Genomic DNA, 72089 nt, shown 5'->3' with positions numbered 1-72089 from the left:
GTGCAAACATGATTGGGAGGATGAGGAAAGAATGTACAAATTAATTATTTTTGTGTTTGAACGGATGAACCCGTTGCCTACATACCTTCCATCAAAGGTAAGGATCAAAACGCCGTAGTTCGGCTAAAAACTTCCAAAAGTTAGTGGATTCAATTTTAAAGCACAAGCTCAAAGGTCTTACGTTACCCACGGGAGAAAACTCAACCTTAAGAAACAACAAGTCCACCATGTGAGAAAAGCTTCAACTTGCTAGTGAGGGGTTAACCCTATAATAAGCAAGGAAGACTTACGATTCAATCAACTAAGGACAAATAGGCGAGATTAATATCAACCAACTAGGGTAAATCAAACCTATAGCTAATGTATGAAAACTTAACAAAACATGGACAAAGCCACAAAAATCATTTGAATGAGTGAAGTTATTTGGATTATTTACAAAAAGGTCAAAGTATGATTAAAGTCAATTCAAAATGAAGTATTTACAAAAATGAAGTTTGGAAAATCATGGACTTAAGGTCCAAGTTTCTAATTTGAAAAGGGGTGAGAATGTTTGCACAACATTTATTTCAAGTTTTTAAACATGTGTGAAAAGTTTAGGACACAATGGGATGAATGGAATGGAAGAGTGAAGGTAAAACTTCTTAGGAGGGTCCACCTCTTGAAATCATATAGAAGATGATTCAAGTGGGTCCTTAGGAATAGGCTACAAATGAGCAATAATATGAACATGGTAACAGATGAAAGTAAATAAAAGCGGATACTGGATGCCACTCAATGGTCTTATACCTGTCTCCTAGAACAAGTAAGGATATCAGAAGCCACTCTATGGACTTACACTAATCTCCATCAGAATAAAACAAAAAAAACAAAACAGGGAAGTCAACTGCCAATCCATCTGGACTTATGTTAACCTCCACAGTATGATCCTAGGAATACAAATGCCACATCACAGGGACTTACAATGAATCCTCACATACAACAACAATGCTCAAACAAAGAGCAAAGAAGATATGAGTGACCAGTGAGGTCTTACACTCTATCTCTTCCATGTCATAGGAACAAAAGCCAATCAATATGGACTTACAATTGTCCTCAATGGGAAAACATCAGTGTCACAAGGACAAAAGAAATGATCATGCACTGATGGCAAACAAAGATGATAAATGCACAACGACAATCAATGATAGTAAATGCACAATGGCAAATCAAGTAATCATGTATAAATGAATCAAGTAATCAATCACATAAATTCAAGTAGCACACGCTATAACCATTCAATGAGGCTCAAGCAAAAGGGTTTGACTATGAAAGTCCACTGTAAGAGGTAAGTGTCGCTCTTAACCTTGCCATTGAGGGGCTAAGGTGAAGCAGATGAAAGGATATGAGGGGTGTACCTCATTGCTTCTATCTCAGGTCCGAGAGAGCATGTAAATATAAGAATGTGGGGGAGTTCAGAAAGATGGAACTCTTTCCCCGATTGAAGACTCTATAGATCTTGGGTTTGGATCTCAATGCTACAACCATGTAATGGGAGCAAGGAGAAGACTCACAGAATAGTGGGAGATAGGCTACATATCTCTTATATCCACCAATTGCCTCAAATGAGGACTTTTCCTGCTTGGGACAAACATAAACAATCACAAACATTGCCTCTTAAGGAGGACTTCAGACAGTTTGCCCGGCCAAATAACAGGCCGGGTCTCCAGACTACATGAAGAATAGGGAGTCTACCTCAATGCAAATTGCTATTTAAGCAAAGCAATGCAAGTTCTTAAGAGAACTGAGCAACTAGGGGTACCTGAAATCAGTCAAATATGATCAGCATCCCAACATAAACAAAACAACAACAATAAGAATCAATCAACAATCAAACAATGATGTGTATAGCACCAAGTCCATGTGAACCAAGCACCCTACAACACAAACAAATTAGTATACAATGATCAAAGTAAACAACTCAATTATGAATCAACCTCCTTAAGGCATTAGCTTTTTAACCTGAAAAGTCAAAGTCAAGCTCAAACATAAGTAACAAGACCACTAGGCCAAGCCTAGGGTCCAAAGGAGGGAAAAAACTTAAAACAGCAAGTAAAACATAATCAAAGTCAAGATAATTCAAATAATAAGAGACCCCAATCGGTCCCATATCCAAACTATGCACTAATTTCATTTTATGCACAATTTAAGGCAAAGTGATCAAAGTTGAATCACATATGCACAAACAGAATAATTTCAATTAAACCCAAACCAAACCAACTCAATAAATCTCACAAAAATTCATGTCTAAACAGAACCTATTCAGTGAGCTATATGTCAATTTTCATACCATTTGGATAAAAGGAACTCTGGAAATTAAATCAACATGTTAAGGCATGCAAGAACACAACCAAATTAGATCATAAATCACATGTCAACTTCAATAAATTGTAAAACAGTGATATCACATGGGAAATGGATGGGACCAAGGCCAAGTGAAAGCTATACATGTTAGAAACTACTCCACCAAGTTTCATATTCATAGGGTTAGGGATGAGGAATTGGCGACATATGTAAAAATGTTACACAAGCAAAGCCCTAAAAATGCTAAGCAGCAAACAAAAATTCTAATCAAATAGAAAATAGATCAATAAAATCCACAAAAATTCATGTTGAAAGTTAACATATACATTGTATCTCATGCAAAAAATCAGGGCCATAGGCCTAGGGAAAGCATGGAAAAATAATTCATAAACTCAGCATATCAAAGCGTGACACATATTGTCACACTCAAAAAGAATTAATCACATCTAACAAACCAGAGGTCCAAAAATTACAAATGATGCATCAAAATCTCCAGGCATGAGTTAAGAATCAACATATAAATTTTCAATTAATTTGGAGCTAGCATGATTATTCTATGATTAAAATGGTGAAACACATAAAATTAGCACACATGATAAAGATCCCTAAACCAATCTAAAAATTACCAGGCACAACTTCTAAAAATATGCTCATAAAATTCTACAGGGAAAATGGAGGCTATAGAAAAAATCCTCATATTTTTTTGATCATTAAAATATTTTTTATGATTTTTTAAGTTTTATATGATTTTTTAAATAATTATTTAGATTATTATAATTAATTAAAGTGAAATTATTGAATCCAGTGGCACGCTCGTAATTAACACGCCTTGGCCCAAAACGCTGCGTAGCCACTTAACGCGCTGGCATCACGCGATTGGATGGCTTCCGCGGGAAACACGAGTTTGAAAGTGGCCAAGGCAATTTCAGAATCAAACGCAGCATTTTCCCAGATTTTCCCAAGAACACCATCAGTTTTTTCCAGAAATGCAACAACATCAAGAACACCAAACTTCCATGAAAAATTACAAATGGATATACGCTGGAAAGGTCTCAAGGTCAGGATCACAGATATGCAAACGATTTTGTCTAATTGTTCCTATATTTCAAGAATCGAATGGATTAGGTTTTTGCATCCTCACTTCTAATCAACCTAACTTCCTCTATGTTCATCCAAATCCAAAACTAAATACATCATTGAACTCTACATGAAACGGTCTTTAAAACGCATATGAGTATTCATTGATTCGTGAGGTTCGAAAAATTACCTTTGTTTGATGACAGCAGTGATTTGTGATGTATTTGCGCGTGGAATGTCAAAACAGTTGAAGAATGATCTTCAAGGAGTTGGATCCAATGCTCAGGTTCAATCGAAGTTGCTCCTAATGCGCAAAAATCAAATTCACCATTGATGGACCTTTCTTGGACAGTTGCGAATTGTGGCTCCTTTCAATCTAATTCACCAAAACAGTTCCAGAAGAAGTTGGATGGAAGTTGCAGCAAAAGGAATTTTCCAAATTGATGAAGAAATGAGAGAGTTTCGATCCAATTTGCTTGATGTGTTCTTGAGAGAGATTGATGAATTTGGAGGGAATTTTGGATTCTGATTTGTGAAATGTGATTCTGTTGTGATTTAGAGATGATTAAGAATATATATGTGTGATTAACCAAGCCTTAATCTCCTTCATTAGCAAAATGGAAAGTGATTAGCAAATGATGATTTTCAAGCTAAGGGCAAAATTGAACTTTCACATGCCAGCTCATGACAGCTCAATGCCAGCTCACACAAACCCCAAATACCTGTCATGAACTGTTGCCACTTGTTTCATGTTGATTGGATGAGTATTTTGCATTTTCCACATGTGATGGCTATGTTATGCATTTTTTCAAGTTCATTTCAAAAGCTAATTTTCAAACCATGAAGCCTTGGCATATTATGAGTATTCCAACCAATTCCAAATATCATTTGTGAAGTGTTGCAAAAATCCCCATTCAAAAATTCCCATTATTTCTCAAGTTGGACAATTTTGCCCCTGGTTCATTTAACTGTCCAGTTGAAATTTGACTTTTTGCATTGACCTTTTTTGAAGAAATCCAATTATGCACCATGAAAGTACATGTCAAATGGAGTTCGTGCATATAAAGATCATCCAATTCGGACACTCCATGTGGAAGTTATGCCCTCCTGATTATGGGTCATTTTTGAAATTCACTGGACCATAACTTGCCAACCATACATGGGATTTTCAAGTTCTTGGACTTTTTGGAATTGTGAGAACAAGATCTTCAACTTTCATGTTGGACAAAATTCCATTTGAAGCTTTCTTGGACACGTAATATTTGGGAGAAAAACTTTCCATTTTGGGCAGGTGAGAATTACAGGTCATTTCCACTTTTGGAAACTTTTTGTCTGACTTCAAATTCTTCAACCTTGATCTTTGAAATGCCAAATGAAGCTTATATGGACATGAATGAGACCTTTCCAACCATCTCACACCCTCCAATCCCTGATTAAATGCACAGTTGACCACAGTTGACTTTTGTTGACTTTTCTATGGTTTTGGATGACTGGGCCATGTTCTGATGAATTCCAAGCCTCTTTCAATTGAGATCTTGATTCCAAATGATATCACAAGTTATATGAACTCTTTATGAATGATCATGGTGTCCAAATTCTTCAAGAATGGCCATTATCCATTGCTCAAGGCCTGATTTGACTGTTTTGACCTGGTCAGCTTCATCTGCAAGCAACAAGGTTAGATGACAATATTTTTGTACTTTTGGTTAGTGAACATATGAAAAGCAATGATATACAAATGCAATACATGCTTGGTGATCAAGAACCACACTCACAAGGTATCCCACCCACTATGAAGGAAGCTAGGGTATGCAATGATCCTTGAGGCCATGATATGATATGATATGGGCCATGAGGGATCTTAGGGCCAAAATTGGGGTCTTACAGCTGACTACTCAGGTTGATGAAGGATTGATGGGAACTCTGGTTCAGTTCTATGATCCTCTGTATCACTACTTCTCTTTTCCAGACTTTTAGCTATTGCCTACCCTTGAGGAGTATGCTCATCTTGTGGGTATTCCGATTCTGGATCAGGTGTCGTTCAGTGGCTTGGAGAGTATTCCTACTTCTCAAGAGATCGCAGGCTTGTTGCACATAGATGAATCCTTGGTTAAAGCTCATATGATGACCTAAGATGGAATTCAAGGTCTCCCTTCTGAGTTCCTCATCGCTCAAGCTACCGTTTATGGGAAGGCCATGAGTGAGGATGCTTTTGAGGCCATATTTGTGCTTCTCATCTATGGATTGGTATTATTCCCCAACATCGACAAATTTGTGGATGTGAACGCTATTAGGATCTTCTCTGTTCTTAATCCCGTTCCGACTCTGTTGGGTGATACCTATGTCTCTTTGCATCTGAGGAATGCGAAGGGTGGTGGTGCTATTGTGTGCTGTTTGCCTCTGTTGTATAAGTGGTTTATTTCTCACTTACCTCAGACGGTCGCTTTCAAGGAGAACAAGGGATGTCTACGGTGGTCTACGAGGATTATGTCTCTCACTAATGATGATATCTCTTGGTATGATCGTGCATATGACGGTATCCAGATTATTGATTCTTGTGGTGAGTTCTCCAATGTGCCTTTTCTTGGTACATGTGGTGGGATTAGCTACAATCCGGTTTTAGCACGTCGTCAGCTTGGGTTCCCCATAAAGGATAAACCTAATAACATTCTGTTAGAAGGTGTGTTCTTTCAAGAGGGTAAAGATCCCCAAGGCCTGAAAGCCAGGATGGTCCGCGCTTGGCGCAAGATTCACAAGAAGGGTAGAAGTGAATTGGGTCCGAAGAATTGCATTGCTCTCGAGCCGTACACTGCTTGGGTAAGGAAGAGAGCATCTGAGTATCTCATGCCTTATGATTATCCAAGACCTACATCGTTGGTTGCGGTTGGGCCTTCAACCCTCCCCAACCAAGGCGTAGAGGAGTTGAGAGACGAAGACCTTTCACGTGCCTGGATCCGTGAAAGAGAAGAGTTGCTTCAGGAAATCAAGGAAAAAGACGCCATGATCGAGTTTCTCGAGCATCAGGTCATTGATGATCCTGATGATACTTGGACTTCTTTACTTCCTCAGTCTTCTAAGTTCTGGAAAAGGAGGTATGACAGACTCGCCAAAGATAAGGCGGATATGGAAGCAGCATATGAGAGAGAGATTAAGAGGCTTCGTGCAGCTTTTCTTCCGGCATCCCGAGCTTCTAGGGACCCATAGGATGTTTATTTTCCTTTTCTCTTGTAATAATTGACAATTATGTACTTCTTTTTTCTCAAATATATTTGATGAGATGTTTTCCATATGCGATTAAATGCTTAATATTCAAAAAATTGCAAATAATACCCTAAAAGTTCCTTTGAAAAAAAAAACAAATCATGTGCACGAGCATTGCATGCATCATTTTGCATAAGCAGGTGTTATTCCGGTCTTCTTGTCTGTGGCCTAACTCTGTGCTCTTCATTTATTTTGAAGACAAGCTGACTCATCGGTACTACACCAGAGCCAACTCTTCTAGATTGATGGATCATCTCGAGCAAGAGAACCATGAGCTGAAAGATGAAGTCGCCAGACTCACTGCTTTGATGGAGCAATTCTTAGCTGCTCAGAATCAACCGTCTCCGACGCCTGCAACTCCTCCCTAGAGGACTGTTATATCTGAGGTTGCCTCGTCAACAGTGCCAGCTGCCAGTGCCCATTTCGTGCCAGCCATGCCAGTGCCCATTTCGTGCCAGCCATGCTAGTCGGGTTTCCGTGGGGTATGCCTCCGGGTTTTATGCCTGATATTCCAGCTCCAACATTTGCTTCCATGCCGGCATCTAGCCCGGTCCTTGCAATGCCTCCTCCTGTCGTGCATACCATTCCCAGGGTAGACGACACCATCTATCATTCTGAGCTGTCTAAGGGCCCAGATGTTAATGAAAAGATGGACGCTATGAACGACCAATTTCTTGAACTTCGCAAGGAATTGAAGACCCTTAGAGGAAAGGATTTGTTCGGCAAATCTGCTGCTGAACTCTGTTTGGTTCCCGGTGTTAAGATACCTGTCAAATTCAAAGTCCCTGACTTTGAGAAGTATAAGGGGAACACCTGGCCGCTCAGCCACCTGGTTATGTATGCCAGGAAAATATCTACGCAAACGGATAATGATCAACTGCTGATTCATTACTTCCAGGATAGTTTGTCCGGTGTGACACTTCTGTGGTATATGAGTTTGGATAGTGCAAACATCCGTTCCTTCAATGATCTTGGCGAAGCCTTCGTCAAGCAATACAAATATAACGTGGATATGGCTCCCGATCGGGATCAACTCAGAGCCATGTCCCAGAAGGACAAGAAGACATTTAAAGAGTACGCGCAGAGGTGGCGAGAGCTGGCAGCTCAGATTACTCCTCCGCTGGAAGAGAAAGAGATGACCAAAATCTTTTTGAAGACTTTGAGTTCATTTTACTATGAGCGGATGATCGCTAGTGCTCCCTCTGATTTCACCGAGATGGTGAACATGGGGATGCGATTGGAGGAAGGAGTCCGTGAAGGACGTTTATCCAAGGATGAAGGCTCTTCAAGCAAACGGTATGAGGCGTTTGCTAAGAAAAAAGATGGGGAAGCACATGCTGTGCAATCCCATGATAAACCCAGAAGACCCTCTGCCAAGAGGAAGCCCGCGCGTCTAGCCGGTAATCAGCACCAGGTGGCTCATATAGCACCTGTTTTCAGAGATTAGCAGCAATATCAGCAACACAACCAACAACAATCTCAACAGTATCATCAGCAACAACATCGCCCTCAGCAACAGGCTTACCAGCCTCGCAACAACAATAATCAAGCTAATTCGAATTATGAGAGGAAGAAGATCACTTTCGATCCAATTCCTATGTCATACGCTGAGTTGTATCCCTCTTTGATAGAGCGGAAGTTGATCACTCCAAAGGATCCTCCGGTTGTACCTGCTAACCCTCAGTGGTGGTATAAGCCCGACCAACATTGTGTTTATCATTCGGGTGCTCCCGGTCATAATATGGACAATTGCTATCCATTGAAGACTAAGGTTCAAGACCTTATGAGATGCGGAATTCTGAGCTTTGAGGACTCAGGCCCCAATGTTACGAAGAACCCATTGCCCGAGCATGGGAAGTCGGTTTACATGGTCCAGGGTTGCCCTGGCAAATACAAGGTCAAATATGTAAGCCATATTCGACAGTCATTGGTTGAATTGCATCGTCTACTGAGCGATTACAGTCATATGGAGCATGACCATGACAAATGTCGTATCTGCTCTGTTAATCATCTGGGTTGTCACCAAGTGCGTAGAGAGCTGCAAGAGTTGCTAGATGATGGGACTATTGAGATTCTTCAGAACAGAAATGTTGATGAATATGAACCAGAGGTGAATGTGATTTCTCCTGTGTTCAAAATTCCTGAGCTTGTTGTCATTCGTTATGATGGTAGAAAGCAGAAGGTCTCTCCTTCTTTGGTGATTAAGCCTGCAGGCCCTGTGCCTTATTCTTCAAACAAAGCTATTCCATTCCGCTATAATCCTGTTGCTGTGGAAGATGGGAAAGAAGTGCCTTTGCCTTCATCCTTGGTTGTTAACATAGCTGATGTGAGTGGGTTGACCTGTAGTGGTTGTGTGTTTTCAGCGCCGAAGCCTCAGGCTAAGGCTGACTCTGTTGTGCGTCCGGTGGGGAATCTTGTGAATCCTCCGAATCCGGCACTTGCTGTTGCTAAACCTTCCTCTGTACAAAAGACTCCTACTTCTTCTGTTGGCCCGAGTGGCACTGTGAATGAAGACTGTGATGAGATGCTGAGGCTCATCAAGAAGAGTGAGTACAACGTTGTAGACCAGCTTCTACAAACGCCGTCCAAAATCTACGTGTTATCTTTGCTGCTGAATTCAGAACCCCATAGGGAGGCTCTGCAGAAAGTTTTTGACGTGGCTTATGTTGATCATGACGTCACTATTGAACAGTTTGACAGCATCGTTGCAAACATTACTGCTTGCAACACTTTGAGTTTCTGTGACGCTGATCTCCCTGAGGAGGGAAGAGACCACAACATGGATTTACATATATCCATGAATTGCAAGAACGACGCCATGTCCAACGTGTTGGTGGACACTGGGTCATCTCTAAATGTATTGCCGAAGACCACTCTTTCTAGATTGTCATATCAAGGGCCTCCCATGAGGCAGAGTGGTGTTGTTGTGAAAGCGTTTGATGGGTCGCGTAAGACCGTGATTGGGGAAGTTGATCTCCCGATCAAGATTGGACCAAGTGATTTCCAAGTTACCTTTCAAGTTATGGATATCCACCCATCTTATAGTTGTCTCCTTGGTAGACCATGGATTCACGAGGCTGGCGCCGTGACATCCACTCTACACCAGAAGCTGAAATTCGTTAAGAATAAGAAACTGGTTGTGGTAGGGGGAGAAAAGGCTCTCCTGGTTAGCCACTTATCTTCTTTCTCATAAATTGATGCTGAGGATGAAGTTGGAATGCCTTTCCAAGATTTGTCTATTGCTGAGCCGATTGAGAAGAAGTCTCCTTCATTTGCTTCCTATCGAGATGCAAAACTGGCCATTGAATGTGGTGCAGTTGCTGGTATAAGAAAGATGATTGAGCTTGAAGATAACAAATCCCGGGCTAGCATTGGCTATTCTTCTGGGGTCTTCAATGAGAAAGGGCTGTTCAAGAGTGGAGGTTTCATCCACGCCGATCAAGTTGAGGAAGCTGCTGCTATTCTGGAAGAGGATGCAAAGGATACTGACAACTTTGTTATCCCTGGCGGGATCTGCCACAATTGGGTCGTTGTGGATGTTCCTACGGTCATTCATAAGTCAGCGTAATATGTTCATTTTGTTAAAAAACCCTTCTCCCATGCCAAAAGGAGAAGTGATGACATTGTTGGCAGCATTTATACAATGATATTTCATTCAATAAATTCATGTTAAATGTTTGTTTTCCCATTTTGTTTTCACTTTTTGCTTTTGCATGAAATCGGTGATCACAAAAAACCCTAAAAACAAGAATAAAAGCAATCTTTTCATCTGCATAATGATTTGTTTGTTTAAATTCTGAAGTTTTTTATTATCCAAAATCATTATGCAGGTTGATTCTTAAACACATTGAACATAATGATCCAACGCCATCTCCCAATTTTAAATTCCCTGTATTCGAAGTAGAGGAAGATGATGTTGAAGAGATTCCTGATGAGATTACCCGTCTCCTTGAGCACAAAGAGAAGGTCATTCAGCCGCATCTTGAGAATCTAGAAATAGTCAACTTGGGGTCTGAAGATTGTGTTCGGATGGTGAAGATTGGGGCACTCCTTGAAGAGTCTGTCAAGAAGGGGTTGATCAGTTTGCTACGAGAATATTCCGATATCTTTGCTTGGTCATATGAAGACATGCCGGGTCTAGATACAGATATTGTGCAACATTTCCTGCCTTTGAAGCCTGAGTGCGTGCCTGTGAAGCAGAAGCTCAGAAGAACTCATCCAGATATGGCAGTGAAGATCAAGGAGGAAGTTCAGAAGCAAATTGTTGCGGGGTTTCTGGTGACTTCTACATATCCTCAATGGGTGGCCAACATTGTGCATGTGCCCAAGAAAGACGGAAAAGTCCGTATGTGTGTTGATTACAGAGATTTGAATAAAGCTAGTCCAAAAGATGATTTCCCTCTACCACACATTGATATGTTGGTAGACAATACAGCTAAATTCAAAGTCTTTTCGTTTATGGACGGATTTCCCGGATATAATCAAATCAAAATGGCACCCGAGGATATGGAGAAGACAACATTCATCACACCTTGGGGAACATTCTGTTATCGAGTGATGCCCTTCGGTTTGAAGAACGCCGGAGCCACGTATCAACGAGCTATGCCTACCTTGTTTCATGATATGATGCACAAGGAGATTGAGGTCTATGTTGATGATATGATTGATAAGTCCCGAACGGAAGTTGAACATGTTAAGCATTTGTTGAAGCTTTTTCAGCGTTTGAGGAAGTTCAGGCTTCGTCTGAATCCGAACAAATGTACATTTGGAGTCCGTTCCGGCAAGTTATTGGGTTTCGTTGTCAGCGAGAGAGGTATTGAGGTTGATCCTGCAAAGGTCAAAGCAATACAAGAGATGCCTGCACCCTAAACTGAAAAGCAAGTCCGAGGTTTTCTTGGCCGCTTGAACTATATTTCCAGATTTATATCCCACATGACTGCCACATGTGCGCCGATATTCAAGCTCCTCCAGAAAGATCAGTCTCATGATTGGACCGAGGATTGCCAGAAAGCTTTCGACAATATCAAAGAGTATCTGTCTGAACCTCCGATCTTGTCTCCGCCTGTAGAAGGAAGACCTCTGATCATGTATTTGATCGTTCTTGAAGACTCGATGGGTTGTCTACTCGGTCAGCAAGACGAATCGGGAAAGAAGGAATCTGCTATCTACTACCTGAGTAAGAAATTCACTGATTGTGAGTCTCGATACTCAATGCTTGAGAAGACGTGTTGTGCTTTGGCTTGGGCCGCTAAGCGTTTACGCCAGTACATGATAAATCATACAACTTGGTTGATATCCAGAATGGATCCAATCAAGTATATCTTCGATAAGTCTGCTTTAACTGGGAGGATTGCCCGTTGGCAGATGTTGTTGTCTGAGTATGATATCGAGTATCGAGCTCAGAAAGCTATCAAAGGTAGTATCTTGGCTGACCATTTGGCACACCAGCCGATTGAAGATCATCAGTCTGTTCAGTACGACATCCCAGATGAGGAGATTCTGTATTTGAAAATGAAAGATTGTGATGAGCCAACACTTGATGAAGGTCCAGAACCTGGTTCTAGATGGATGATGGTGTTTGATGGCGCTGTAAATCAATACGGAAATGGAATTGGGGCAGTAATCATTACTCCTCAGGGCACACATATTCCGTTTACAGCAAGGCTAACTTTCAAATGCACGAATAACATGGCGGAATACGAAGCCTGTATTATGGGATTGGAAGACTGCATTGATCTGAGGATCAAGCATCTTGATGTGTATGGTGATTCGGCCCTAATTGTCAATCAGATCAAGGGTGAATGGGAAACGAATCAGCCAAGTCTCATTCCATATAGAGATTATGCGAGGAGGATGTCAACGTTCTTTACAGAAGTTGACTTTCATCATATTCCTCGAGAAGATAATCGGATGGCAGATGCTCTTGCTACGCTTGCTTCCATGATTGTGGTTAAGTATTGGAATGAAGTCCCCAATATCACCGTGATGCGCTTGGATAGACCGGCTCACGTGTTTGCAGTTGAAGAAGAAAATGATGACAAGCCTTGGTATTCTGATATCAAGAATTTCCTCCAGAACCAGGTCTAACCGCCTGGGGCATCTGTGAAAGATAGGAAAACTTTGAGAAGGTTGTCAGGCAGTTTCTACCTCAGTGGTGAAGTGTTGTATAAGAGAAATTTTGACATGGTTTTGCTCAGATGTGTGGATAGACACGAAGCAAACCTGTTGATGACTAAGGTCCATGAGGGTTCATTTGGTACTCATTCCAATGGACATGCCATGGCTAGAAAGACGTTGAGAGCAGGCTACTATTGGCTGACAATGGAGTCTGACTGCTGCAAATATGTGAAGAAATGCCATAAGTGTCAGATTTACGCGGATAAGATTCATATTCCTCCGACACTTCTGAATGTGATTTCATCACCATGGCCTTTCTCTATGTGGGGAATTGATATGATTGGCATGATTGAACCGAAAGCGTCCAATGGACACAGGTTTATTCTTGTAGCAATTGATTACTTCACCAAATGGGTTGAAGCCGCATCGTATGCGAATGTGACCAAGCAGGTGGTCGTGAAGTTTATCAAGAATCAGCTGATTTGCCGTTATGGTGTGCCTGATAAGATCATTACTGATAATGGATCTAACTTGAATAATAAGATGATGGAAGAGTTGTGCGCTGAGTTCAAGATTGCACACCATAATTCTTCTCCTTACAGACCCAAGATGAATGAGGCTGTTGAAGCTGCTAACAAGAATATCAAGAAGATTATCCAGAAGATGACAGTTACGTACAAGGATTGGCATGAGATGCTGCCATTTGCTTTGCATGGATATCGTACATCTGTCCGCACTTCAACAGGGGCAACCCCTTTCTCTCTTGTTTACGGCATGGAGGCTGTTCTCCCAGTAGAGGTGGAGATCCCATCAATGAGAGTCTTGATGGAAGCCAAGTTGACTGATGCTGAATGGATTCAGAGTCGTTATGACAAACTGAATTTGATTGAAGAGAAGAGATTAACTGCCATGTGTCATGGTCAGTTATATCAGCAGAGAATGGAGAAAGCATTCGATAAGAAGGTCAAGCCTCGTGTGTTCCGAGAAGGTGACCTTGTGCTCAAGAAAGTTTTGTCTTTCGCGCCCGATTCCAGGGGCAAGTGGACTCCAAACTATGAAGGTCCATATGTTGTTAAGAGAGCCTTTTCAGGCGGTGCTTTGATACTCACAACTATGGATGGGGAGGATTTCACTCGTCCTGTGAATTCAGATGCAATCAAGAAATACTTTGCCTAAAAAGAAAAACAGAATAGCTCGCTAAGTTGAAAACCCGAAAGGGAGGCTTAGGCAAAAATGAGCGTCTCGGTGGAAAACCCGAAAGGGAGATCCAGGCAAAAATTAGAGACATGAAAAAAGAATATTTGCATCCCGCTAGATTGAGTACCTCACCCTGGGGCAATCTAGGCAAAAATTAGGGATTTGGCAGGTAACTGCATCCTGACAAGACTTTCTGTTCCACAACTGTCTTTTCGTCAGAGATTCTTGATTCATCGTCAACTGAAGCTTCGAATACATCGGATTCAAATTGGTAGAGAAATGGTCATTATGTTCAATGTAGCCCTCTTCCAATATATATCACCGATTTCAATTTGTACAGATCTATGGAGTCTCGCCATTTGCAGACTACCATTCCATCAAATGAATTTGAGCTTTTATCCAATTATTTGCACTCTTATTTGTTTCAATTCAACAAATGTTTTGCATGTTTTAATTGATAAAATTTCATTGTTTTAAACAATAAAAAAATTTCAAAATTGTTTTTAAACAAAGTGAACATTCACAATGATGAAAGGATACTTAAGAATTTCTCAGTGCTCTCCCAAGGGTGGCATGATTTCCAACAGGGTAAGACATTTGTTCATATTCCTGGCATGGATGTATCCTCTTTCTCCAGATTGTTGTTGGGGTTGCTCCCCAAGCAGAGTTTCTGTTGAGATTTTGTGTCCCCTAAGCAGGGTATCTGTTGGGATTTCTCCCGAACAGATTTTGTTGACCAGAGCTTTATTATGACTCCTCCTCATTCAGAGTGCTTGTTGAAGACTTCAGTTTTCTTCTCCAGCAATATTCTCTCCCCAGCATGGGTGCTTTCCTTTTGGAAGATTCGGTAGTTGGTGGGTTGACATCCCGGTACTTCGTCATTTTCCTCGGGTAGATCCCCAGTGGAGTTGTTGGTATGATGTACTTCATCTATGCTATCTCTCCCCATCATAGTGTTTTGTTGAGGTTTTCACCTCCACTCCCTTCAGCAGAGCAGTGATTCTTTCCTCCTCAGCAGTTGTGATTTCCTTTTGGAAGGTTCAGTATTTGGTGGTTGATCCCCAGTTTTCCTTCTCTGCCTCAGATAAATCCCCAGTAGATTTGTGGTATGGTGGATTGTATCTGTGATGTTTCCCCTGCAGAGATTTGGTGATTTCCTGATGTTTTGATCCCCAGTAGAGTGGCTTGTGTGGCAGAATCTACTTGTGTGATCTTTTCTCCCTCAGTGGGTTTTCCCCTAGTGGAGTTGTTTGGAGTTGCTTTTGTGGCAGTTTTCGCCTGTGCAGTGAGCTCTTTTTCTCAGTTGAGACTGATCCCCTTGCAGAAATCTCGTGATTTCTCTACATCCCCAACAGAGTTGCTTTCGTTGCAGTTGCTGCCTGTTGAGAACTTCTGTTCCCCAGTTGGGTTGATTGACGATCCATCGCTCAGAGATTTTGTGATTTCTTTGATATCTCTGATCTTTTCCTTCCCAGCAGATCTTTGCTTTTTAGCATTCAGATCTCCAGCAAATTGGCTTTCCAGTTGGATTTCTTGGATTTTCCTCTGGAAGTGTAGTACCGGGCGTTTGATTCCTGGACCTGTTTGTGTTAGAAATGTCTGTTTTGTCAGCATTCATCAAACATAAATCACGCATATTCATGCATACTTTCAACATTCAGATATTCATATTGTATTTCTTGCCATATATCTTTTGTTTGTTATTTCCTGCTGATTGGTGATATAGATCTCTCTAGTAGATCTCCCCAAGCAGATGTCGGGTGTCTAATCTCTCAATATAGAGTCAGCCCCATAAGTAGAAAGTGTCTGTCTTTCTTTTTGCAGTTCCCCACTGAGATATATCCTCGTGGATGACGGTTTTTTCCGTTTCCTACCAACACATACATTGGGATGGATTTCCCTATTGAGTTATATCCTCATTAGGACGAGTCTTGATTCAGTTTGCCTTTTTGGTTTGATCCTGAATTGGCCTTTTTGCAACTGTCTCTTGTGCTTCCCTGTGGAATAAATGAATAAATTGCCCAGTAACCGGCAATAGTTCATCTTATCCCCAGCTGAGTCTTTGGCTTCTACCCAGTAACCAGTAGTTATAAGTCCTATCCTTTGTGGTTTTCTACCCAGTAGCCGGTAGTTGTAAATCCTATTTACCTTTTTCCCTCTTTGCGGGATCTGTGGTTGTTTACCTAGAGATTGGTATTTGTGAACTTTTTTGTTCCTCAGCAGGAGTCGTTGGTATTCTACCCAGTATTCGGTAGTTGTAAATCCTATTTCCTTGCTCTCCAGCAGATTTTGTGGTGTTCTACCCAGTAACTGGTAGTTACAAACCCTATTTTGTTGTTCCCTGTGCGGAGTTGTGATTCTTTTGCTCCCCACGCAGAGATTTTGGTATTCTACCCAGTATTTGGTGGATGTAAACCCTAATTCTTTTTTATCCTCATCGGAGTCATGGCTTCTACCCATTATTCGGTAGTTATAAGTCCTATCTCTGTGGTTTTCTACCCAGTATTCGGTAGTTATAAATCCTACTTTCATCCCCTAGCGGAGGTGACCTTTGTGGTTCATCCTGGTTGATGGCGGATTTTGCGGTCTTCTACCCAGTATTCGGTAGTTGTAAATCCTATATGTGGTTATTGTCTCCCTAGCGGAGTCTGTGCTTCTTTGTGGAATAGTTGGATAATTGCTCAGTATTCAGCAATCATTTATCCTTCTCCTCAGCTGAGTCTTTGGTTTTCTACCCAGTAGTCGGTAGTGGTAAACCTCTTGTTTCCTCAGCCAAAGTCTTTGGTCTTCTACCCAGTATTCGGTAGTTGTAAATCCTTTGTTCTCCCCTTTGCAGAGTTAACCTTGTTGTTCATCCTAACCGATGATGGTTACTCTTTGTGGTTATATTCATTCAGTGTTCGATGTTGATATTCCCTTTGTCTGGGTATTTGCTCTGAGTAAGCATTTGTATTCCCAGCAAGTCTTTTTGTGTATAGTTGTCGTATGCTAGCAATTTTATCCTCAGTGGGTCCTTTCACCGTTTGCCAGTGATTTGTTCCCCGGATCATTGATTTTTTATCGATGCATCCCCAGTGAGTCCTTGTTCATTTACCCTTTTGTTGGTAATGATTGTTGCTCCCTTTGATCGGTCATCTTTATATACCTAGTTTTGGTATCCCGATGCCTTTCTTTTCGGTTGATTTATCCTTTATTAACCCAGTAACCGGTTGTGGATAATCTTCCATGCGAGTGTGTTATCCACATTCTGACGGTAATGGATAATATATCTCATGCACTCTTTAGTCAAAGCCTGTTGTGTTTCCCCAGTCGAGTAAGATTCGTATTCCCTTTGCGGAAACGAATATTCTTTGTTCTCTTTTTGAGCGTATCTCCCAGTAACCGGCGGTATGTCTCCTGGATAATTGCCGTTTGCTTGCAATTTATCCCCAGCGAGTTATCTTTCGTTTACCCTGTTGTTGTTGGTAACGATTGTTTCTCTGTTCGGTCGGTCACCTATTATATACCCAGTAACCGGTATCCCTGGTGTTCCTTCCATGCGAGTATACTATCCATGTTCTGAAGGTAATGGATAATATATCTTATGCACTCTTTGGTTGAAGCCTTTTGTTCTTCCCCATTTTAGTAAGATTCGTTTTCCCGTTGCGGAGCCGAATGTCCATCCTGTAAGTCGATTTGCTTTTTCAAGCCCTCCTTTCGGATGATGAGTGTTTTGGCATATATACCAATTCACGCTTTGGTCGGTCACCTATTATATACCCAGTAACCGGTATCCCTGGTGTTCCTTCCTTCCTGCTCCCTATTATGACCTTGGTCTCTTGTGGAATCAGATTTTCCTGGGTGGATGTACCTTTTTCTGGTCTTCCTCAGATGTTTGGTTGATTGATATCTCTCACCCTTATACCGGTCTTAGATATTCTTTCTTCCTGAGCTTGTGGTTCTTTCACCCAGTAACCGGTGTTCAGATCACATGTCTCTTTGAGCTTGTTACCCAGTAACCGGTAACACCTCACCTTGCAGTTTTTCCTCCAGGATAGTCTCTTTGTTAGACATTCCCCAGCGGAGTTTCTGTTGTGATTTTACCCTTTTGCTGTATTGGCGTTTTCCCCAATATATGCAATTTTCCCCGGCAGGGAGGTTCTGTGTGAATCTTTCCCCAGTCCGAGTCCGGATTTTTATCCGAGGTATCCTTTGTGGATAGTTTTATTGTATTGGCGTTTTCCCCAGTACACGCATCTTTGAGTCAGCTTGAGTCTTTCCGTTGGATTCGTTCCCTTTGGAAACTTCTTCTTTTCCCCAGTTTGAGTCCTTTACTCCCCAGTAAGGTCTCTAGTCCAGTCGTGTCCTGCTCACGTAATGTCAAGTCCTTTTCCCTAATTCAGAATCGTGTCCTGCTCACGCAGTCTTTTCTTATCCCCATGAGAGTCCTGTTAGAGTCTCTGTTCCTAGTGAGTGTATTACTCCGATGGATCGTCTTTTCTTCTTTGTGGACCCATATTCTCACAGAGTTTGTTTCTTTACATGCATACATTTGCATCATGAGGTCTCTTAGGGACCAAAATTTGTCTCATTACTGTTATTTAAGCCCATTCTACCGCGTCGAGATGAAGATTTTAACCTTCACTTCTCCGGTTAGAATGACCTTAAATAGGGGCATCTGTAAGACCCCAATTTTGTCCCTAAGATCCCTCATGACATCATATCATAACATTGCATTGCCTCAAGGATCATTGGACACTTTGCTTCCTTCCCTGTGGGTGGGATCTTCTTTGAGAGTGATTCTTGATCTCCAAACATGACTTGCACTTGTATATCATTGCTTTTCTTTTAATCACTAACCAAAATGTACACAAATATGTCATCTAACATTTGTCTTGCAGCTTAAGTAGTCAACCAGTCAAGGCAATTCAAATGAATCCTTTGTGCAAGAGATGAAGTTTACATTGAGATATGGATCATGTGATCGTTATTTGGAGCTTATGTGAGCTATAGGTTCATTTTGGAGCAAGTTCCCAAGTGGCAAAGGCCCCAAATTCATCAGAACATTTTCAGGTCATCTAAGGACCAATGCCAGTCAACTGAAAGGTCAACTGTGGGTTTTGAATTGAGAAATTGAGTTTCTTCATCCCATTCATGTCCAAATCATGCTTATTCATCATGTCAAAGATCAAGGTTGAAGAATTTGAGGTCAAGTCAAAAGTTTCCAAAAATGGAAAGTGACCTATAATTTCAACTTTCCAAAAATGGAAAGTTTTTGATCCAACTTCAACTCAACTTTCCAACATCAAAGAAGCTTCAAATGAATTTTTTTCCAACATGAAAGTTGAATATCTCTCTCTCCCATTTCCAAAAAGTCCAAGATCATGAGCATCTGATGAATGGTTGAGGAGATATGATCAAATCATTGCCAAATGTGCATGGAACTTCAAATGGCCATATCTTTTGATTCATAACTCCAAATTTGGTGCCTCTTTTTCTAAAATGCTTGTCATGACATGAAGTTTTCAAAACATTCATCACATTGCATGAATTTCCATCATATGATAATTTGTGCATTCAAGTCAATTTTGGAGGGAAACTTGAAAATTCAAAAATGGTGCATCATGAGAACTTTCTACCATTGCCAATGTGTTTAAAAAATGATTTTAAGTGACTTTGATCAAGCACATGGCACTGTTCACGTGGGATTAGTCCATGCACCATGCATTTTTGAAATTTTTGCCAAAACACCTTATTTTGCCTAATTTCAATTAAGTGTGGATTAACAATGTGATTAAGAGAGCATATAAATACTAAAATCTAACAGAATTTGAAGGAGGTTAATCATTTTTCACCATTTCTAGATCCAAATTCTCTCTCCCTCCAAAATTTTCTCTCAATCATAATTCAAATTTTCTTCAAATAACATTGCAATTTTATTTCATATTCTTGTTCTCTGGCTTTGGTATAGTGCAGATCAAGCTTTGGATTGTGGAATTCGTGCAAGAATCAAGTGTAGCAAGTTCATGAAGGTGAAGATGGAAATTCTGATTTGAGCTAGATCTACACGGTTTCAAGCTTCCATTTCTTTATCAAACGTCATTACAAGTATTCTGGATTGGATTTGGATCATTCAAGGCCTTGGGTCGTGCATTTCAAAGAAGCTGCTCTTCAAGAGGTTAATTTTTCGACCTTCATAATTCTCAAATCCATGCACATGTTCATGTAGATCTACTCTTGCTGATGATTCTGGTGAAAATTTCATGAAAAATGATGCACTATAGCATGAGATATGTGTGATTGAAGTTTTCCATTCATTAATGTTTTTGCTCGATTTGATTTACACATGATGAATTATTGTGAATGGTTAGTGGATTCTTATTCCTTGCATGATAACGGTTCGATTGGTATAAGTTTTATGGATTTCTGCAATTTTTGTTCATGAACCTTCACTGTTCATCATCGTCTTCATGAGGAAGACGATGTAGCGTCCGATTTGTGTCCATATTGCGTCCGCCTGGTTCTTGCTGACGCTGGCCTAGGGCTTTTGTTTTATTCGTCCATGTAATTGCCTTGCTAGCACTATGATTGGTTCACTTTTGTTTGACTGTGCCACGCATCCTTTTGACCGCCACCTAGACTTAATGAAATGCTGCGTTTCATTGCCTGGCACGCTCATTTTCAAATTCGTACACGGTTCGATCCCAGCGTGCATCACATATTCAAATTCATTCATCATTTATGCATTTCCCTCCATATTTCATGGTATGCTTCATTTTCATTTTAAATTTTTTCTTCCAACTTCAAAAATTCATAACAATTTGAAAAATGCTCCAAATAATTCCTTGTTTTTTGCTACTTGTTCATTGAGATGTCCTCTATTTGATGATGTTAAATTCTGAAGTTGCGCATGGCTGGATTTTGGTTTGTGCTATACTCTTTGATCATGTGTACATTTGTGACCTTGCTCCATTCATCTTATCATGAAATGCTTGATATTGATCCAAATGCTTTGAAATTTTGCATGATTATTCCTAACATGTTGTTGGATGTTTGAGGTTTGGTTTGGTATTTTTCTCATTTGCCATTTCTGTTTTATGTACATGTTTGTATGGTGTGACAATTTGTGTCACACATTTGGTTGTTCAACTTGTGCAATTTAATTTCCATATCAATTGATCTTTGATGCTTCTGATTTTTTGTATGATGATCATGTTGGATGAGTTGAATGCTCATGAATTTTTCCAGAATTGTTTGGATCATTTCTTTTTTGATTTGGAATTTTCATTCATAATGATCATTTGTGAGCTTTGAAATTGTCTTTGACTTCTCTTGCTCATTACATGGCCTTGCTTGATGATTTTGCTTTGGCCCTTTTTAGGACATGTTAATATGTGTTTGAAGTTGCATTGTGTTGAATTTCAGCTACTGTTTTGAATTTTTTCTTCACCTTTGACCCTAGGCTTTGACCTAGTGGTTTGTACTTACACGTGAGCTTTGAATTTCAGGACCAAGCACCTAATATCCATGGTTGATGTTGCTTCATCATTTGAATGTTGATATTTGCTATTGATTGCTAACATTTGTTTGTTTTGTAGGTTGATGATAATTCACTTCAGTTTGCCTTATGGCTTATATGTTGTACATTGGGATTGTCTGTTTGTTGTTGATTGTTGTCTGTTTGTCTGAACACTGTACTGATTTGTTTAGTTGTTTACACAGGTACCTAAGTTGCTTTAAGTTCATTTGAACTTTGATTTGCTTTACTTGTGGTAGGCATACCACTTAGGTATAATCCCTATTCTTCATGTAGTCTGGAAGACCTGTCATGTTACTTTGGCAGGCACCTGTCTGAAGCCCTCCTTAAGAGTCCATGTTTTTGTTTGTTTAATTTTGTGCCAAGCATGTTAAGTCCTCTTAAGAGGAAATTGGCAGATAGAAGGGATGTGCAATCCATCCCCTGCTATTCAGTTGTGTCATTCATTTTGCTCACACCATGTGTTGATGCACTTTGAATAAAAAAAACCCAAAATCTTGTCCATAGAGTCAGTCATTTGTGGAGAAGAGTTCCTTCATTCTGAACTCCCACACTTTCTATTGGTTAAAGCTCTCCCAGGCTAGGGCTAAGAGCTATGAGGCATAACCCTCATCTCCATTTCATCTGCTTCACCCTAACTCTCAATGTTAGGGTTAAGAGCTCAAAACACCCATTTCCAGTTGGCTTGTTTGTCGAGGTTGATGTGACCCCTTGACTAAAGCCTAACCTTGCTTGAGCCTATTGATTGTGTATAGTGTGTGATTATTGACTGCTTGTTTGCTTGTTTGCCCATATGTGCATAATTGTTTGTGTGTGCCTCTGTGCATTGCTTTTATCTTTGAGCATTAATTGTATATCATTTCATGATCATTGTTCATACTTTGGGACATTTTGTTTTGTCCATTGAGGAGTCAATTGTAAGTTCATTTATTGGCAGTTGTTTCCTGTGATCTGGTAGGAGTTGGGACTAAGACCATTGATTGGCATCCCATTTCCTTGGAGTCGAGTATAAGACCATTTATTGGCAACTTGTTTCCTCTTGCTTATTGCGTTTGTTTTCTTTGCTTTGTGAGGCTAGTATAAATCCATTGATTGGTATCTGGTTTCTATGTCTTTTTTGTTTTGTGAGATTGGTGTAAGTCCATTGATTGGCATCCGGTATCATTTTTGTTTTGTGAGACTAGTGTAAGTCCATTGATTGGCATCCGGTATCCATCTTTGTTTTGTGAGACTAGTGTAAGTCCATTGATTGGCATCTGGTATCCATCTTTGTTTTGTGAGTCTGGTATAAGTCCATTGATTGGCATCTGGTTTCCATTTTATGTTGTTTACCTGTTATTTGCTTATTGCCTTTTCCAAAGGAATCACTTGGATCATCTACATATGATCTCAAGAGGTGAACATCTAAGAAGTTTTGCATCCCTTAACCTCTCACCCTTTTTGTTCTTTAAACCTCCATTTGCATGTTAACTCAAACCAGAAAAAAATTGTGCAAACATTTTCATTTCTTTTCAAACTAGAAACCTAGGCCTTAAGCCTTTGATTTTCCAAACTTCATTTTCACAATACTTCTTTTGAATTGAATTCTAATCATTCTTTGACTTAATTTTTTTGAATAGTTCTAATTGACTAATTCCACTCATTCAATTGTTTTGTGGCTCAAGTCCACTTCTTGATAAGTTTTCATACATTAGCCATAGGTTTGATTTATTCTAGTGGTTGATGTGAATCTCACCTTTTGTTCTTAGTGATTGAATTGTAAGACTTCCTTGCTTATTATAGGGCATGGTCCCTCACTAGCAAGTTGAAGCTTTTCTCACATGGTGGACTTGTGGTTATATAGGTTGAGTTTTCTCCCGTGGATAACGAAAGACCTTAGAGCTTTTGTTTTAAAATCAATTTACCCATGTTTTGGAAATCTTTTAGCCGAACTACGAGGTTTTGATCCTGTAAAGGTACGTAGGCAATGGTTATCCATCAAAACACAAAAATAATAAAATTTGTACATTCTTTTCTCATCCCCTCATTCATGTTTGCACAATAAATATTTTTCATCAACAATATCTTTTGCAACAATTTGTGAAAAGGGTTCCCTAGGAGTACCTAGGATGCTTTGGGTGCCTAACACCTTCCCTTTGCATAATTACCCCCTTACCTAGATCTCTGTACCCCTTTATTAGTTTTCTTTGCAAAACTTCTTAGGCTTTTGTTCGCTTTTTAGCCATTCCTTTGGATAAATAAAAGTGCGGTGGCGACTCTATCTTGTATGTTTTGCTTTTGGTTTAATCAATAAATCATAAAGTGATGAATACACCGCTACACCCTCTTCACAATTACACAACCCCTAGGATTGACACTGCAGATTACACAACTATCATGGTCATGCTCATAATCACTAACCAAGCAAATATCCTTGTGCATCCTCACCAAGGACCGTCTTATGAAGCGCACATCGTATATTTTGAATTCTCCGGGACAACCGTACACCATATTAACAGATGAATTTCCATGGGCGAGTAGTGGGTTAGCTTTGAAGTTTGGTGCATGGTCCTCAAAGGACACCATTCCACTTTTAACCAGCTTTTGGACTTCATACTTAAGGGGGTAGCAATTCTCAATATCGTGTCCGGGAGCTCCTTGATGAAAAGCACAATGAAGTTCCGGTTTGTACCACCAAGGAAGTGGTTCGAGGATTTGCGGAGGATTTCTTGGTTGCAACAGGTTCTTGAGAACCAAAGAGGGATATAATTCTACGTATGTCATCGAAATTGGGTCAAAAGAGACCTTCTTCCTCTCAAAATTTGATTGCTAATGATTGTTGGTATTGTTGTTGTAGGTGTTTGTTCGTTGCTATGGATGTTGTTGTTGAATTGGTGCTGACTGATTAGCTGAAAATACCGGAGTGACTAATGATACTTGATGATGGTGTTGACGGGATGGTTGACTTCTTCTTACATGAGACCCCCTTTGCCTCCCAACGGAAACTGCATTAGCTTCACTCTCCTTCTTCTTGTTGAAACTATTCCCATATCTCTTGCATAATGATACCTCCTATCTAGATAATTGTCCCTCTCGAACACCTTCTTCGAGTCTCATCCCCATGTTTACCCTCTCGGTAAAATCACTAGGTGCACTGGTAATCATTCGCTCATAATAAAATAAGCTCAGGGTCTTGAGAAAAATATAGGTAATCTCTTTTTCTTCCAAAGGAGAGTTAATCTGAGCAGCGAGCTCTCTCCATCTCTGCGCACACTCCTTGAACGTCTCTTTGTCCTTCTAAGACAACGACCTCAATTGATCTCTATCTGGAGCCATATCGGCGTTATATTTATATTGCTTTATAAATGCTTCACCCAAATCATTGAACGTGCGGATGCTCGCACTATCCAATCCCATGTACCACCTCAGAGTGGCACTGGTCAAGCTGTCTTGAAAATAATGGATTATCAACTGATCATTATCGGGTTGAGTAGACATCTTTCTGGCGTACATCACCAAATGACTGAGTGAATAGGGATTCCCCTTGTACTTTTTAAAGTCAGGAACTTTGAACTTCATCGGGATCTTCACATTTGGAACCAAACAAAGTTCCGCAACACTCTTCCCAAATAGATCTTTACCCCTTAAAGTTTTCAACACCTTTCGCAGCTCAAGGAATTCATCCTTCATTTCGTCCCTCTTCTCATACACATCAGGTCCCTCAGACGACTCAAAATGATAGATGGTGTCTTCTACACGGGGCAGAGTATGCACAAAAGGTGGTGGCACAGACATGACCGGGCTAGATGTCGGCATGGAAGCAAAAGTAGGCGCAAATCCTTCAGGCAAAAAATTCAGAGGCATTCGCCACGGGAATCCGACATGCATATTGGGTGAAAAGTGAGTAGCGGTTGCAGGAATGGTAGAGGTAGCCACCTCTGAAATGATAGTCCTCTAAGGAGGAGGAGTTGCAGGCGTTGGAGAAGAATGGTTCTGAGCAGCTAGGACTGACTCCATCATGGTAGTCAGGCGGGCAATCTCTTCCTTTAGGTCTATGTTCTCTTGCTCTAGATGCTCAATAATCTTTGAGTGATTCCCACGGGTATTGTATCGATGAGTCAGCTTGGCTAAAGCACAAAAGAAACACCAATGACATATATGGCGAAAGAGAAACCTGCTTATGAAAATGATGCATGAAATGCAATGCTTGATTGTTTTTGTTTTTCAAGGAACTTACTATATTATTTGCAAATACATATATATATATATATATATATATATATATATATATATATAACAATAATTGCAACAATTTGATATGACCATAAAAAATCTCTTTTATTTATATAATTGGAAGGATTACACTGAGTACGATTTCAGAAGCCAAATGAAAATACAAGAGGAAAGGAGACTAGTCATCATAAGGATCCCTAGCAACAATGTCGGAAGGTCTGGTTGCAGGTGCGTACTTCCTTCGAATGCGGTGAATCTCAGTCTCAAAAGAAGCCTTCATCTGGGTCTTCTCGAGGACAAGCTGATCAACAATCTTCTTCCAAGCAACATAAGGCTGAGGCATACTAGAGGAAGATGAAAGGTTTGGCTCACTCTATCTCTTCATTAATCGGTCTTCAAGTATCTCAATAAGTGCACCTTTGTCCTTAGACTAAAGCTGAAACTCCTCATGCTTTCAGCTCAAAGCAAAGAAACGCTCTTCCCACACATCCTTCTCATGCTTCATCTTGGCGAGCACGTCTTCCAACTCCTCTACATCATGGTTAGGGAGAGTTGATGGCTCAACCATAACCATAGACATAGGTATTTCACAAGCATAAGGCATCTTCAACTCCAAATCTATCTTCTTCAACCAAAGAGTGTAAGCTTGTAAAGCTACACAATTGCACGGACCAAGCTCGGATCTTCCCTTCCTATGCACATTATGCCAATAATTCATAATCTTATGCTTCAAATGTTAGGGATCTTTACCGTCTTGATAGAAAAGACCTTCTAACAAAGTGTTATTAGGTTTGTCTCTCAAGGGGAACCCAAGTTGACGACGAGCCAAAGCAGGGTTATAGTTAATTCCTCCTTGTGTACCAATGAGAGGCACATTAGAGAATTCACCACCGTAGACATTGTTTGTTCTCCACAAAAGTAGGCGTCTGAGGCAAGTGTGAAATAAACCACTTGTACAGAAGAGGAATGCAACAGACAATAGTTCCACCACCTTTAGAATTCCTTAAATGCAAAAAGAAATACATATCACCTAACAGAGTAGGCACATGATTCCTAATCAAGAAAATCCTAATGGCGTTAACATCAACAAAACCGTCAATGTTAGGGAACAAGGCCAAACCATAGATGAGAAACACAAAGATAGCTTCAAAAGCATCCACACTACCTGCTTGAGCAAAGGCAGTAGCTTCCTTGATGAGGAATTCAGAAGTTAACCCAAATAATCCTCCTTTCTTCACCCAATGAGCATCTATCTCAAACTTCTTCAAGTGAAGAGCTTTAGCAATAAGATGAGATCTAGGAATCTCTTCCAATCCACTAAATGGATCTTTCTTTGAAATAGGTATTCCCAAAAGATGGGAATACTTCTCCAACGTAGGCACAAGCTGATAATCCAAAAAAGTGAAGCAATGGTAGAGAGGGTTATAAAACTGAACCAATACACTCAGAAGTCCTTCTACTACATCAGAATCTTTCCATGGCGTTGTTTGAAGTCCAAGGGATCTAATACAAGGGATGCTAGCTTCCTTAACTCTTTCAAATTTGGACATCTGAAACTGTACTTCTTAGTGTTCCTTCGCCCACAATCCATGGTCTGAAAATATTTGCAAATAACACCTCAGTTCCTTGAAATTTTTGTGTGATGAATGTTATGATGCGTATGAATGCATGAATGAAACAATCACAAATAATGGATCACACATAAGGCAAACAAACAAAGGACAAGGTATGAATCAAGTCATTGTCAAGATCAATCATCCATTTTGGTGGATTATGGTTTTCACCCTATCAACCCCCAAGTTCCATTGGTATTAACAAGACTTGATTGGATCAACCAAGAATCAAGGGTTTGTTGCGAGTCACGAGTATGGAGTCTGGGTTAGAACTTTCCCAAAGGAGTGAACTAAGGATATAACATGTATATCATGTTCTAAAAAGTTCCCAGAGTCTTACTTCCATCTATCGGATATTACAGGTTAGGATGATTGACTCATCAACCCATAATATTCTCAATAGAAACTCGTCTGAATGTAGTATCTGGTAACAACTATTATCAAATCTACACCTGGAAAGTCTCCGCACTACGTCCTAAATAGGCCAAGAGGGGTTAAATGTTCTACGACCTTCAGCTTCTCATACCCCAAATCAAAGATATTAATGCCTAACCACAAATACTTTTGTGACATTCCTAACTCCATAAGGGTCTCCACTGAGCAGATAGGTCTCAAGCCAACTTGTTAAGGACTACTCCACACAAGTCGAACATGAATATACCATCTTCCTATCTTAATTGAACTCAAGTTTGGTTTAGAACTTATCTCACCACTTAGAGATCACCAAGCACAACAAGCAGATTATATCATACATCACAAAAAAGTAGGCTAAACCCACTGGAGACTACTCCCCAGCAGAGTCGCCACCTAATTTCTGTAGCGATAAATTCATGACCAACAAGCTATGGATAAGCTAGACGTCAATGAAACCAGAGTCGCCACCGAACTTTTATTGTTTCCAAGGGAAAAGGGAAAAGTACGAACAAAACCCAAAAGATAAGAAGTTTTCAAATCAAAACTAATAAAATGCCAGAGATTACGAGTAAGGGGGTTGGTTACACAGAGGGAAGGTGTTAGCATCCAAGGTGTCTTAGGTACTCCTAGGGAGCCCTTTCTTGTGTGCATATGTGTGTTTGTACAAAATGATGTTTGCAATAAATAGAGTGGAGGGATGAGAAAAGAATTCATTGATTATATTTTTGTGTTTGACAAGACCTTCAGACTTGTGCCTACATACCAACATAAAAATGAGGGATCAAAACCTTGTAGTTCGTGGTATCAATTTCAAAGTGGGTGCATTGCTTTTTAACAAAATTTTAAGCATAACAAAGGCACAGGGGCTTAAAAATGGTTTGAATGAGTGTTATTTCGTTTTGTGTTTTGAAACTTTAAATCAAGTATAGTTAAGTTCATTTACAAGTGAGATTGTAAGTCTCCCCCCTTTCAGGGTATTGTGTGGAAACTTGGCCTTTTTTCCTTCCTTTGGAAGATGTCTTGGTTCAAGGATCCATGCTTATGAATGACTTAATTAATTGAAAAGAAAAAATCCACTAACATTTGACTAACTTTTATTAATCTTGCTTTTATTCAAGTCATTTACTTTATGCAATTTTTATTCAAGTCATTTACTATCTCATTTGTTATTTATATATCATTTAACTCGTTTATGTTTATGTCATTTTCACTTTGCACACTTGAGCCATATATTGTGTTTGTATATATTTTTTGTGTATCTTGTTTGTGTTTGTGGTCTTAGGACCTAAAAATACCTAATAAACAATAAAAAAACCTTAAAAAATGTTTATGTGGACTGTTGGATTTGATCTGAGTTTTGGACTTAGAATTAGGCAACATTCCCTATGCAAAAGGATTTGGCCAATGCCAACATTTCTGAAACCAAGTTATTATGAATTGAGATTTCATCTGATGCAAGTATTGGGATCCACTTGAGTTCATTTACTACATGGTCTTGATGAAAATGTTACTTTGAACCTGTGCCTAATGCCTTATTCTGAGCCATTCAAGGAGTATGTCATCTGATACATGGAAAGATTAAGAAGAAGACTATAAAGTTGCTTGCTTGGACGTGGCTATCGTTATTTGATGTCTTGCTCTTCATCTTGCTACTTGTTTATTGACATTGCTTGATTTATAGTCCAAAGGAAAAATGGGTTTCTATATGACATGCTTGTCTATTGGATTACATCTCATTGGTCAGATCTTTTCAACTCTTAACTTTTAAATTTTTACTTAGGATTAGTCTCTTCATCTCCTCCCATTTCTTAAATTTCAAATCTCTCCCCCTTTCAAAATCTTCTTTTCTTGTGATTTCTGAACTTAGACTCTTTTGCAAACTAGAAACTTTGGCCTTATGCCATTTCATTTTTCAAACACTCTTCTTAAATCAAACTTGTAAAAGAATCTAATCACATTTACTTAAAATTTCAAAAGAAAAAAAAATAACTAACACTCATTCAAATTCTTTTAGGCCCTTTGTGCCTCTTAAAAATTAAGACTTTTGTTAAAAACAATTCACTCACTTTGAAATTGATACCACCAACTACGAGGTTTTGATCCCTCATTTTTTATGTTGGTACGTAGGCACAAGTCCGAAGGTCTTGTCAAACAAAAAAATATAATTAATTAATTCTTTTCTCATCCCCACACTCTATATTCATCAAACATCATTTTATACCAAAAACACATACACACATAAAAAGGGCTCCCTAGATGTACCTAGGACACTTTGGATGCTAACACCTCCCTTCTGTGTAACCAACCCCCTTACCTGTAATCTCTGGAATTTTTTTAGTTTTGATTTGAAAACTTCTTATCTTTGGGTTTTGTTTGTACTTTTTCCTTTTTCTTTGGAAACAATAAAAGCGCGGTGGCGACTCTGATTTTATTGATGTTAAGTTTATCCATAACTTAATGGTCATGAATGTACCGCTACAGTCACAATCCTAATCGCATAACTCTTTGAAAGCACAACCCTTGAACCGCCATGAACCCTAATAAAGCAATTTCATACTGTCAATCACACCTCGATTGATAATTCAATATGATTGATCAACATGCCATTGCTTCACCATACTAATGTCGGATTCCAATGCAAATGACCATTAAGTGTTTGAATGAACGAAATAGAAACATTATATCATTCATACCATATTTTGCATCAGATATAACCTATGGACGATCGATGTATCGCTTCTTCATCATACTAACATCGTATTTCGAAGCATAATCAACATCAATCATTCAAATCATACACACATGATTCCAAATTTAATTACTCGTTTATTATTTAATTCACTCTGTCTTTGAATCGTATTAATACACAAAATACAGAAAATAACCAGCTATCGGATGCATGGTTTCGTATGTGGCCCTGATACCACTGAAGGAAAATTGCGATCCAAAACGCATCTGAAATTAATTTTTTTCCTTTAGTGATCCTTACGAATGAGCATGATTAGTGATAGAAACTGTTACCTCTTGTGGCGATTGAAGCCTTTGATGCAGATCTAAGGAGTGATCACGAGTGCTGAATGGTGACAATGCCTCTACTCAGTCCACACGAACGAATTCCTTCAGTGTCAGTGCTAAGTGCTACCAATGAAGGCATTGAGTGAGTCAGTGAGTGAGTGATTTAGAGAGAGAGAGAGAGAGAGAGAGAGGGAAAAAGAGAGAGAGAGAGAAAGAGAGAGAGAGAGAGAGAGAGAGAGAAACGAAATTTCATCAAGTGAAATGCTTATGCACAAGGATTCTATTTATATAACCCCTTGTGTGGGATGTAAGCTAAAAAGTCCACTTAAGTGTATGTGGCCTATATCTTATGGTATACCGAAAATCACTTAATCGTTCAATATCTTACCATATTTTATATACTACTTAAGTGCATCGTACCTTATGATGTTTCTCTAATTCACTTAAGTGCACCGTACCTTACAGTGCTCCTTATTTACTTTATCTCTCATCAAGCCGTCCTTTTGTGTGTGACCTTATAGGTTTTTGCGACATTGCTAATTATATTAAATCACATATTTAACATAGTAAATAGTGAGCGGTATCTGGCAATGAATCACTGCTACCCAATACACAAAAATGTCATGTGATCTGACAAATCCCTTTTTGTGATAATAGTTGTGTGTACAATTTACCCTTTTGCCCTTATGTCTATATTGAACATAAGGCATAGACCGTGTCATCCTTATCCACTTCAATATTAGACCCTTAGACATTTATCTTGTTACGTAGGATGGTCAAATTCCATCTTGGTCACTCATGTCCCTCAGCATGCTTCGTGGAGTACCCATCAACTATCTTTATGGTCATCCAGTTACAGACAACGTTTGATCAAAAATAAAGCACTCGACTCTACATCTAGGGTCCATACTAGTTTCAGGTCATAGGCTGGTATACACCAATATCACCATGAGAATAACTTATGACACTTTGCATAACATTCTATGCAGTGTTCTCATAGCGGGTCAATCCAGTAGAAATATTAATCATAATATTCATACCAATGTTTAAGACTTGATAACTCCGTATCCAGGATCCATGAGATGTGATCATCAGTCTATATACATAATAGTCTTAATGCTTTAATGTTATCTCACTTCTCAACAAAGCTCAACTACAAATACTTTAAGAATAATGTCCTTTTCTTTAATGGGATCTCATGATCAAGTCACACATGATACATTAAACAGACTACCTATTTTAGGGACTTTATTAAACAAACATAATAAAGAAAAACCATTTTATTATTAATAAATAATTCGATACAAGTATCAAAAGTATTAGCCTCTATGACTTACGCCAACAAAAGTAACATCCGTCGTCTTTCATAACTATCCAGTAACGCCTCTCCCCTTAATTTCTATAATTCTCATGGAATCATAAAGTTGTTTCGTAACCGTTTTTTGTGATTCTTTATATTGCTTCTTAGCGTGTTTCAAGATATCGGATCCAGTTGCTCCTATCCCAGAGTTACCATGAGAACGGATCTGAGCTGCTCTGATCATGTGATAACGTTTACCCTGACCGGATTCCGACTTATTTAGTCATGTTATCCGACTTGCTTGCCTCCTTATACTCCATTGATGAATGGGATAGAGACTAACGGGAGAAAAAAACCTAAGCATCTGTTATTTTTGTTTCTACATATAGAAAGATCTATTCCAACACATTCTACTAATATATTTTCTGAATTTGCTTATAAAAAAAATTGTGAAGGGGAGAAAAAAAACCAAGTGTTGTCCGAGTATTTTCTTTGTCTAAAGTCCTTTGTAGTGAAGGAAGTGAAGTGACATTTTGCATAGTAATTTGCTATCAGTACTTTGTTCTCCCTATCTAAACGTATCATCATCATGTATTACTTTATTATGCCATGCATGATTGCAATGTGTTCTCAATAAATAAATATATGTTCACTAACTTTATTGTGTTATGCATGATCAGAAGAACAATGTATTTGTGCTTTTACACGTATTAACTCAGTGTATGGTTTTACTAAAAATAAAAACATAAATTGAAAAGTAAGATTTGAATGGAGAGTCATATTTAGAAACCAATATCAACCGTGACTAGGAATTATTCAAAATAGTGGTTGCTAGTCGTAAGATACAAGTTAGTTAAAAGGGTTTTAGACAACAACGTAATGTCCACGTAAATCAGTTTTAGTAGTAGTTATTTCTCCATTTATATTGAAAAATTGTATTTGTTTTTCTTTTTGTTTGCTTTTAAATAGTATGTAGTGGGTCTCGATGCAGAGTACCATGGTTGTGGATACTGCATTATATTCGAATATACTGTTTACTATTTGCTTTTATCACTTTTTAATTTTATCATCCTAATTAATTTAATAAAAATCAATTATAATTATAGAAGCAGAAATTCAACTATATTCTAACGAAACCAAACCTATAAAAATTAATTATTCATCTTTATATATGAAAGTAAAAGAAAACTCCAAAAAGTAAAAACCATTCTAATCTTAATATATATATATTCAGTTTTGAAACAAGAAGTAAATAAATATTGATGATAAGGAGTCAATGAATTGGTGGTGTTAATTCTAATACAATGGCGTGGGGTAGATCTTTAAGGTTATCAATCCAACACTCATGTCAATCAGAAGTCAGATGATTGTGTAAGACCCCAATTTTGACTCTAAGATCCCTCATGTAATCTCATCATAAGCACTAGCATTGGGATCATACCTTGCCATCCTCCTTACCCCTCTTTCATTGGGTTTGTTTTGGGAGTGGTCACCAAGCACTTTGTGATTATATCATACTTGTATTTTATCATTTCACTAACCAAAACACCAAAAATATGTCTTGGCATTTTCCTAACTCTTTTGTAGGAAGGGCATGATCTCATTGATTCATCAAGTTCACATCTAGGGTTTGAGACCCTCATGAACAAAGAGCACAACCAATAATTGATTCAAGAATGGTTATGAGCATCATATATGAGTCCCAATGTTCTCAATATGTTATATTGATCAAGTTTTCTTCAAGAGTTTGAGGGTGATTTGCCTTGGAAACCTTAGTTTGACTGGGCATCTTGAGTAACTTCTCCAACAAGCTATCTCACCAATTGGTCAAATTTATCAAGGGACACTTCAAAATTCATCATCTTATGCATATATGATCTACCATAAGCCAATAAAGTCAAGAGAAATGGAAGTTAGCAAGTTGGTTGATGGTGGTTGGCCAGATGGATTCATCTGATCAAAACTGGATCTCCCTATTCCCTATCTCCTACAATTTTCACCATATGAAAATGATTCCAACCGAAACCCTACTCTAAATGACATTAAAAAAAACTTTAATGTTGATACCTAGAGCTAGTTTTGCTTGGAAAATCATTTTCTATGTTGAAACATTATAGGTCATTTTGTCTAAACCCTAATTTGAAAGTCAACTTCCCAAGGTCATAACTTGCTCAATTTTTATGAGATGAAATATTTACAAGTTGCACAATCAAATTCAACGTGTCTACTTCAAATTTGTTGTTTGGAGTGGGAGCTAATTCAACTTTTTTGAGCATTTGATATGAGGTTACGTTATAGGTCACTTTTGACCTATACCATTGATCATGTGATTTTTCCAAACGTCAAAAATGTATAACTCTATCATTCCAAATCCAAATGATATGAAATTGGTGACCATTCTGAAGGTCTCTGAGTGAGCTACAACTTTGATGAAGACACTTTTCTTATTTGAAGCTCATATAAAAAGTTAAACAAGGTAGAATATTGAGACATATGGCTTGACACTTAGAAACATTTTGATATGTCAAACATTTCCAAACTTCCACCTCAAAAATCTCAAAGTTCCAAGGTCCAAATGAAAAAGTGTTTAGCATGAAAATTGTTCCTCTTGATCTCACCTTTCTAAAGAGCTTAAATTCATTCATTTTGGACAAAGAATGCATAGGATGTGCATGGCATGAACATGTTGACATCACTTGGCAAGGATCAAACTTCAAATTCAAATGCACACTATCCTTGCAATCCAAGCTCAATTCAGACTATCTAACATTCATTTGTGGACTTATTGCAATGATCACATGGGCTTGTACACACCCATGCACCCATGTATCACCATTTTGCTAAATTTGGAAAGTGATTTCAAGTGTGCAAATATCAATGATTTCAGCTATAAATAGAGCTCCAATTGCTCAGAATTAGACACACATTCGCGCCAGCTTTGATCCCCCGTCTCAAACCCTCACTTTGCAAAGGATAAACCTGAGAAATTCGTTTGAATTTGAGGTTGAATTTCCACTATTTTGAAATTCAAATCTCCAGGAATCCACAACTCTGTAAGCTTCCAATCCTTCTTCTGCAAGTAAGTGGAGTGAGACCAAGCAAAAGCAAGATCAAGATCAATTAAATCCAGACCTCCATTGAAGGTATTTTCCAAAAAAATTGAACTCTTCGATTCTATCAAATTCTTGCTCAATTCTACTGATTCTTTGGTTGTCTGAAGTCCTAGCAATGTAGACAAGAAGATTGAGTTGCTTTGAGGCCAAATCGAAGCAACTCAATTCATGTACCTCAAATTTCAACTCAATGTATCTCTCAATATACTTGGAGTTAGGATAAACTGAGGTCAGATTCGTGCTCTACGCCATTTTTTTCTTTCAGATCACGTCCTCCTTTTTCATTTTTTTTATGGTGATGAGTGAACAAGTCCGGCCAGGGTCGCCGGAGAAGACGACCAGCCTTTGGACGTCGGTGATGTGCTGGCTTGGTTCTGAGCCTTTGGATTGATTTGAATTGTTTTAATCTGGAGCGTGCATTTGAATTACCAATGTTGTCACGCGCTGACTAGTGACCAGCGTGGATAGCGCGTTTCTAGCCACTTGATCTGCCACCTCAATTAATGAGGGAGATCAAGTGGTCCACCTTTTCTCTGATATTTTAATTTTCATTTTATTTGCTTTATTTTCAATAATTCATATTAAATTCAATATTGATCCAAAAAATATGGGACTTTCACCAAAAAAAATCAAATTTTTTTCTCTTTCATATTCTGAATTAAAATTATTTTTTGGATCATTATTCATATTTTTCATGAATTAATTGACTTTGCATTTGATTTTAATTGTTTAAAAATATTTTTAAATATCGAAAAATTATGCAATTTTATCTCCAAGGTCCTTTGACCTTGTTTGACCTATGATAAATCTCATGGCCATTTCTTTGGTGTTTTGATGAGATTTTAGGAATTGGACAAACCATATTTAATTTAAATGCACTGTTTTAGTATTTTTTTTATTTGAATAAATGCCAAATAAATTTGTTGACCAATTGTGATGACTTGTTTATGTTTAACTCTTGTTGTTGGGCCTTGGTCAAGGTTGACTTGACTTTATCAAATTAATATCATTGGGTTTAGGGGATTGATGGAATGTACATTCCATCTCCCAAAATGAATGGAAGATATTAATTTGGTAAAAGTCCTCCTTTGACCAATTTGTGTTTTCATTCATTCCCCTCCCACTTCATCTTATTCCCTTTCTTCATTCATTCATTCCATTTGGCCTACGACATCTCAAAGTCCTAATCCTAGTTAATTGAAAAATTGACATGAGTGTAGATGTAATTAGGCCACACCTTTTGCATATTCTCTTTGTGTGTAGTATGCTTCATGAGCATAGTCCGTTATACTATGTGTCTAACATGCATTAACACCAAAATTCTATTGCCCGACCTCAAATAGTTGTGACTTCTACATAAGTCCAATTACGATTACTTAACATAGCGCTAAATTTGTGACATAAAAGGCATAAGCATTCTAGTTAGTGAGATTGTAAGTCTCCCCTCTTTCATGGTATTGTGTGGAAACTTGGCCTTCTTTCCTTTCTTTGGAAGATGTTTTGGCTCAAGGATTCATGCTTATGATAAGTGGGTTGAGTGTTCTCCAAAGAATGTCTTGAAATGAAAAGTAAAAGCAAAACAATACTAACTTCTAACCTATTAACTACTAACTTTTAATTTGAAGCTTTTAATTTAATGCAATTTACTTTTAGTACTCTATTTCATTTTCCATTGTTCATATCATTCTAATTGTTTATGTTAATGAAATTTTCACTTTGTCCATTTGGACCATATTGTGTGATATATCTTGTTTATGTATACTTTGCTTGTTTGTGTGGTTTTTGACCATTAATGTATATAATAATAACAAAAACCCTAAAAAAACTTTTAAGTGGACTGTTGGCTTGATCTTGGACAATGGATTTAGAATCTAGGCAACCTTCCTAAGCTAAATGACTTGGCCAATGCCAACTTGTTGAGAACAAAGTGCTTGTAGTTTAAAATTCATCTGATATATCTTTGAAGACATCTCTAAGTTCATCTGCAACATGATCATTGTGAAGCTATTATTTTAAACCCGTGACTTGTGGAATTCATCTGTTGCATGGGTTATTTTGGAGAAGATCATGGAATGGATAAGCTTGGATGTGGCGATCTTTGTTTGATGCCTTGCTCTTCAAGATAATATAATTCTGCATTTTTGTGTTGCTTGATTCTAAAAGTCCAAGGGAATTTTAGGTTTCTATTGGCATTCTTGTCTATTGGATTGCTACCCATTTGGTAAGATCTTTTCAACTCTAAACTTTTAATTTTGTACATAGGATAGTCTCTTCATCTTCTCCCAATTTTTTAATTTCAAAATCTCTCCCTCCATTTTCCAAAACCTTCTTTGTGTGAACTACTTTTGTTCTAAACTTAGATCACTTTTTGCAAAAAAGATAGAAAATTTGGCCTTATGCCATTGCATTTTCAAACTTCTTTTTCTTAAATCAAACTTGTAAATAAACTTAACTATACTTGACTTAAACTTTCAAAAAGACAAAAAAAGAACTAACTCATTTAAACCATTTTTAAGCCTTTGTGCCTTTCAAACTTAATTTTTTTGTTAAAAACAATGCATCCACTTTGAAATTTGTATCACGAACTACGAGGTTTTGATCCCTCATTTTTATGTTGGTACGTAGGCACAAGACCGAAGGTCTTGTCAAACACAAAAATATAATTAATGAATTCTTTTCTCATCCCCCCATTCTATTTGTTTCTAAACATCACTTTGTACAAAGTACATATGCACACAGAAAGGGCTCCCTAGGAGTACCTAAGACACTTTGGGTGCTAACACCTTCCCTCTGTGTAATCAACCCCCTTACCTGTGATCTCTGACTTTTTATTAGTTTTGATTTGAAAACTTCTTACTTTTTGGGTTTTGTTCGTACTTTTTCCCTTTTCCCTTGGAACCAATGAAAGCGCAGTGGCGACTCTTGTTATTTGATCACTAGCTTGTCAATAGCCTGATGATCATGAATTTCCCGCTACAGAAATTAATTGGCGACTCCACTGGGGAGTAGTCTCCAGTGGGTTTAGCCTACTTTTTGTGTGAATATATTTGTATATATGTGATGTTTGTATATATGTATTTGTGATATAATCTACTTGTTGTGCTTAGTGATCTCTGAGTGGTGAGATAAGTTTTAACCCGAACTTGAGTGCAATTAAGGTAGGAGGATGGTATAGTCATGTTCTACAAGTTTTTATCCTTAGTTCACTCCTTTGGGATGGTTCTTACCCAGACTCCATACTCGTGACTTGCAACAAACCCTTGATTCTTGGTTGATCCAACCAAGTCTTGTCAATATCAATGGAACTTAGGTGTTGATAAGGTGTAAACCATAATCCACCAAAATGGATGATTGGTCTTGACAATGACTTGATTCATCCCTTGACCATTGTTTGCCTTGTGTGTGATCCCTTATTTGTGATTGTTGCATTCATGCATTCATGCGCATCACAACATTCATCACACGAAGAAGGAACACTAAGTACAGCTTCATGGAACTAAGGCATCATTTGAAAATATTTTCAGACCATGGATTGTGGACGAAGGAACACTAAGAAGTACAGTTTCAGATGTCCCGACTTGAAAGAGTTAAGGAAGCTAGCATCTTTTGTATTAGATCCCTTGGACTTCAAACAACGTCATGGGAATAAGATGAGATCTGGGAGTCTCCTCCAATCCACTAAAAGGAACTCTACTAGAAATGGGTATCCCCAAGAGATGAGATTACTCCTCCAATGTAGGAACAAGCTGATAATATGGGAAAGTAAAGCAACGATAGAGAGGATCATAGAACTGCACTAACACACTCAAGAGTCCTTCAACCACATCAGACAGAAGCTTCCTATGACGTTGTTTGAAGTACAAGGGATCTAATACAAAAGATTCTAGCTTCCTTAACTCTTTTATGTCGGGACATCTTAACTCTTTTATGTCGGGACATCTGAAACTATACTTCTTAGTGTTCCTTCGTCCACAATCCATGGTGTGAAAATCTTTGCAAATAATACCTCAGTTCCTTGAATTTTTTTGTGTGATGAATGTTATAATGCGCATGAATGCATGAATGCAACAATCACAAATAAGGAATCACACACAAGGCAAACAAACAAAGGTCAAGGGATGAATCAAGTCATTGTCAAGATCAATCATCCATTTTGGTGGATTATGGTTTTCACCTTATCAACCACCAAGTTCCATTGATATTGACAAGACTTGATTGGATCAACCAAGAATCAAGGGTTTGTTGTAAGTCACGAGCATGGAGTCTGGGTAAGAACCATCCCAAAGGCGTTGAGTAACGATAAAAAGCTGCAGATCATGTTCTAAAAGGTTCCTAGAGTCTTAATTCCATCTATCGGATATTACAGGTTAAGATGACTGACTCATCGACCCATAATATTCTCAAGAGAAACTAGTCTGAGTGTAGTATCGTGTAACAACTGTTATCAAGTCTACACTTGAACAGTCTCCGCACTACGTCCTAAATAGGCCAAGAGGGGTTAAATGTTCTACGGTCCTCAGCTTCTCGGACCCAAATTAGAGATAGTAATGCCTAACCATAAATACTTGTGTGACATTTCTAAATCCAAAAGGGTCTCCACTGAGCAGATGGATCTCAAGCCAACTTATTAAGGACTACTCCACACAAGTCGAACATGACTATACCATCCTCCTATCTTAATTGCACTCAAATTCGGGTTAAAACTTATCTCACCACTCAGAGATCACCAAGCACAACAAGCAAATTATATCATACAAACAAATATACATACATCAAACATATATAGTTATATACATATAAAAAAGTAGGCTAAACCCACTGGAGACTACTCCCCAGCAGAGTCGCCACTTAATTCTTGTAGCGGTAAATTCGTGATCATCAAGCTATGGATAGGCTAGACATCAATAAAACCAGAGTCGCCACCGCGCTTTTATTGTTTCCAAGGGAAAAGGGAAAAGTACGAACAAAACCCAAAAGTAAGAAGTTTTAAAATCAAAACTAATAAAATGCCAGAGATTATGGGTAAGGGGGTTGGTTACAAAGAGGGAAGGTGTTAGCATCCAAAGTGTCCTAGGTACTCCTAGGGAGCCCTTTCTTGTGTGCATATGTATTTTGTACAAAATAATGTTTACAAACAAATAGAGTTGGGGGATGAGAAAATAATTCATTAATTAGATTTTTGTGTTTGACAAGACCTTCGGACTTGTGCCTACATACCAACATAAAATGAGAGATCAAAACCTCGTAGTTCATGGTATAAATTTCAAAGTGGATGCATTGCTTTTTAACAAAAATAAAGTTTGAAAGGCACAAAGGCCTAAAAATAATTTGAATGAGTTAGTTATTTTTGGCTTTTTGAAAGTTTAAGTCAAGTATTATTAAGTCTATTTACAAGTTTGATTAAGAAAAGAAGTTTCAAATGCAATGGCATAAGGCCAAAGTTTCTAGTTTGCAAAGTGGTCAAAGTTTAGAAAAAAACTAGTACAAACAAAGAAGATTTTTTAAAAGGAGGGAGAGATTTTGACATTAAAGAAGTTGGGCGGAGATGAAGAGACTAATCCTAAGCACGGAATTAAAAGTTAAGAGTGGAAAAGATCTGACCAATGGGTAGCAATCCAATAGACAAGAATGTCATATAGAAACCCAAATTCCCTTGGACATTAGAATCAAGCCATAAATAATGCACAATATATCAACTTGAAGAGCAAGGCATAAAATAAATATAGCCACATCCAAGCTTAGCCGCTCCATGATCTTCTCCAAATTTGCCCATGTAAAAGATGAATTTCACAAGTCACAGGTTCAAATAACAACTTCACAATGATCATGTTACAGATGAACTCAAAAGTATCTTCAATGATGTATCAGATGAAGTTTCACATTGCAAGCACTTGCTTTCATGAAAGTTGCCATTGGCCAAGTCCTTTAGCATAGGGATGTTGCCTAAATTCTAAGTCCAATTGTCCAAGATCAAACCAACAGTCCACACAATAGTTTTTTAGGGTTTTTGTTGCTTATTATGTACATTAATGGTCAATGAGTTAGAAGTTAGTATTGCTCTTCCTTTTGCTTTTCATTTTAAGTCATTCTTTGGAGAACACTCAACCCACTTATCATACAATACCATGAAAGAGGGGAGACTTACAATAGAATGTTATGCCTTTTGTATCAAAAATTTAGCGCTATGTTAAGCAATCGTAATTGGACTTATGTAGAAGTCACAACTACTTGAGACCGGACAATAGAATTTTGGTGTTAATGCATGTTAAAGACATAGTATATTGGACTATGCTCATGAAACATACCACACACAAAAAGAATATGCAAAAGAGGTGGCCTAAACTCATCCATACGTATGTTGATTTTGCAATCAACTAGCCTTAGGATTTAGAGATATCATAGACCAAATGAAATGGATGCATAAAGAATAGGGTGGAATGTACATTCCATCAATCCCCTAAATCCAATGATCTTAACCTAACAAAGTCAAATCAACCTTGACCAAGGCCCAACAACACAAGTCAAACTTATACAAACTCCTATTACCTCATAGGTCAAATCCCCTAAATTAAATATGGTTTGTCAAATTCCTAAAACCTCATCAAAACACCAAAGAAATGACCATGATATATATCATAGGTCAAGCAAGGTCAAAGGACCTTGGAGAAATATTTTCAGAATTTTTGGAAACTTAAAAGTATTTTTAAACAATTTAAAATATTGACAAAATCAATTAAATCATGAAAAAAATTAATAATGATCCAAAAAAAATTTTTAATTCAAAATATGAAAGAGGAATTTATTTAAATTTTTTTGGTGAAACTCTCATATTTTTTGGATCAATATTAAAATTAATATGAATTAATGAAAATCAAAGGAAATAAAATGAAAATCAAAAAATCAAAAAAATGTGGACCACTTGATCTCCCTCATTAATTGAGGTGGCAGATCAAGTGGATAAAAACGCATGTTCCATGGTGGAACTTAGTCGGCGTGCCACACGCGTGGTAAACACAACCAACGCATGAGATTAAAACATTTTAAATCAGATCAATGGCTCAGAACCTGTCCAGCACACCATCGGCGCAGGACCTCTGGTCACCTTCTCAGGCGAGGTCCACCGGATTGGTTCACTCATCACCATCACCAAAATGAAAAAAGAGGACATGATCTAAAAGAAAAAATGGCGTAGAGCACAAATCTGACCTCGATTTTTAATAACTCCAAATATATAGAAAGATATGAGGAGTTGAATTTTGAGGTGTGTCAACTGAGCTGCTTCGATTTGGCCTTAAAGCAACTTAATCTTCTTGCCTGCATTGGTAGGACTTCAGACAACCAAAGATCCAAGAGAATTGATGAGAATTGAGTGAGAATCGAAGAGAAGAAGATTTCTGAAAATTACCTTCAAGTGTTGTACAGAAATGGATCTTGCTTACTTCAAACGTGACTTGATCACAATTGAGGAGCTTGTAGAAGTGGTTTGGCAATGGAACAAAGCTTTGGATCCTGGATTTTTTGAATCTCCAAACAGTAAGATTCAAACTCAATTTTCAAGTTGAAAATTCTCAGGTTTTCCTTTGAATTGTGAGGGTTTTAATTGGGGGGCAAAGCCGGCGCGCAAGGTCTTTGAAATGAGCTCAGAGGCCTTGTATTTATAGCATTTGGGATTGATAATTGCATACTTGAAAAATTTCTAAATTTGGCAATGTGATGCACAAGCTTGCATAGGCGTGTACAGGCCGATGAAGAAATCCATTTTGATCTAATTGCAACTGTACTGAATTTCAAATTATGCTTGAATGGCAAGGCAATGTGAAATGGAGTTTTGGACATTTGATTTTCTCCAATGATGCAAACCTGTTAAGACGATGCGCAGCCTTAAGAAATCTTACCCAAAATGCATGAAATATGACTCTTTGGAAAGCTTGGATCAAGGGTAACAACTTTGATGTTGGACACTTTTTCATTTGGAACTTGGATCATGGTGAATTTTGAGGTGGAAGTTTGGAAATTTCAACATGTTGAAATATTTTCTAAGTGTTAAGTCATACATCTCAATATTCCACCTTGCTTAACTTTTTATGTGAGATACAAATGAGAAACATGTCTTCATCAAAGTTGTAGCTCTTTCAAAGAAATTCAAAATGGTCACCAATTCCATGTAATATGGATTTACAATGATAGAGTTATGCATTTTTGAAGTTGAGGAAAATCACTTGTTCAATGGTATAGGTCAAAAATGACCTATAATGTATCCTCATATCACATGCTCATAAAAGTTGAATTAGCCTTCACTCCAAACATAAAAGATGAAGTAGACGTCTTGAATTGATTGTGCAACTTGGAAATCTTTCATCTCATAAAAATTGAGCAAGTTGTGGCCTTGGGAAGTTGACTTTCAAATTAGGGTTTAGACAAAATGATCTATAATGTTTCAACATAAAAAAATATTTTCCAAGAAAAAATATCTCTAGTTATCAACATGAAAGTTGTTTGGAATATCATTTAGAGTAACTTTTCTCTTAGAATCATTTTCATATGTGTAACACCTCAAAATTTGCCCTCCTCTCCTTGAGACTAGTTTGACACATTGCATTTCATGTTTAGGGCATTAGGAATTGCATTTTGCATATCATATGAAGATGAGAAGGTCATCCTCCAAAGTCTTTTCAAGAGATGGGGAAGTTAGGTGATTCAAGCCTGAGGGTCTCTATGAATTGATTATCAACCATCTGAGTGCTTGCATTTCATTAGGGTTTTCATGATTCTTCAAAGGGTTTGAGCATCATCTTATCTGCAAGGATATGTCACCATCATCATGGTTCTAGCTTCATCAAGACAGTTGAAGGTCATCTAAGAACCAAAAAGTCAACTGTGCAGTCAACTGAGGGCTATGAGGTGGGGAAATGAGTTGAGACACCTCAATCATGTTCAAACGGGGTCCATTCATCATTTTAAACATCCATCTTGAAGATTCAAAGGTCATGGCAAAAGTTACTAAAAATGGAAAGTGACCTATAATTCAAAGTTTCCAAATTTGGCAAGTTATGGTCCACATTCAACTTGACTTTTAAATATCAAATATGTTTCAAATAGATTTTTGGTGAACATGGAAGTTGTAGATCTTTGTCTCCCCTTTCCAAAAAGTCCTAATTCATGTCCATATGATGAATGGTTGAGGAGTTATGGTCATTTGATCACAGGGTGTGCATGGAAATTCAAAATGGCATAACTTTTGATGCAATGCTCCAAATTGGTTCATTCTTTTGGCAAAATGCTTCTCATGTTCAAGACATCTCAAAATGAGCTTTGCCATGCATGGGAAAAGTCTGTATGCTCATTATTTCACACATGTGCAAAATGGAAGCAAAACTTCAACATTCATTTTTGGCTTAAGATGCAAGCAAATTACTCTTCAAAGCATGAACATTGGATGCTCTTAAGTGAATTCAGATCCTAGCATGGGGAGGATCACGTGTATTATGGCCATGCTAGCTCATTTTGCATTTTTGCGAATGGCTTAATATCTCACTAATCATGATTAGTACATGGAAAATATGATTAGCATTGTCATTAGCATGAGATATAAAAACAGAAACCCTAATCATAACTGCAATAACAAACTTTTCAGATCTGAAAATCAAGAACACTCTCAATTTTCTCTCTCTTCGAATTTCCATTTTTCTCCACATAATTCTCAAATCTCTTTGCATTTTCTTGTTCCTGGTGCTTCACTGAGCAAGATTCATCATTTGTTTGGAGCAATTCAGCCAGAATTTAAGCAGATCAAAAGCATAGACATGGCGATGGATTTTGGAAATTGAAGTGGATTCAAGTGTTTTCAACCATTGCTTCTTGCTTAAAGCATCAAAGGAGGTGCATAGGAGTTGATCTGGAGCATTGGAGCTCTTGAGAACGCGTGAACAGAAACTTCCATTTCCAGGTGATGCAGTTTTCATCCTCTCCTTTTGTTGATTTTAGATCATAGAATGATAGATCTTGTTGTGTAGAGTATGTACATGTGTTTAGAATTGAGAATAGTTGAGAATTAAGGCTGTTAGGTTAACTGTAAGTTTGGATCTAGAAAATGTTTCCCTTCGATCTGCAAAACCTAGGGAGAGTTAGAGTGAATTGATTGCATATTTGGATCCAACGTTGAAGGACGGTTAGATTGGTATAGGCCTTGTAAGTTTCTGGAAGAATTTTGAGCAGCGCCGCCGCGTGAGTTGCCGGAGAAGACGACCGGAGCTGTAACTCCGGCTTTAGGGTTTGTGCCATGTGTGTGTTGCGTGGAAGCCTGCGTGGAAGAACGATTGGCTGGTGTTTCCATGACCAAAGCCACGCGTGCGTGGACTACTGACCAGGCGTGTGACTCATTAAATGAAACGCAGTGTTTCATGTGTTTAAATGGAGACCGTTGATCCTGAGCGCGCCATATCGTGTGGCTCAGGATTTTTCTGATTTATTTCAAATATTTCTTTTCCCTCCATTTCCATTTGTTTATCCATTTATTTATCTCATTTTCTAAAATCCATAAAAAATGCAAAAATAGTCCAAATGAGTCCTAATTGTTTTTCATGGTTTTGTATGAATGTCGACTTTTTTATGATGCTGATTTCATGAATTGTTGATGTCTGGATTTTTATTTGTGAATTTTTGAATCCATGTGGTGCTAAATTGATATGTTGCATTCAATGCATTGTGAAATTCTCTATGTTGAGCCATTTGATCCAATCTTTTGCATGCTTGACATTCATACATGACATGAATTTTTGGTCACTGGTTTGGAATTTTTCTCACATGTTATCATCATTTTTGACACATGGAGATTAATGTGACAATTTGTGTCACATTTTTGACATTGAATTGGTGTATTTTTGTTCATCTAGCATTTGCATCATTCTGGATTTGATCTTTTGCATGTTGAATGTTCATAGCATAAGAAACTTTCATAAAAAATCTCAAAGTCTTTGCATGCATTTCTGATTTGATATGAATTTTCTAAGTTGGAAGTTCATTTTGTGCATATTTTTGGTCATTGCATGGCATAGGCCAATTGAGGCATTTGATTATTGATTTGATGCTGGTCCTTTTGAGGACATTAAATGGAATGTTTGAATATGTGATGTGTAGAAGATTGGGTTCTGTTTTGGTCATTTGATTAGGTTTTGAATTCATCTCTTATGACATTGTTTGTTGGTGTTTTGTTGTGTTGATTGGATGTACATAAACTAGCTTTGTCACTTGTTTCAGGTGTGGATACTCATTAATGATATTGTGGAATACAAAATGCATTGAGTTATGACCTATGTTTCTTTTGTAGGGTTCTAATTGAGGTGGTGAACTCATGAGCTCATTTGAGTGCCAAGGCACTTATGTATTAAATTGTGTAACTGTTAGAGGGTTTCACTGTTTGTTTTCTGGTTGTATGACTGAAGTACTAACTGTTTAGTCTTTGTACAGGTACCGTAGTTGCTTCCTTGCTTTTGCTCTTGCTTGAGCATTGGATTGTGGTTGACACACCACTAAGGTAGTTAGCTTCTTACTTCATGTAGTCTGAAGTCCTGTCACCTTTTTGGCAGGCATTTTGCTGGCAAGTCCTCCTTCAGAGGCTTTGTTTGTGTTTGTTTAAAATTGTGCTCAAAGACCTCCAAGAGAGGCATGTGATATTTGATAAGACCTCCAAGAGTAGAGGCAATTGACGGATAAAAGGGATCTGCAACCGATCCCCCGTTATTCAGTGTGTCGTTCTTTATGCTCGTACTACGTGCTGATGCTTTTGAACATGTGCGCCAGATCTTTGTCCAAAATCTGTCAAGTGGAATAGGATCCCACTTTCTGGATCCCCACGCTTTCTGTGTCATGAGCTCACCCTGGCCAGGGTTAAGAGCATGAGGTCTCATCCTCATTACCATTTTGATCAGCTTCACCCTAACGTTCAATGTTAGTGGTTAAGAGCTACAGATTACCCCTTACAGTCTGGATTGTTTGTCGAGGTTGATATGACCTCTCTTGACTAAAGCCTACCCATTGTTTGGGCCTCTTGTATGGATAGAGTGTGTGATGCCTGTTCACTTATATTGGTGTGTTTATTTGCATTCTACTTCTCATCTCCTTTTCTGTAGGAGTCGTACGATTAACTTCTGAGGATGTTGAACGTATGTAGAGTTTAGACTTGAGTTGACTCGCTTCCTGTGTGAGTCAAATTCTTGTTAGAGACCTCAACTTAGGGATGTTGATTGCATGACAACTATTAGGCTCGAGCCTTAGTCTCCCTTTTAGTTTGTTATTTCCCTGGTCTCTGGTTAGGAGAGTGTTTTACCCCTGTTAAGGGGAACTACGTCGCCCTGATTCTCATACCAGATGAGATACGTAGGCAGGAGGTTGTGAGCAATCTCTCCGGGCACCCTTTTCTTTCTTTGTTTGTTTGTGTGTGTTTTCTCATGTGTTCCTCCTTTCCCCTGTTATGGGGAACTACGTCGCCTTGATTCTCATACCAGATGAGATACGTAGGCAGGAGGTTGTGAGCAATCTCTCCGGGCAACCTTTTTCTTTTTTGTGTGTGTTTTGCATGTGTTAATCCTTTCCCCTGTTAAGGGGAACTACGTTGCCCTGATTCTCATACCAGATGAGATACGTAGGCAGGAGGTTTTGAGCAATCTCTCCGGGCACCCTTTTCTTTTTTTGTTTTGTTGTTTCCCCTGTCTCTGGTTAGGAGAGTGTTGTACCCCTGTTAAGGGGAACTACATCGCCCTGATTCTCATACCAGATGAGATACGTAGGCAGGAGGTTGTGAGCAATCTCTCCAGGCACCTTTTTTTTCTTTCTTTGTTTGTCTGTGTGTGTGTTCACCCTTTTCTTTTTTTGAGTGTATGTTTGTTCACCCTTTTCTTTTTTGCGTGTGTTCACCTTTTTCTTTGTTTTGTGTGTGTTTACCCATTATTTGTTTGTTTTGGTGAGTACCCGCTTGTTCAGCGTAGGTGTGTTGCATGTTCATACCTTGGGGGTTTTCTTCTGTTATTAGTCGGGGTTCACTAGTTGGGGTTCACTTTGGTTACCGGTTATCCGTTTGGGGTTCACCTATATTGATTTGGGGGATTTCTCCTGTTATCATTCGGGGTTCATTTGTGATGATTGTTATCATCTTGGGGTTCATATTGGGGTTCATTTGTGAAGATTGTTAATCTCTGGGGTTCATATTGGGGTTCATATTGGGTTTCATTTGTGAAGATTGTTAATCTTTGGGGTTCATATTGGGGTTCATATCGGGGTTCATTTGTGAAGATTGTTAATCTTTGGGGTTCATATTGGGCTTCATATCGGGGTTCATTTGTGAAGATTGTTAATCTTTAGGGTTCATCTTGGGGTTCATTGGTGATGATATTATTCATTTGGGGTACATATTGGGGTTCATATTGGGGTTCATTTATGACGGTTGTCATTCACTTGGGGTTCATCTTTGGGGTTCATCTTTGGGGTTCATTTATGACGGTTGTCATTCATATTGGGGTTCATTTGTGATGAGTGTTATCACTTGTGGTTCATTCATGACCGTTGTCAGTCGTATCGGAGTTCATCTTTGGGGTTCATTTATGATTGTTGTTCACTCGGGGTTCATCTTTGGGTATTTGGTTGCCTTGTTGGGGTTCGTTCTGATAACCTTTTTCTTTGGTGTTCGCTGGTTAGCATTTGTTCTTGATGGGAGTCGGATGTAAGTCCATGTATTGGCATTCTGTTTCCTTTTTCTTTGGTGTTCGCTGGTTAGCGTTTGTTTCCTTTTTGTTATTGTTGGGAGTCGGGTGTAAGTCCATGTATTGGCATTCTATTTCCTTTTTCTTTGGTGTTCGCTGGTTAGCGTTTCTTATTATTGGGAGTCGGGTGTAAGTCCATGTATTGGCAGTCTGTTTCCTTTTGGGTGTTTCTTTTGACGTCTCAGCGTCCCTTTTTGGTGTTTTGTTTCGGCGTGCGTTAGCCGAGCTACGAGTGCTCTGATTCTTCTCTGGATAGAGAAGATACGTAGGCATAGGACGCGATGTCTTAGCGAGCATGTCCCCTTTCCCCGAACTACGTTGACTCTGATGTTTGTTTCTGACAAACTACGTAGGTCCAGGATGCGACATCCTGCCGAGTCCACTTCCTCCGTCTTCTCCACCTGCTTATCATTCCAGTTTGTGCGGTTTCTTTGAGTTGTTTATTAGCAACCCATTTCCTTTCCTTTGAGCTATCTTTTGAGCGTGGATCCCGTCGAGTACGGCGGACGTGAGGGGGGATAATACCTTCCCCTTGCGTAACCGACTCCCGTACCTTGTAATCTCTGGTCGTAAGACCGTTCCTTTCCCTTTCTTAGGTTAGTCATGTGCTCCCTTTCCGTCATAGGATGAATAACGTCGGTGGCGGCTCTGTATTTTTCCCGCCGATTGTTTTTCGCGTTGCGACAGCTGGCGACTCTGCTGGGGACTTATTCATGTTGACCTCTTGCTGGTCCATCTTCCCTAAGCGAGTCATTCCTAGCATTCTCTAGCGTAGTTCTTAGGGTAGTTTAGGTTGCTTTTACTGCTTATTTATTGCATTTGTGATTATTATACTGTGATTGTATATATTTGCATATATGTTTGCATGCATCATATTATCACTGTGTTGGATTTTGGGCAGGTGTGGTTCCTTTGATTTGGGGTGGGTGTTCTGAGTGGGGCTAAAACCCAAAGCCCGAGTATACATCTAGGATTAGCGTGGTCTCATGTTTCCTCACATGTTAGGTCAACATGTTTCTGGCGACGTGACATACCACAGCCGAACGAGGTTCTTTTGAGAGAGCCCTTCCTTGTGGAGTCTCCACTATGGTTGGGTTATCTCTTTTGAGATGTTGACTTCGGTGACCGTTCTTTCCCGGATCTTTGGTTTAGATGATCTTATGAAAGCTGCACGACACACCCGAAAGGGAAAACCCGTTGAGTATCTCATCCGATTGTCGAGACCGATTATCCGCCTTAGGATGACCTTATTAGAATTCACCTGTGAGGGGAGGGTTGATTCTTACAGGTACAGGTTCTGTTGGCGATTCTGTGATGGTGACTTTGGTTCAGTTGGATTTATGGATATTTATTTCTGACACGCCGGAGTTCTGTCCGTGGTATTTATCAACGGGTTCCGTTTATTTCGGATTCCCTGGGTCAGATTTGGGGTTACTTGTTCAGATGATATTGTTGCTATACGTTCAGTGGCTTTCCTGTGATGATGGTGATGTATCCTCCGGTTCCGTTTATTTCGGATCCCCCGAGTTGGATTTATGGTTACTTAGTCCTTTGGATGGTTGTGATCAGTTCTGAGACCGGAATCCAGTACAGTTGCTGTTCAGACGACTTGGAGGATGGCACTATGACTTGCATTCATGCATCTGCATCATTCCCATTTTTCATTCATCCGCATCTAACTCATGTTTATCCATATGCCGGGTACATTCTTGATTGAGATTCTGGTTGAGAGACATCCTGATGTCAGAATGTTGCTGTCGAATTATTATCCGTCTTAATGAAGCCAGGATCGAAAGATAGAATGTTCCTCATACGGATAAACATTGCATTCATGCGTGAGTCATAATAACCTGGCAATAGTCATGAGGGTAACTCCAATCATGGTCCTGGTGGTTCTAGGGGTGGTGGCGACCTCAGAAGGAAGGCAACTAATGTTGGTGTATTCATCAACAATGGTGGCGGTTTTGGTTTCGCTGCAGGCGGTGGGCCAGGTCATGTGGGCAATACTCTGAAGGATAATCAATTTCCTCCTTTCTTTGGGGCTGTGGAGGATAAAGAAGAAGATCAGTTCTCTGTGCTGAACGAGGAGTTTGGTCAGTATGGTGTTCAACCACCGAGCAAGGAGATTCAGGTACTAGCAGAGAAGATCAGGGCTCTGGAAAGCCATGCTACTCCTGGGGCTATCAATATGATAAACATGGGGCTGGTTGAGGGGATTGTGATCCCACAGAAGTTTAAAGTGCCCACATTTGATAAGTACAACAGAAGTTCTTTCCCGGAAACTCATCTTCAGGCCTTTGTCCGAAAGATATCTGCCTACACCATGGATCAGAAGCTCTGGATGTACTTCTTCCAGGATAGCTTATCTGGTGGGTCTCTTGAGTGGTACACCAAGTTGAGATCATCGGATATTAAGAGCTGGCAGGATTTGGGAGATGCTTTCTTTAAACAGTACCAATTCAATGCTGACATGGCACCTAGCTGTACCCAGTTGCAGGGTATGTCTTAGAAGCCGAATGAAGGGTTTAAAGAGTATGCACAAAGGTGGAGAGAGTTGGCTGCCAGAGTTCAACCACCGTTAGTGGATCGAGAGATGTCTGATTTGTTCATGGGTACCCTTCAGGGGACTTTTGCTGAAAGGATGGTGGGTTGTCCCGTCACTGGTTTTGCAGACATAGTAGTGGTTGGTGAGAGAATTGAAAGCTGGTTAAAAATAGGAAAGATACAGGGAAATGCTTCGTCGTTTGGATCGAAGAAGCCATTTGGGAACGGTCAGCGTAAGAAGGAGGGTGACACGAGTGCTGTGTATGCCCAGAGAGGACATGGTAGAGATCGTTACTACGAGCATACTGCTGTAGTAACAATTCCTGCTGATAATCAACCCGCACAACAGCAACAGCAAGAGCAACAGCATTGGCAGCCATTTCAGCAGAGAACACAACGGGTCGGGTATCAAGTGAGAGGAAGCATGACTGATCGTCAGTTCGACAGGCCACCAATGACGTATGCCCTTTTGTTGAAAAGGTTGAAGGATCTTGGGTTGGTTCAGCTGAGGACGTTGGCTCCGTTGAGACCAGATCAGAGGCCTGCTAGCTATGATGAGAATGCCAAGTGTGAGTTCCATTCTGGTGCCCCCGGACATAGCATTGTGGGTTGTAAAGCCTTTAAGCATGTTGTTCAAGACTTGGTGGATTCCAAAGCCATTAGTTTTGCACCGACGCCGAATGTTAATGCTAATCCCATGCCGACGCATGGTCAGGTGGGGGTGAATGCAATTTCGGAGGATAAGAGGAAAATTGGGGTGATGGACGTGGATCAGTTAAGGACTCCAATGGCCGTGGTCAAGAGACAGTTGTTAAAGAATGGAGTCTTTCCCGGTTGTGATAATTGTTGTGCTATTTGCACTGTCGCTACAAATGGTTGTGTAATATTGAGGGAGACAGTTCAGAGAATGATGGATGAGGGAAGTCTCCGATTTGAGAAAGTTGATTTGGAGAAGGAGGATGTTTCAACAATAACCATTTATTTTGATCATGTCCACTTGTCAGCGCCAGCAGATGCGGCTCCAGTTACCATCACGGTACCGGGACCCATTCCATATGAAAATAATGATGTTGTGTCGTGGGACTATGGTAGGGAGGTGTATTGTAATGGAAAGAAGCAGGAAGATCAGGCTGCAGGTGATACCACTGTTTCAATGTGTTGGCTAAGAAGGCCCTGGGTAAGTTGGATTGCGAAGGAGTGGTTTTGAGGCCTACTGATTTGGTGGTTAGAGCGTTTGATGGCTCTAAGAGGGCTGTGTTTGGGGAAGTTGAGCTCCCTGTGAAGATTGGGCCCGAGGTGTTCAAGTCTGTGTTCTATGTCATAGACATTCAGCCGGCATACAATTGCTTGTTGGGTCGACCATGGATACACGCTGCTGGGGCAGTAACTTCGACTTTGCACCAGAAGTTAAAGTATATCTGGGACGGGAAGGTCGTAACAGTTTGTGGGGATGAGGATATTTTTGTCAGCCAATTGTCATCGTTCAAATATGTAGAAATGGACGGTGAAATATTTGAAAGACCAAGCCAGGCGTTCGAAACCGTCAGGGTGGAGAATGCCATTTTTGCTGAGAAAGAGAAGAAGCCGTCCATTGCTTCTTATAGACAGGTTGTAGAAGTGGTGAAAAATGGAGAGGCCCCAGGTTGGGGAAGAATGATAGACATTGCGGCAAAAGAGGACAGGTTTGGGATTGGCTATCAGTCGGGCCAAGGCTCGTCTGGACAGAATAGAGGACGTCGTCAACCGTTCACGTTCACCAGTGCTGGAATGCTAGATCCAGATCGCGTCTGTGCGGTGGGTGAAGAGATTGATAGTGACCGCGAGCTCGACTCGTGGATAAAACTATGCGTACCAGGGATGGAGATCCAGAACTGGAAGGCCGAAATGATCATCACTGTCACTCTGCGTGAAGAGTAATATTTCTGTTTTTCAATTCTGTTTGCATGAAAGCCATACGTTTTGCCCAAAACGTAATGGTCCATTGTAAGGGCCACCTCATGTGTTTCATTTTGCAACATTTGCATCATTAATAAACGGATGTTTTTCGCATTAAACGCGGTGTTCCCTGTATTTCATTTATTTTTGCAGTTTCATAAAAATAATACAATAAAAATGGCAATGGTTATTTTCATTTTTCTTCCTTTTAATTTGTCTCGTCCCGACCCTAAAGCAATGCATGAATCAACATTCATGCAGATGCGATCATTCTCCAGATTTCATTTATGACAATTCTGTTACACCCCTATATGACTTCGACAACCCGATCTATCATGCCGAAGAAGAAGGCGAAGAAGATTGTGAACTGCCAGAAGAATTAGCCAGGTTGTTGAAACAAGAGGATAAGGTGATTCAATCGCACGAGGAGCCAGTTGAGGTTGTTAATCTGGGTACCGAGGAGGTCAGAAAGGAAATGAAAATTGGGGCCGCTTTGGAGGTGAATGTCAAGAGTAGAATGGTAGCACTGTTGAAAGAGTATGTTGATATCTTTTCCTCGTCTTATCAAGATATGCCAGGGTTGGATACCAATATAGTTGTACACAAGTTGCCGTTGAGAGAAGATTGTCCTCCAGTAAAGCAGAAGTTACACAGAACTCGACCTGAGATGGCCATGAAAATCAAAGAGGAGGTACAAAAGCAGTTGGATGCTGGTTTCCTAGCTGTCACTAATTATCCGCCGAAGAAGGATGGAAAGGTGAGGATGTGTGTGGACTACCGGGATTTGAACAGAGCTAGCCCGAAAGATGATTTCCCATTACCTCACATCGATGTGTTGGTAGATAGTATAGCTCAATTCTCGGTGTTTTCCTTCATGGATGGCTTTTCTGGTTATAATCAAATTAAGATGTCGCCAGATGATATGGAGAAAACAACGTTCATCATACTATGGGTCACTTTTTGTTATAAGGTGATGCCATTCGGTCTCAAGAATGCCGGTGCCACGTATCAAAGAGCTTTGGTGACTTTGTTTCATGATATGATTCATCATGAGAACGAATGTTATGTTGATGACATGATAGCGAAGTCCCAAACAGAAGAGGGGCATTTGGTAGACTTGTCCTAGTTGTTTGACCGGTTGAGACAATTCAAATTGAGGTTGAATCCGAATAAATGCACTTTTGGAGTGCGGTCCGGCAAGTTTCTGGGGTTTATTGTAAGTGAAAGAGGAATCGAGGTTGATCCTGCTAAAGTAAAAGCGATACAGGAAATGCCTGAACCGAGAACAAAAAAGGAGGTTCGTGGTTTCTTAGGTAGATTGAACTACATTTCACGGTTCATATCTCATCTAACACCCACGTGTGAACCCATATTCAAGTTGTTGAGAAAAGATCAAACGGTTAGGTGGAATGATGATTGCCAAGCGGCATTTGAAAAAATAAAAGAATATTTGCAGGAGCCTCCAATTCTGATGCCTCCTATGGAGGGACGACCGTTAATCCTGTACTTGACAGTCCTCGAGGGGTCTATGGGGTGTGTATTGAGGCAGCATGACGAGTCTGGTCGAAAAGAGCATGCAATTTACTACCTTAGCAAAAACTTTACAAACTGTGAAACAAGATATTCACTGCTCGAGAAAACTTGTTGTGCTTTGGCATGGGCTGCTCGCCGACTGAGACAGTATATGCTGGTTCATACCACTTTATTGATTTCCAAGATGGATCCGATCAAGTATATATTTGAGAAGCCAGCATTCATCGGACGGGTTCCGAGATGGCAAATGATTTTGACTGAATACGATATACAGTATACCTCTCAAAAGGCAATAAAGGGGAGTGTATTGTCTGATTACCTCGCCCAGCAACCCATTGAGGATTATCAACCGATGAAATTTGAGTTCCCTGATAAGGACATCATGTTTCTCAAATCGAAAGATTGTGAGGAACCTATCCCGGAGAAGGGGCCTGACCCTGAGTCCGAATGGATTCTGATGTTTGATGAGGCCGTCAATGTGAATGGTAGTGGAGTTGGTGATGTTTTGGTTACGCTGAAGGGATCCCATATTCCTTTTGCTGCCCGGCTAACGTTCGAATGCACCAACAATGTGGCTGAATACGAAGCTTGTATCTTGGGTGTCGAAGAGGCGATTGATTTGCGAATCAAGAACCTTGTTATCTATGGAGATTCAGCTTTGGTTGTGAACCAGGTTAACGGGAAATGGTATACGCATCAACCCCACTTAATTTCATATCGGGATTATACGAGGAGATTGTTGACGTTCTTCACTAAGGTGGAATTACGCCATGTGCCGAGGGAATAAAATCCTTTGGCAGATGCTTTGGCTACTCTGGCCGATTTGATTAAAGTGCAATGGTGGAATCAATTTCCTAGTGTTGAGGTGGGACGGTTGGATAGACCAGCTTATGTGTTTGTTGTCGAAACAGCGCCTGATGATGAAAAGCCGTGGTATTATGACATCAAGCGTTATCTGGAGACCCAAGAGTATCCCGAGGGAGCATCTAAGAAAGACCGAAAGACTCTGAGGAGGTTGGCCATGGCGTTCTATCTGAACAAAGATGGAGTTTTGTGCAAGCAGAATTTTGATTGGATTTTGCTCAGATGTGTCGATGACAAAGAAGCAAGCCAATTGATGAAAGAAGTGCACGAGGGGTCGTTTGGTACCCATGCCAGTGGGAATGCGATGGTGAAAAAGTTGTTAAGGGCTGGATATTATTGGATGACAATGGAAGCCCAATGTTTCAACTTCGTGCAGAGATGTCATAAATGCCAGATTTATGCTGATAAGGTGCATGTTCCTCCAAACACGTTGAGTTTGATGTCATCTCCGTGGCCGTTTGCTATGTGGGGCATTGATATGATCAGAAAGATCGAGCCTACGACTTCGAATGGGCACCGGTTCATATTAGTGGCTATTGATTAATTCACCAAGTGGGTGGAAGCGGCTGTAAGACCCCAATTTTGTCCCTAAGATCCCTCATGGCATCATATCATATCATATCATATCATTGCCTCAAGGATCATTGTGCCCTTTGCCTGCTTTCTTGTGGGTGGGCTATCTTGTGAGTGTGGTTCTTGATCACCAAGCATGTTTAGCATTTGTATATCATTGCTTTTCATTTGTTTACTAACCAAAAGTACAAAAATATTGTCATCTAACCTTGTTACTTGCAGATGAAGCAACATTAGGTCAAGCCAGTCAAAGGCATTCATTGAGAAATAGATGGTGGCCATTCTTGAGAATTTGGGCACCATGATCATTCATAAGAGATTCATATGAGTTGTGATATCATTTGGAATCAAGATCTCAAGTGGTAGAGGCTTGAAATTCATCAGAACATGGCTCAATCAACCAAAACCCTAGCAAAGTCAACTGTGGTCAACTGTACATTTAATCAGGGATTTGATGGTGGGAAATGGTTGGAGAGGCCTTATTCATGTCCATACAAGCCTCATATAACATGTCAAACATCATCATTGAAGAATTTGAGGTTAGACAAAAAGTTTCCAAAAATAGTAAGTGACCTGTAATTTCAAACTGCCAAAAATGGAAAGGTCTTCTCCTCAAATTTACATCATCAAGAAAGCTTCAAATCAAATTTTGTCCAACATCAAAATTGAATATCTTGCTTTTACCTTTCCAAAAAGTCCAAGAACATCCATTTCTCATTTGTGGTTGGCAAGTTATGATCAAATCATTGGCAAGGAATTTTGAACTTCAACAAGGCATAACTTTTGCATCAAAAGGCCAATTCATGTGATTCTTTTTTGAGAAATTTTCTCTTGATCTCTACTATCATAGTCATGCATCATATTTCACAAATTCTCATCACAAAAAAAGTGCATTTTTTCACTTAAATCAATTTGAATTTTGGTGGGAAAATGTGAATTTGAAAAATATGCATTATTTTCATTTCAAACCAATTGCCTTTGCATCAAAACAGATTTTTGAGCTTGCTACACATGAAATTCACACTGTTCCATTGACCACATATGCATAAGGGTGATTTTGGTATTTTGCACAAACATGATCATTTCACTAATTCACTTACATCTTGGCTAATGGTGATTAAGGACTTGATTAGCATAGGGTATATAACCCTAATCATAACAGAACTCTGTAACCACAACATCACAATTTCAGATCCAAACACTTTTCATCTCAAATTCTCTCAAATCCTCTCAACTTTTTCCATCGAATTTCATCATTTCTTGCTTGTTTCTTGTGCTAATCATCATCTCCAGGGATTATTGAAGTGAATTGAAGCCAAATCTTGGAAAATTCTTGAAGAATTGTGGCTGTTGAAGCTTGAATATTCACATGGCAGTTGGAGATTTCGTCGTGTTCAAGCACTGTTGAGCTAAAGCCTTGCATTCATTCATCTTCCTCATCATCATTGAGCATCTGTTTTGCATTTCCAAGCATTGAAACTCACGGATCCAGCTCTGCATCATCATCAAGGTAAGAACTCGATTGCTCCAATTCTTGCAATTCTCATGTGGATTCTGTAGATCTTGGAATGTAGATCATGCTGCACTTTAGATCTTGAATTTTCATTAAGATTTGAGAAAGTTAGGTTGATTTTAAGTTTGGATGTCAAAACTTATTTTGCTCGATGCTTTGGATACAGTTAGAGTTAGGTTAAATTGAAGCTGGACTAGTAATGTGTGATGAATGATGATTCGATTGATATAATTTTCATGCATTTCTGTGGAGTTTGGATTTTGATCTTGATGAACAGGATGAATGTATGATGAACCCTAGCTATTTTCATTTCCAGAACCATTTTAATCCGCCTGGCCGTGTTATTGCATGAATTTTGTGTTTCTCGCCCATGGAGCCAACCACAGCGTGCCACGCATGCTAAATGAAGCGCGGCGTTTCATCATAGCGCGCCATATTTGAATGTGAACGCAGCTCGATTCTGGCAGATAGCATTTGCATCTTTCGATTTTGGCATTTTTCTTCATTAAGCTTCATATATTCACCATGCCTTGTTCATCTTTTTTTTTATTTTTTCTTCTCATTCAAAAATTCATAAATCACAAAATAATGGTCCAATTGAGATGAGGTTTTTTGTGCCATGATCCTTGCCACATCTACTATTTTATGGTGATTTTTGCAAAAATTGTGCACGTGTGGAATCTATTTGGGCTTAGGGAATGTTCATACATGTCATTTGTTTCACTTTGCTTACCATTTTGATTGTGAAATTGTGATGCTTAATCTAAAATTCTTGAAACTTTGCATGTATAAACTAGACACCTTTAGGAACATTTTGGCTTTGAGTTTGTGATTTTATCATTCCTGGTTTGTGAGATATGACCTAGTCAATTTGGGTGTGACAATGTGTGTCACACCATTTCTTGTCCAACTTGTGGATTTTCGTTACCATGCCATATATACTCAAAATGATCTGGATTTTTGCATGTTGACTCTCCTGGAAGTTCAGTTTAAGTGTCAATTTTTGTGGTTTTTTTGAGTGCATTTTCAATTTGATTGAGATTTTACTATCTGTTTGACCAATTGTGGACTTTTTGTGAGTCATGATCCTATATGATTTGTGAAATTCTTGAGGTTTATTGGATGGACTTGAAATTTTACACATGTTTTCTAGACACGTTGAAGTTCATTTTGGTTTTGGTTTGGATCATTTATCATTTGTCATCACTGTTTTATGCTTGCCTTAAGTTGATGCACCATTTGTGGCCTTGTTTGAGCTTGTTTATGCCTACCATGACTTAGTGATTTTCTTTGACATGCTTCCACTTATCCAAATGCAATGAATTTTGGTGTGTTGCTCATTCAATGTGTTCTGTTTAGACATGATATTTCTTGGAATTTATTGAGCGACTTTGATATTGATATGCTTGTGTTCATTATGTTTGCTCCAATGTGATTCACATTTGCACACTTTGACATGATTTGCTTATGAAATGGAATTGGTGCATAGTTTTGATATGAGACCAATTGGACTTTGTTCTTATTTGACTAATCTTGATTTTGGTCAACTTTCATGTTGTGTTTGGTTTATTTCTCCTCCTTTGACCCTAGGCCTTGTCCTAGTGGTCTACTTCTCATGTTTGAGTTTGATTTTCAGGTTGAAGAAGCAATTGCTTTAAGGAGATTAATTCAAATTGATTGAGTTTGGTTTATTTAATTGTCATGGACTAACTTGGTTTGTTTTGTAGGATGCTTTGAGCTCCTTTGAGTTGGGCTTAAGCTTTGCTTAATGCATTGTTTGTGTACAGTTGACTGTCTATTGTCTGTTGACTTTCTTTTTGAATTGAATACTGATTGAATTGGATTGTTTTCAGGTACCTTAGTTGCTATAGTTCCTTTGTGAACTTGCTTTTGCTTTGCTTGATAGAATTAGCATTGAGGTATAACATCTTCTTCTTCATGTAGTCTGGAAGACCTGGCTTGTTATTTGGCCAGGCACCTGTCTGAAGTCCTCCTTAAGAGGCAATGTCTGTGATTGTTTATCTTTGTCCCCAAGCAGGAAAAGTCCTTTTGATAAGGCAATTGGTAGATAGAAGAGATGTGTAGTCCATCTCCTACTATTCTGTGTGTCTTCCCTTTGCTCACATCACATGTTGAATCATTGTGGATCTTAACCCAAGATCTATCGAGTCATTAACTTGTGGAGAGAGTTCCAACTTTCTGAACTCCCACACCTTCTGATATTCAATGCTCTCCCTGACCAGGGATAAGAGCATGAGGCACACCCCTCATATCCTTTCATCTGCTTCACCTTAACTCTCAATGTTAAGGTTAAGAGCACCACTTACCCCATTCCAGTTGACTTTAAAGTCTAACCCTTGCTTGAGCCTAATTGCTTGGTTATAGTGTGTGCTAAATGACTTTGTTTGATTGATTGCTTGGTTCATATGTACATGTTTGCTTACTTGCCTTTGTGCATTTATCATCATTAATTGTTCATTATTGCATGCTCATCATTTCATATCTTTGTGATTTGTTTGAGTTTGCCCATTGAGGAATCAACTATAAGTCCATTCATTGGCCATTGTTCCTATGATTTGGAAGGGATTGAGTGTAAGACCATTTCATTGGCCACTTATGTCCTCTTTGCTTAGTGCTTCTGTTTGTTTGTTGTATGTGAGGATGCAATTGTAAGTCCATGTTGTTGGCATTTGTATTCCTATGATCATCCTGTTGGAGATTAGAGTAAGTCCAGATATATTGGCATCTGATACCCATGTTTTGTTTTGCTTTGTGAGATTGGAGTAAGTCCATTTATTGGCTTCCGGTATCATTGTTTGGTTTTAGGAGATTGGTGTAAATCCATTTATTGGTATCCGGTATCCGCTTTTGCTTTGTGAGATTGGAGTAAGTCCATTTATTGGCATCCGCTATCATTTGTTTTGTTTTAGGAGATTGGTGTAAATCCATTTATTGGTATCCGTTATCCGCCTTTGTTTGTGAGATTGGTATAAGTCCATTGATGGCATCCGGTATCACCTTGCCTTTATTTTGCTTACTTGCTTTGTTGCCTCATTCCAAAGGACACACTTGAATCATCTTCTATATGATTTCAAGAGGTGAACTTCTAGGAAGTTTTACACTCCTTCATCCATATCCTTTTGTTTCAAAAATCCCTTTTCACATTGTTAATTCAAAAACTTTGACATGTTGTGCAAACATTCTCATCTCTTTTCAAATTAGAAACCTGGACCTTAAGTCCTTGACTTTTCAAACTTCATTTCATAACACTTCTTTGAATTGAATCTTAATCATACTTTAACCCTATTTTGTGAATACTCATAATCAATTAACTTCACCCATTCAATTGTTTTGTGGCTTTGTCCATTGTTAATATGCTTTCATACATTAGCCATAGGTTTCAATTACCATAGTGGTTGATGTAAATCTTACCTTGTCCTTAGTGAGTTGATTGTGAGTCTTCCATATTTATTATAGGGTTAACCCCTCACTAGTATGTTGAAGCCGTCCTCGCATGGTGGATTGTTGATTCAGGTTAAGTTTTCTCCCATTGGTAATGAAAAGCCTTAGTGCTCTTGTTTTAAAATGAACTCACTAATTTTTAGAAATCTTTTAGCCGAACTACGGCGTTTTGATCCTTACCTTTTGTGGAAGGTACATAGGCAACGGGTTCATCCGTTCAAACACAAAAATAATAAATTGTACATTCTTTTCTCATCTTCCCATTCATGTTTGCACAATATGTCATAAACAAATAAACATTTTCATTCAACAAGTGTGAAAAGGGCTCCCTAGGAGTACCTAGGACGTTTTGGGTACCTAACACCTTCCCATTGCGTAATTTACCCCTTACCCAGATTCTCTGATCTTTTCATTAGTTTTCTATGTGTAAAACTTCTTAGGCTTTTGTTCGCTTTTTAGCCAATCCTTTGGATAAATAAAAGTGCGGTGGCGACTCGATTCTTTGTATACTTTGCTTATGGTTTAATCAATAAATCATATAGCGACGAATACACCGCTACAGCGGCGTCTTATGCAAACGTGACGAAGCAGGTCGTGGCCAGATTCCTGAAAAGAGACATCATTTGCAGATATGGGGTTCCCGAAAGAATCATCACCGATAATGGTTCTAATCTCAACAACAAGATGATGGTGGAACTATGCCGGGAGTTCAAAATCGAGCATCACAATTCTTCTCCTTTTCGTCCAAAGATGAATGGGGCGGTCGAGGCGGCTAATAAGAATATTAAGAAGATTGTGCAGAAAATGGTCGTGACCTATAAGGATTGGCACGAGATGTTGTCGTTTGCATTGCATGGGTATCGAACCTCAGTGCGTACGTCTACTGGGCGACGCCTTTCTCGCTTGTGTATGGGATGGAAGCTGTGCTACCAGTTGAGGTCCAGATTCTGTCATTGAGAGTCCTGATGGATGTGAAATTGGAAGAGGCTGAGTGGGTAAGGACTCGATATGAAGAGTTGAGCCTGATTGAGGAAAAGAGGCTGGCGGCCATTTGTCATGGGCATTTGTACCAGCAGCGAATGAAGTGTGCTTTTGACCGAAAGGTGCGACCTCGTGTGTACCATGTGGGAGATATGGTGTTAAAAAGGATCCTTCCTCCTCAGAACGATCGTCAGGGCAAGTGGACACCCAATTATGAAGGTCCATTCGTGGTCAAGAAGGTTTTTTCTGGCGGAGCCTTGTTGTTGACGACCATGGATGGTGAGGATTTTCAATCCCCTGTGAATGCAGACGCAGTTAAAAAATACTTCGTATAAGAGACCCGTTGGACGGAGAGAATAAAATAGTCCAGGAAAAAATGGGCATCCCGGCGAACCAAAAAGGAAAAAATGGAAAAGGTTCGGGCAAAAATTAGGGATAAAAAGGAAAAAAAACTATACACCCGGCAAGTCCAAAACCCCACAAGGTCGGCTTGGGCAAAAAAGGGTATCCCGGTGGACTGAAAACCCGAAAGGGTGGTCTAGGGAAAAGAGGGAGTGAAACAAACCACTGCGTCTAGCATGGTCATTTGTACGTTGGATATGACACATGGATAATCTAAAACGGGAGATCGGTCGGAAGCGTCTTGTTTCAGAAGGCAGAAAGCGCGGAGAGTCTTGAGGACATATGGGTTGTAACCGAGTTGGAACTCGATGAGATCACGGGTTCACATTGCCATTAGGATAGATTTTCCTTTTGTGCGCAATTACCTCTTTTCAGGGATTGCTTCCTGTGTACTGCTCAGTTACGTGCCACCTTTTTCAATCAATAAAATGCATATTCAGTCAAAAGAGGTGCGACGATCCTAGAGGGTTAATCAAGAAGACTCTTCAAAGTCTGAGGACTGGAGAGTTGGTACGAATCTAAGGAGATCGAGTTTCTTGAAGTGGGGAGAAGTCGAGAATGCAAGGTGATGAATCAGAAAAGACCAGATGAGTCTGGGAGCTCTCAAAAGTGGAAAGTTGTCACTGTGGTTATATGGTGAATACCAGTGTTCGACGAATCGACGGGTGTTCCGTGCTAAGGTATTCCGTATTTCCCCTAACAGGGTTGAGATCGTTATTTCCCCAGCAAGTCTGAAGGTTGCTGTTTCCCCAGCGGAGGTGTGCGTTGGTAGTTTTTTCCCAAGTGAAGTCCCCAAGCAGATCGGGTTCAGTGGAGGTCATCCCCAGCGGGGGTTACTCTTTCCTCGACATCAGGGTTATCCCAAGCAGGATTGGAGATTGGAGTGATATCGAGTTCCTCAACAGAGTTACTCGTGCCGTCCCCTGAGGGGGATATTTTTTATGCATTCATCATTTAGAGAAGCATAGCATATTGCATAATTAATTGCGCAGCATTTCCATGGTTATGGAGCATTACGTTGTAAGGTTCATGCATCGGCATTGCAGGCATAAACTAGTCTCGGTCCGTGGTTACCGTTTGAGAATTGGTTTAGCTAGTTGGTGAAGATGTTACTCTGAGGAGTTTGGCATCATGATTTTGAATCAACAGTATTCTCCGGTAGCGCGATACTGGAGGAAGAGATTTCCGTCGGGCGGAGATGGAAATGAAGATTGAAGAACGTTACGCGATCGGCGCGGAGATTGGGGTTCAAATGGAGAAAAGGAGATATGAAGTGTCTTCTGGAGAACGGGGTTCAAATGGAGAACGAGGTTCATTGTGTGGCTGCAAGAGTGACATGAAGTTGTCGGGGTTCAAATGCGGTGATCAGGGATCATTCGCGCGAAAGAAGAATATGTGTTGGGGTTCAAGAAAAGCAAAAAATAATAATAACAAAAGAATAATCCCCAGCGGAGTGCAAATTGTTCGTTTGTTCTTGGTATTCAACCACTCTTCAACCTGATCATTTGAAAGCCGAGGTTGTTCATATCGACAGGTTCACAGTGGATTGAATAAGAGCTAGCCTGTTCGTGGCTTATCTTTATTATCCCCAGCATAGGTCGTTGGCCCACGCGCCACCTCAATTATCATTTTCCCTATTTCTGCCGATTCTGACAGGCATGCAGTTGTCCGGTATTCAGACCGAAGTGGCATTCAAGCCAGTTTTTCCAGTATTCAGACCGAAGTGGCATTCAGGCCAGTCTTCCGATGTTCAGATCAAAGAAGTTTCCGAAATTTCAGGTCGATGCAACTTGTGGCATTCTGGCCAGTTTTCCGGTATTCAGACCAAAGTGGCATTTAGGCCAGTTTTCCGATGTCCAGATCGAAGAAGTTTCCGACATTCAGGTCGATACAACTTGTGGCATTCAGGCCAGTTTTCCGGTATTCAGACCGAAGTGGCATTCAGGCCAGTTTTTCCGGTATTCAGACCGAAGTGGCATTCAAGCCAGTCTTCCGATGTTCAGATCGAAGAAGTTTCCGACATTCAGGTCAATGCAACTTGTGGCATTCAGGCCAGTTTTCCGATATTCAGACCGAAGTGGCATTCAGGCCAGTTTTCGGGTATTCATACCGAAGTGGCATTCAGGCCAGTTTTTCGATATTCAGACCTTGTGGCATTCAGGCCAGTTTTCCGGTATTAAGACCGATGTGGCATTCAGGCCAGTTTTTCCGGTATTCAGACCGAAGTGGCATTCAGGCCAGTCTTCCGATGTTCAGATCGAAGAAGTTTCCGACATTCAGGTCGATGCAACTTGTGGCATTCAGGCCAGTTTTCCGGTATTCAGACCGAAGGGTAATTCAGGCCAGTTTTCTGGTATTCAGACCGAAGTGGCATTCAGGCCAGTTTTTCTGGTGTTCAGACCGAAGTGGCATTCAGGCCAATCTTCCGATGTTCAGATTGAAGTCATTTCCAGTATTCAGATTGATGAGCGGCATTCAGGCCATGGTTATTTCTGTGTTACCATTTATTTTGGTATCCAGGTTAACGTTGTTTTCGGTATTCAGACCGACTTTCACCGTACCAGACGGATTCTTCTTTCAAGACCACCTCTTTGCCGATTCTGACAGGCATTGTTACTTCACTTCACTTCGGCGCAAATTTTCGGGTTTTTATGGTATTCAATCACTCTTCACCCTGATCATCTGAAAGTCGAGGTTGTTCATATCGACAGATTCACAGTGGATTGAATAGGGGCAGCTGTAACACCTCAAAATTTGCCCTCCTCTCCTTGAGACTAGTTTGACACATTGCATTTCATGTGTTAGGGCATTAGGCATTGCATTTTGCAATCATATGAAGATGAGAAGGTCATCCTCCAAAGTCTTTTCAAGAGATGGGGAAGTTAGGTGATTCAAGCCTGAGGGTCTCTATGAATTGATTATCAACCATCTGAGGGTTTGCATTTCATTTGGGTTTTCATGATTCTTCAAAGGGTTTGAGCATCATCTTATCTGCAAGGATATGTCACCATCATCATGGTTCTAACTTCATCAAGACAGTTCAAGGTCATCTGAGGACCAAAAAGTCAATTGTGCAGTCAACTGAGGGCTATGAGGTGGGGAAATGAGTTGAGACACCTCAATCATGTTCAAATGGGGTCCATACATCATTTTAAACATCCATCTTGAAGATTCAAAGGTCATGGCAAAAGTGACTAAAAATGGAAAGTGACCTATAATTCAAAGTTTCCAAATTTGGCAAGCTTTGGTCCACATTCAACTTGACTTTTAAATATCAAATATGTTTCAAATGGATTTTTGGTGAACATGAAAGTTGTAGATCTTTGTCTACCCTTTCCAAAAAGTCCTAATTCATGTCCATATGATGAATGGTTGAGGAGTTATGGTCATTTGATCACAGGGTGTGCATGGAAATTCAAAATGGCATAACTTTTGATGCAATGCTCCAAATTGGTTCATTCTTTTGGCAAAATGCTTCTCATGTTCAAGACATCTCAAAATGAGCTTTGACATGCATGGGAAAAGTGTGTATGCTCATTATTTCACACATGTGCAAAATGGAAGCAAAACTTCAACATTCATTTTTGGCTTAAGATGCAAGTAAATTACTCTTCAAAGCATGAACATTGGATGCTCTTAAGTGAATTCAGATCCTAGCATGGGGAGGATCACGTGTATTATGGCCATGCTAGCTCATTTTGCATTTTTGCAAATGGCTTAATATCTCACTAATCATGATTAGTACATGGAAAATATGATTAGCATTGTCATTAGCATGAGATATAAAAACAGAAACCCTAATCATAACTGCAATAACAAACTTTTTAGATCTGAAAATCAAGAACACTCTCAATTTTCTCTCTCTTCGAATTTCCATTTTGCTCCACATAATTCTCAAATCTCTTTGCATATTCTTGTTCCTAGTGCTTCACTGAGCAAGATTCATCATTTGTTTGAAGCAATTCAGCTAGAATTTAAGCAGATCAAAAGCATAGACAAGGCGATGGATTTTGGAAATTGAAGTGGATTCAAGTGTTTTCAACCATTGCTTCTTGCTTAAAGCTTCAAAGGAGGTGCATAGGAGTTGATCTGGAGCATTGGAGCTCTTGAGAACGCGTGAACAGAAACTTCCATTTCCAGGTGATGCAATTTTCATACTCTCCTTTTGTTGATTTTAGATCATAGAATGATAGATCTTGTTGTGTAGAGTATGTACATGTGTTTAGAATTGAGAATAGTTGAGAATTAAGGCTGTTAGGTTAACTGTAAGTTTGGATCTAGAAAATGTTTCCCTTCGATCTGCAAAACCTAGGGAGAGTTAGAGTGAATTGATTTCATATTTGGATCCTACGTTGCAGGACGGTTAGATTGGTATAGGCCTTGTAAGTTTCTGGAAGAATTTTGAGCAGCGCCGCCGTGTGAGTTGCCGGAGAAGACGACCGGAGTTGTAGCTCCGGCTTTAGGGTTTGTGCCATGTGTGTGTTGCGTGGAAGCCTGCGTGGAAGAACAATTGGCTGGTGTTTCCTTGACCAAAGCCACGCGTGCGTGGACTGCTGACCAGGCGTGTGACTCATTAAATGAAACGCAGCGTTTCATGTGTTTAAATGGAGACCGTTGATCCTGAGCGCGCCATATCGTGTGTCTCAGGATTTTTCTGATTTATTTCAAATATTTCTTTTCCCTCCATTTCCATTTGTTTATCCATTTATTTAGCTCCTTTTGTAAAATCCATAAAAAATGCAAAAATAGTCCAAATGAGTCCCAATTGTTTTTCATGGTTTTGTATGAATGTCTACTTTTTTATGATGCTGATTTCATGAATTGTTGATGTCTGGATTTTTATTTTTGAATTTTTGAATCCATGTGGTGCTAAATTGATATGTTGCATTCAATGCATTGTGAAATTCTCTATGTTGAGCCATTTGATCCAATCTTTTGCATGCTTGACATTCATACATGACATGAATTTTTGGTCACTGGTTTGGAATTTTTCTCACATGTTATCATCATTTTTGACACATGGAGATAAATGTGACAATTTGTGTCACATTTTTGACATTGAATTGGTGTATTTTTGTTCATCTAGCATTTGCATCATTCTGGATTTGATCTTTTAAATGTTGAATGTTCATAGCATAAAAAATCTCAAAGTCTTTGCATGCATTTCTGATTTGATATGAATTTTCTAAGTTGGAAGTTCATTTTGTGCATATTTTTGGTCATTGCGTGGCATAGGCCAATTGAGGCATTTGATTATTGATTTGATGTTGGTCCTTTTGAGGATATTAAATGGAATGTTTGAATATGTGATGTGTAGAAGATTGGGTTTTGTTTTGGTCATTTGATTAGGTTTTGAATTCATCTCTTATGACATTGTTTGTTGGTGTTTTGTTGTGTTGATTGGATGTACATAAACTAACTTTGTCACTTGTTTCAGTTGTGGATACTCATTGATGATATTGTGGAATACAAAATGCATTGAGTTCAAGGGAGAATGGGAGACGAATCAACCTGGTCTCATTCCGTACAGAGATTATGCAAGGAGAAATTCAACATTCTTCACAGAAGTTGAATTTTATCACATTCCTCGAGAGGATAATCGGATGGCAGATGCTCTTGCTACGCTTGCTTCAATGATTGTGGTCAGACGGTGGAATGATGTCCCCAATATTACTGTGATGCGCTTGGACAGACCATCTCACATATTTGCAATCGAAGAAGTGAAAGATGACAAGCCTTGGTATTTTGATATCAAGAATTTCCTCCAAAACCAGGTCTACCCGCCTAGGGCATCTGTGAAAGATAGGAAAACTTTGAGAAGGTTGTCAGGCAGTTTCTACCTCAGTGGTGAAGTGCTGTATAAGAGAAATTTTGATATGGTTTTGCTCAGATGCGTGGATAGACACGAAGCAAACCTGTTGATGACTGAGGTCCATGAGGGTTCATTTGGTACTCATTCCAATGGACATGCCATGGCTAAGAAGATGTTGAGAGCAGGCTACTATTGGCTGACAATGGAGTCTGAATGTTGCAAGTATGCGAAGAAATGTCACAAGTGTCAAATTTATGCGGATAAGATTCATATTCCTCCGACACTTCTGAATGTGATTTCGTCACCGTGGCCTTTCTCTATGTGGGGAATTGACATGATCGGCATGATTGAGCCGAAAGCGTCCAACGGACACCGGTTTATTCTCGTAGCAATTGATTACTTCATCAAATGGGTTGAAGCCGCTTCGTACGCGAATGTAACCAGACAGGTGGTTGTGAAGTTTATCAAGAACCAGCTAATTTGCCGTTATGGTGTGCCAGAGAGGATCATTACTGATAATGGATCTAATCTGAATAACAAGATGATGGATGAGTTGTGCGCTGAATTCAAGATTGCACACCATAATTCCTTTCCCTACAGACCTAAGATGAATGGGGCTGTTGAGGCTGCTAATAAGAACATCAAGAAGATTATCCAGAAAATGACTGTCACGTACATAGCTTGGCATGAGATGCTGCCATTTGCTTTGCATGGATATCGTACGTCTGTACGCACTTCAACAGGGGCAACCCCTTTCTCTCTTGTTTATGGCATGGAAGCTGTTCTCCCAGTAGAGGTGGAGATCCCATCAATGAGAGTCTTGATGGAAGCCAAGTTGACTGATGCTGAATGGATTCAGAGTCGTTATGACCAATTGAATTTGATTGAAGAGAAGCGGTTAACTGCCATGTGTCATGGTCAGTTATATCAGCAGGAATGAAGAAAGCATTCGATAAGAAGGTCAAGCCGCGTGTGTTCCGAGAAGGTGACCTCGTGCTCAAGAAAGTTTTGTCTTTCGCTCCCGATTCCAGGGGCAAGTGGACTCCAAACTACGAGGGTCCATATGTTGTTAAGAGAGCCTTTTCAGGCGGAGCTTTGATGCTTACAACAATGGATGGGGAGGATTTCACTCGTCCTGTGAATTCAGATGCAGTCAAGAAATACTCTGCCTAGAAAAAAAAGTATATGCAAATGAAAAATCAGAATAGCTCGCTAAGTTGAAAACCCGAAAGGGCGGCTTAGGCAAAAATGAGCGTCTCGGTGGAGAACCTGCAAGGGTAATCCAGGCAAAAATTAGAGACTTGAAAAAAGAATATTTGCATCCCGCTAGATTGAGTACCTCACCCTGGGGCAATCTAGGCAAAAATTAGGGATTTGGCAAGTAACTGCATCCTGACAAGACTTTCTGTTTCACCAGCTGTCATTTCGTCAGAGGATTCTCGATTCGTCGTCAACTGAAGCTTCGGATACATCGAGATTCAAATTGGTAGAGAAAGGATCATTATATTCAATGTAGCCCTCTTCCAATATATATCACTGATTTCAAATTTGTACAGATCTATGGAGTCTTGCCATTTGCAGGCTACCATTCCATCAAATGAATTTGAGCTTTTTATCCAATTATTTGCACTCTTATTTGTTTCAATTCAACAAATGTTTTGCATGTTTTAATTGATAAAATGTCATTGTTTTAAACGAACAGATTTTTCAAAATTTGCTGTTTTTAAACAAAGTGAATATCCATAAGGTTGAAAGGATACTCAAGAATATCTCAGTGCTCTCCCAAGGGTGGCATGATCTCCAACAGGTAAGACATTTGGTTCATATTCCTGGTTTGGTTGTATCTTCTTTCTCCCGATCTTGTGATGGGGTTGTTCCCCAGTATAGTTGCAGGCAGAGTGTTGTTGAAGACTCAGTTTTCTCCAGCAGCAGTTTTCCCCAGTAGAGTTGCTTATGCAGTTGGATTCTACTTGGATGATGTTTTTCTCCTTCAATGGGTTATTCCCCGGAGTTGTTTGGAGTTGCAGAACTCTTTGTTTCTCAGTTGATGCTGAGATCCCCTGCGGATCTTCGAGATTTTCTCTTGTTCCCCAACAGATTCGTCTTGGTAGCTGTTTTGCCCGTTGTGACTTTCTGTACCCTGGTTGGGTTGTTGGTTGATCCATCACTCAGAGTTTTGATATTTCCTGATGTCTCTAAGCCTCTGCTTCCCTTGCAGTACCCGCAGATCTATGCTTTATAGCCTGTAGATCTCCGCAGATTGACTTTCCAGTTGGTTCTTCCCTGGAAGTATAGTACCGGGCGTTTGACTTCTGGACCTGTTTGTGTTAGATATGTCTGTTTTGTCAGCATTCATCAAACATAAATCACGCATATTCATGCATATTCATAAACATTCAGATATTCATGTTGCATTTTTTGCCATATATCTTTCGTTTGTTGTTTGTTCCTTGCTATGGTGGTGCAGATCCCCAATAGATCTCCCCTAGCAGATGTCGGGTGTTAAATCTCTCCATGTAGAGTCAGCCCCATAAGCAGAAAGTGTCTGTTATCTTTCCTTCTGCAGTTCCCCACTGAGATATATTCTCGTGGATGACGGTTTTTTCCGTTTCCTCCCAACATATATATTGGGATGGATTTCCCTATTTGAGTTACATCCTCATTAGGACGTGTCTTGATTCAGTCTGTCCTTTCGGATTGTTCCCAGATTGGCTATTTGTCAATTGTCTTGTGCTTCCCAGTGGGTTGTTCCCCAGCGGAGTTTTTTCGGGCCTCTACCCTTATACCGGTAGTTGTAAGTCCTATTTTCTTTGCCCTTTCAGCGGAATTGGTGGTTATATACCTTTTATTCCTCGGCAAGATTTTTGGTTTTCTACCCCTTATTCGGTAGATGTAAACCCTAATTCATGGTTATCCCCATCAGAGTATGGCTATTACCCCGTATTCGGTAGTTGTAAGTCCTATCTCTTTTCCCCTAACAGAGGTAACCTTTGTGGTTCGTCCTGATTATAAGTGGATTTCTGTTGTTGTGGTTTTGTCCCTAACAGAGTTGGTGTCTCCCTATGGTGATTTCTATTCCCAGTTGATCCCCAGCGGGTCTCCTTTCATTTACCCTTGTGTTGGTAATGTTGTGTTCCCTTTTGATTGGTCATCATTATATACCTAGTTTGGTATCCCGATACCTTTCTTTTCGGTCGATTTATCCTTTATTAACCCTTATACCGGTTGTGGATAATCTTCCATGCGAGTATGTTATTCACGGTCTGCCGGTAATGAATAATATATCTCATGCACTCTTCAGTCGAAGCCTTTTGTGTTTCCCTGGTCGAGTAAGTTTCGTTATTTCCTTTTGCGGAATCAAATATTCTTTGTGTCTCTTGGATAATTGCCGGATGCTTGCAATTTATCCCCTGTGAGTTATCTTTCGTTTACCCGGATGCTTGGTATCGATTGTCTCTCTTCTTGGTTAGTCACCTATTATATGCTTCGGTATCTCTGGTGTCTTTTCCTTTCGAGTATATTATTCACGGTCTGCCGGTAA

Source organism: Lathyrus oleraceus, chromosome 2, assembly GCF_024323335.1.
Source record: "Lathyrus oleraceus cultivar Zhongwan6 chromosome 2, CAAS_Psat_ZW6_1.0, whole genome shotgun sequence".
NCBI classification, from domain to species: domain Eukaryota; kingdom Viridiplantae; phylum Streptophyta; class Magnoliopsida; order Fabales; family Fabaceae; genus Lathyrus; species Lathyrus oleraceus.
This window is presented reverse-complemented; position numbering follows the sequence as displayed.